General features: G+C 39.4%; 1 protein-coding gene and 1 pseudogene across 2 annotated transcripts; both read left to right on the top strand.

The window, feature by feature from the left end:
* Window positions 1–964: 964 nt before the first annotated feature.
* Window positions 965–1408, top strand: LOC148810270 (ribonuclease-like). The gene has a single exon (XM_088909115.1). The coding sequence runs from the start codon at window positions 965–967 to the stop codon at window positions 1406–1408; it is 444 nt and encodes a 147-aa protein (XP_088765241.1).
* A 17915-nt stretch (window positions 1409–19323) lies between these two features.
* Window positions 19324–54763, top strand: LOC148810269 (polyunsaturated fatty acid lipoxygenase ALOX8-like; annotated as a pseudogene). The gene is made up of 14 exons (XR_016086794.1): window positions 19324–19553; window positions 28478–28673; window positions 30528–30609; window positions 32436–32558; window positions 32863–32969; window positions 33438–33610; window positions 37133–37276; window positions 38139–38339; window positions 39386–39472; window positions 46898–47063; window positions 47754–47875; window positions 49597–49697; window positions 51460–51630; window positions 54426–54763. The product of XR_016086794.1 is annotated as a polyunsaturated fatty acid lipoxygenase ALOX8-like (transcript).
* The last annotated feature ends 17326 nt before the right edge of the window (window positions 54764–72089 follow it).

Here is a 72089-nt window from a genome sequence, read left to right as displayed (position 1 = left end):
GTGTAGGATGTGACCATCTCTGTAAACTCATTTACTGTAGATCAGTGGAAGAATCTTTGAATAGGCACAGTTCTTGCTCAGCAGTGTTTGACCAGTGCTGTGGGGTCTTTATAGCAGGTGGCGTGTAGTCTTCATCGCAGGTGGCGCGGGGTCTTTATCGCAGTTGGCGTGTAGTCTTCATCGCAGGTGGCGCAGGGTCTTTATTGCAGGTGGCGTGTAGTCTTCATCGCAGGTGGCGCAGGGTCTTTATCGCAGGTGGCGTGTAGTCTTCATCGCAGGTGGCGCACGGTCTTCATCGCAGGTGGCGTGTAGTCTTCATCGCAGGTGGCGCAGGGTCTTTATCGCAGGTGGCGTGTAGTCTTCATCGCAGGTGGCATGCTCTTGAGCTTCTGTCTGTAGGGTGGCAGCAGCACCGTGACCCTTGCTGGGGAGGTTCGTGCAGTGTGAGTCAAAGGGGACCGATGGCTAAACTGTTGTCACTAATTCTTCTCTTCTCTGTCTCCTGAGGGTCTAGGCCCACCCAGTCACGAGGCTGCACCTCTCAGTGAGTTAGAGTAGTGCTTCTTTTTCCTCTCTCTCTCCTGAGGGCATAGTTCCCAGCTGGAGAGACGTCACCTCTCAAAGCAATTCTCAGCGAGGCAGGTCAGCTTAGCTCCCAATCACTAGGCAAAGACTCTCAAAGGGACTTGCAGCGAGTCAGAGAAATTTATGTTTTCAGAACACGGAGGCTGCCAAGGTAGCCAACCCATGACACGTTTTTAGGAAAGTCCATATCTTCCGAGTCCATGGCTGAGGATGTGGCGAGTACAAATCATTTACAGAATCAGTGCTGGTGTGGAATTCACTTATAATTAAATTGTGTAATACCACTGAAAAAACAATATTGAAATGTCACCGAGGGTTATTCAAGAGTTACAGACTTGTTATGGACCGTTCTCTTTCCATTGGTTTGCAGAGAAACAGGATGACTCCCAAGATGGCCCCTTTGCTCCTCTTCCTTGTGGTCATGACTGCAGTGCCTGGGTGGGGGAGCTGTCCACCCCCAGCTGATGAGACACGCTATCAGAAGTTCTTAAGACAGCATTACCATAGGAGTGGCATGAGTGCCAAACAATGCAGTGCTCAAATGAAGAAGAGGTGTCTGGGCAGCCCCTGCAAAGAGAAGAACAGCTTCATTGTCAGCGCAACAACGAAGCAGATCCAAGCGGTCTGTGGCAAAGGGGGCACTCCTCTCGGTGGTAATCTGCGCCAAAGCACCAAGCCCTTTCAGGTTTTCACCTGCACACACAAAGGGGGATCCAATCGCCCCCCGTGTGAATACAAAGGGTCCAATCGCTCCGGACAAATTGTCATCGGCTGTGATGGCAATCTCCCTGTGCACTTTGAGAAAGTTCTGACTCGAGAATAAGAAATCAGGTTGGCTTGGCTTTTACTTTTCTGCCTGGTCTAACCATGTTTAAATCATACCATGCCATTATTCCAATCTGCTATTTGCTGTCTTTAAATATATAATTGCGTGCAAAAATAAATCATTCTGCACAAACTCTCTGCAGGAGTTTATGATGAAGATCACTTGTCCATTTTTCTTTTTTAACCTTAATCAGCACTAATTCCTAGTCAGGATTCCTGTCTTCTTGGCCAGGGGTGAAACAGTCATGGTGCTAATATTGTTCATACTACTGTTCTTCATGTGTTCATAGTATTACCTCCTAAAGCCTGAACACAGAGAGCCCCTAGGAAACGGAAGAGAGCCTGTGGGTACAGTGGTGAAACTGCTAGCTGCCGCAGGGAGACCGTCACTCTTAGGAGGGCTGACAGGAGCATCATGTTCCCTCAGCTGGGTCAAACTGACGCCGCTTTCTCATCCGAAGAGAGCAGAGGCACAACCATTTATAAACTGTTAGAGAATCATGGTAGAGAGAGTCTTTCTTGACATCGCGTTTGGCAAAGCTTTTACGTTTAAAAAAAGGAAAGTGCAACTTTGGAAATGAACTTGATAGCCTGCCCAGGTAATACAGTTTTTGCTCCAGTCTTAGCTAAAATCTAATTCATTTGTCTCTTCCTTTTCATTTCCTTTCTACACAACACTTGATCTTTACAATTGTGTCTCTTCTTTCACAGGAACAATAAATTATATCTGCTCATAAGTGACAATTGAGCAATATCCTTTCTCTATCCTATCTCTATCACTAATCAGTGCGTTTTAACAGGAAACAGATGGATAGGGTATAATAATTAAGGACAAATAAGCAATTTTCATGTTTTCTTATAGAACACCAAAGACTACACAAGACAGATGCATAGAGTTATAACAGTTAATCATTGTACACTGTGAGTGGAGAAGATGAGAAAGGAAAGCAGTGACTTCCACAGAGTCAAGACAACTTGAGCAGCAGCCAGCTCACTATTATCCTTCTTCCACATCCTGCCACCCGACCCGATCTGCATTCCTCTCAACTGTCTATAAGGCTGAATCTCTTATTCTGTCAAGGTGAGTCCCACACTTCCCCCTCAATTAGTTTCCCCCATTTATGTTGAAGGTAATTAATATTCTTTTGATCCTTTGAAATGAGTGTTTCAAGGTGCCAGTGGTGTTTTACAAACATCCTGAACCTGTTTTTTTAGAATCAAAGACAAAGGCTTTCCTTAACTATATAATTAAGTTTCCAATATCATCTGAATTATTTCTTATGTCTCCCAAAAGTACATTTACAAGATCTACTCGAAAGGCTACACTGTATGGAGAAATCCAGTGCTCAGGTCTGAGTCCAAAATAAAGCCACTTTTGGACAAAACCAAAACAGGCGAGTTTCACCTGACTCCTCTATATGGCAAAACCTACACATTGGGGAGTTTTCCAAACCCCATAGATTTAGCATTTTTCTAGTCGCTAATATTTTGTGTAATTTAAATTGAATAATCCTAATAGAGACATCCATGGTAGTTCTATATATCAAGTTAAAAATGGAATGGCACATCTAACTTGTATTCCCAACTGTTTTGTATCTTTATTGGACTAGACTTCAACCCTTTACTCTCCATGAAATAAGTGTACAGATGCAGCCATTCAAAGTGCGCGGTACAGACACGTACCGGAGGTAATTGGCTACGGTGTCGCGCATTGTGACGCACGATGACGCGCGGTACCACGGTACGTGATTGGTTGACCGACAGGGGCACTCGTGGTCCGTTGGTCTGTCGTAGAAAGATTTACAGTAAACGTCTTTACTGTGCCCGTTGTAGTATTGAATATTTATATGGAATTTTACCACTGAAGGGAAATCTTAGTAGCTGAGCATAAAAAGAATAGGAGCATACTGTAACGCGTGTGAAGGCCATAAACGATATTAATTTTGGAACATAAACATACAGTATATGGCTGGTCTCGGTACTTTAAAGAAAACATACACGAAACATGGTTTCATTATGACCAGAATCGGTCTTGAGATATTTTTAACTTGATTTACAGTATTTGAGAGGTATGTCTTGACACCGATACTACGTAAATACTGCTCACGTATATGTTTCTAGGTTTATATTATGCATTTCATACGGTCAAATTACTTTTGAGCAACTGATAAGAAGCGCGAAACGGTATGCCCAGGGCATTTTAGTTTTCATTTTGTTTTAATGCAGTGCGGGGACTCTGCTTTAACTATATCGACGTGGATTGATTACAGATATCAAGTACATATAAGTCATTTTTTAAATGTTGTAGTTCGTCTTGTAAAAATGTTACGATTACATCATCTGTCAACAATTACACAGGTTCTGTTTCCATATTGCGGATTTTGGTTACGTAATATTATTTTCTAATTTCACGTTGTGAATATATGATTTGGGCAAACAGAGAAGTACATTATGGGTTGTTGTTTTTTTTTGCAGTTTTACCTAGAACAAGCGATGCTTAAACCTTTGTCTGATTCTTGTGAAACTATCCACACGACAGTTACCTAGGAGTTGACTTCAGTGATGTCACTGATGGGATGTTTCTAAAAATCCATCCACTGTAAGACGTCTTCTCCAGTTGTCCTGCATATGTATTCGCTAATGAAGCTATTTGTTCTGAGCCTGGTTCTCTACATTTCTGTATGAACCAGCTTAGAGGGCTAAAGACAGCTTGTGTTTAAATTGAGTGTAAGGTAATTTATGCTTCTGTGTATAATGTTTCTGTAGTGCTTTTTCAGCACTCTGCATGTGACTGCGCCGGTGGCGCTGTGGGTTAGGTTCCTGACTCCCATGTCACACGGTCTGTGATCGAATCCCATTGGAACTATAACTTCTTTTTTTAACAAACATTTCTTTGAAAAAATGAAACGTTTCCCTTGGTCAGAGATTAAATAAAACCTCACTCGCACCAAACAAATTTATATTTCTAAATATCACAACATGATCAAATTTAAGTCTTTTTAATAACAATGAATAGTCACCTATGCGTTACAAAATAAACATTTATATTGATTTGAATCGCGTTTTGATTTAAATCGTAAACGCGTGTTTAAATATATGTGTTTAAAGGCGATATACTGTATAAAAGCGCTGATTCTTATGGAATGTGTTCCGCTGGGGATTCAAAAAATTTATTTTTTTTAATCGCGTATCTAAGGAAAATTGCAGTATAACTTTGTTCATGCACATCATTATACAGTATCTCATTTTGTATTTCTATAAAAAAAAATCATTTGCCCAGCCACTATTGTTATTGTTTTTATCCTGTAAAGCGCTTTGAGGAGCACAGCTTTTTCACCACTTAGATTACTTTTTGACACCATCCTTACACAAAGCAGAAACTGATTGTATTTTCCGATGACATACTGTACAAGTGCAAAGATTACAGATTTTAATCGTCTTTTTTCTGAACCAGGGAAAATCTGATCATGTTTCTCTATAACAATAATAAAAAACTTTATTTTACATATCACCTTTAAAAGTGGCATCTCAAAACAATACAGTAGATGTAAACGACAGATTACAAAGTAAATACCCAGACAAACGCAAACGCGTTTTTAATAAAATGCTTTCATTCATTCAACAGAGAGAGAGTAAAACCTGGGTGTAACAGCTGTTCCTTTTTCTGATCACTCGCTCTCTGGATAAACGTCTCACCTGTCCTGTTCTTTGTTTTCCTAATTTGCCGATTATGCCTGCTGCGATCCACTCCTACCCTCACACCTAAAGAAGACTATTTTAAATTTCTTTGCGCGGTCCATTTTGCAATTAACCCTTGTATGTGCTGTCCTTAAGGTGATAACACATAAAGGTGATATGTAAAATAATGTTTTTTTATTATTGTTAAAGAGAAACATGATCAGATTTTCCCCGGTTCAGAAAAAAAGATCTAAAGTATACTAGTTAAGAAAAATAAATCTAAACGGGGAGAAAGCTATGCTGAAAGTTTATTAAGATACTTAGAAGACAAAGATATCAATTTATTTTAGTTAAAATTGTATATATCACCTTTTCACAACAGCGACATATGAAACGTTTGCACATATAGTTAAGTTATTACTTGGTTTTCAAAGTGCAATGAAATACAATATTGTTGTTGTTGCTGTTCTTGTTGTCTTTATCCTGTAAAGCGTTTTGAGAAGCCACCTTTAAAGGCGATATATACTGTAAAAGCGCTGATTCTTATGGAATTGTGTTCCGCCGGGGATTCAAAAATTTTTTTATTTTTTTTTAATTGCGTATCTAAGGAAATCTCAGTATAACTTTGTTCATGCACAAACAGTGGCATGTTACATTATTAATTTGGGTGTCTCCTCTTGCCAGAAAGCTCTAAATCGCATTTTGAGTGCGGTTTTTGACTTTGAAACTGCGACACTTTAAACTTCGACACTTATCATTCAACCAGAGCTCGAAATATCACAAGGACCCTCAAGAGCACAGCAAAGACTGTATTAAAAGAATCTTTAGAATCGCGGATCTAAAGAAATTAATAAGATATAATTATATTGTATGTTACACCTACAGTAGTTCACTGCTTTAAATACATCGAATTAAGAAAGTTAGGTGTAGCACTTTAGATCTTTTTTTCTGAACCAGGGAAAATCTGATCATGTTTCTCTATAACAATAATAAAAAACTTTATTTTACATATCACCTTTAAAAGTGGCATCTCAAAGCAATACAGTAGATCGAAAAACAGTTAAAAGGGACCAAAGTAAATACCACACAAACGCAAACACGTTTTTAATAAAATGCTTTTATTCATTCAGCAGAGAGTGAGAGGGACATCCAGCAGAGAGAGACACACACACCAGTTTCCATTGACAAAAGTAATTGTTTTTTTTCAATTCCTCTTGTCTAACAGGAATGTTTTGTTTGTGGACAGACTGTTAGACTAGAGGAAAAGAGCGCCTCCTTCTACGAAGCATTCCGTTGATCCGATCACGAATCCTTTTCCAGTCGCACGAAGTAAGGGTTGAGAATCTCCGATTCACCATGCTACTAATGGTTTCCCGGAGATTGCAAGGCAAGGCACTTTTGCCTCTGGACCCATCGAAATTTACAGACGTGGTCCACCCCCAGTAAATTTCAAAAGTCACAAGATTTCGAAACACGAGGGCAGCGTAGCGGTCGGCTCTTGCTTTCCCGTCTATGCCGATGCACTGCAAGTACAACCCCCCCTCCATCTCTTGAGTGATGGGTAACAGTTGGATATCTGGGAGAATTATTCGTCCCACTGGCGTCTGTGAATTCCGCTCTATAAACGGTGCTTCCTGGGGGGAGGATAGACGGCAGGGACAGCATCAACAAATTCCTGTGCGGTGGTGAGCGGAGAGGCCGGGATGGAGTGTCCGGAGGCGGTGTGTGCTCTGCGGGGGGCAGAGCTTCCGCCAGGCATTGCAACCTGCGCGGCGGGGAGAGGCACTTATCGGGAGACAGCTGCTCAACTGTTTGACTGCTGGAACATACTGTCTCCTTCCTCTGCATTTTCAGGAGTGTCTCTAGCCTCCCGATCCTCCCCAGTAATGCGTCGTACTGCTCCCGCTGCTGCTGAAAAGTCTCCACACAGGTGGTGCTTCTACAGGTTGGCACCCTGGCCAGTGGCAGAGAGCAGAGACCCACTGCCTGTGGCAAAATAACATAATCCATGTAAGAAATAAAGTCACACAGTAGTATTCATCAGTTGCGGAACAGACGTCAAAATAAACTTTTCTTTTTTTCCGTCTTACCGCTTTCTTTTTTACTGTCCTGGTGGTAGATTTCGAAGATCGTTTCGCCCGTGCGGTGTTTTCTTGAAGAACAGGCTACGAAGAAATAATTATAATTGAATTTAAAATTCAAAACGGCAATAATACCTTGTAATATGCGCTGTAATCGCGTATTTCAGATTAAGTCTGCTGTATTTGCTTACCCTTCGCTCTTTGGAAGCTGGGGCGGCAGAAGCACCCCGTCTCTTCCCGTAAAAGGTCTTGGTCTCCATACTGTACTGTGGTCGCTGTAGTGCAGGTTCGCAGTTTTTTTTGTGATGGGAGCTCACCCAATCCCTTGGTGTATTTATGCCATATTCACATGTACGGCTAGAATGTTCATTGTCTTCCAATGAAAGGCAGGTTCCTTTTGCCGAAGTCGGGAGACATTAGAGGCTTGCCACACCCGGACTGTTAAACCAACGCATTAGCACGTCAAAGCCCATCGAGGACCCGGGCGCAATAATTGTTTTGTCCCTTGATTTACTGATCTGCATTAATTACAGAAATCGAGTTCCTGCTCTTTGCAGACGACCTGGTCCTGCTGTCGCCCACAGAACAGAGGCTGCGCCAGAACCTGGCACTGCTGGAGCAGCACTGTCAGACCTGGGAGCCGACAGTCAATCTGGACAAGACCAGAGTTATGGTTTTCCAGAAAAAAAAGCCAGACCTCAGGGAAACAGGTACAAATTCACACTTAACAACACATTAACACCTAACAACGGGAGCAGGGACGAATTAGGCCAGTACCCACTATTGTTAAACATACAGAAAAGAATATTAAAGTATTGAATATTAGTATTGGCTTTAATATTAGCCATACAGAACATTAAAGTGCCCCTTTTCCATTCAGCGGGTGCCTGAGCCGCTGTGTCCTATCTTCTGACAGTCGCCGTTGTGAATGTCTGTAGAGTGTATCTTATTTTTAGTACTATATTTTTGTATTATATTCCCTATTAATCAAACTCTAAGAGTATGTGTCGGCTTGTCCCCTCCTCCCGCCCCTCTCTGTGTACAGTAGAGCCTCCTGTCCAGCCAGCACATGTCCACAGACATTCACAACAGCGACATATCATAAAACTTTTGCACATATAGTTAAATTATTAGTTGTTTTTCAGGAAGTTAAAAAAAACACTTGAATTACTTATCCAGTCTCTCGAAATAAAGTTATTTTTCAAGCAATGCAACAAACGTCGGGTAATGTGTTTTTTTTAATCCAACATTGACAGCCACATCTTAAATCTTGTCAGTCAGCTCTTTTTTCTCTATTTGAATTGTGGCTTACACATCGCACGACTTTAAAAGCTAGAAAGACAGGTTTCGATTCACATTAGCTGGCGAGCCTTGTTTTGTCAATGGACAGCACAAAAAAACAGACAATACACAGGGAGGGGGAGGTCAAGTGAGAGAGAGAGTTTTTTACCCTCAACAAGCGCTCCAATGCATTGAACAGGGGGAGGCATTTCAGGATGTACTTTTCACCGACGAAACAACAGTGGCTCTGGAACAGTTTTCAACAATGGCATTTTGCAAAAAGGGGAGATATGTGGACAAGCCAAAGCCCAAACATCCACTGTCTGGAGGGGGTATATCTAGAAGAGGCCCGGGACCACTTCTTATTTTCGAAGGAATTATGGACCGTGAATTCTTCGAGGAAGTCGTGGTCACACAGCATGCCGCCCCATATATCAGGGAGCAGTTTGGATCAAGGCACCGTCTCTTTCAAGACAACGATCCGAAACACACAGCAGCAAGGGCGAGGCTTATAGCAGAAGGAGTGAACTGGGTGAAAACTCCAGCCGAATCCCCAGATCTAAATCCGATAGAGATGGTTTGGCATTCGTTGAAAGACTACGTTCGGAAAACTGCTAAGCCCGTCACAAAGCAGGAACTGATCGATGCGATCTATAAATTCTGGGAGGAAGAACTGACTGAACAAAATTGTAACAATTTTATTAACAGGCTATTTCGTGTTCTTCCTAGGATTGTTGACCGGGGTGGGGGACATTCGGGAATGTAAGTCTGAGAAAGACAGTCTCACGTTTGTGGACAGTCTGTCCACAAACAAAACATGTAAAAAAAATGTAAAAAAAACAATTACTTTTTGTCAATGAAAACCGGTGTGTGTGTCTCTCTCTGCTGGATGTCCCTCTCACTCTCTGCTGAATGAATAAAAGCATTTTATTAAAAACGCGTTTGCGTTTGTCTGGTATTTACTTTGGTCCCTTTTAACTGTTTTTCGATCTACTGTATTGCTTTGAGATGCCACTTTTAAAGGTGATATATAAAATAAAATTTTTTATTATTGTTATAGAGAAACATGATCACATTTTCCCTGGTTCAGAAAAAAAGATCTAAAGTGCTACACCTTACTTTCTTAATTCGATGTATTTAAAGCAGTGAACTACTGTAGGTGTAACATAACATTCAGAAAAACAATCGAGAATAGTTTTGTGGTGTTTGTTTAGATGAAACGTTCCTAAAACGTATAACGTAACAAAATTAAAGACGATTAAAATCTGTAATCTTTCCACTTGTACTGTATGTCATCGGAAAATACAAGAAGTTTCTGCTTTGTGTAAGGATGGTATCAAAAAGTAATCTTAAGTGGTGAGAAAGCTTTGCTCAATGTATTTAAGGGACTTAAAAGTAAAAGGAGATGCTTCATATTGCTTGACTAATTTTAAAAACTAAGTTATAACTGCAGACGCTCCCTCGGTGCCGCGCCGGGTGTAAATATCAAAATATACATTCGTCCCGGGCAGAGGCCGAAGAGCGCCCGGCTGGGGTGCGCGGGGAAGAGCAGGACAGGAGTGAAAGTGGTCAGGGTGGGGTTTAGGAAGGCGCACAGTCTGGGCAGGTATAGATTACACTTTTCTAAAACGTATTTTAAAAAATAAAAACGATTACAATCTAATCCTTCCACGTTTGATCCCAAAATCCCAAGAAAAATAAATCTACACGGGTAGAAAGCTATGCTGAAAGTTTATTAAGATACTTATAAGACAAAGATACTGTATCAATTTATGTTGCATTAGTCTGATTATGATTAAAAAAACACATATAATTAAACACGCGTTTGCGATTTAAATCAAAACACTATTTAAATCAATATAAATGTTTATATTGTAACGCATACTGTCCAGCCTCCATTTCTCTATAAAAATGTACTCTATTACAAATTTACAATTTGTTGATAATAGAAATGTTAGGTTCTCTAAAGCTTTGTGATAGCTGACCCACCCAGGCAGCAAAAGATCAGCGGCACTGGTAAGATGCGACACCGAAGATATGATTAATAACCTTTTAAATCTGAAGGGAGATCTGAAGGGATCCCCCCCCCCCCACACACACACACACAATAGAAGCAGGAAGCAGAAGCAGGGACCGTTGTCAGAAGGGAAGAAGGTGACTATTCATTGTTATCAAAAATGACTTAGAATCGATCATGTTGTGATATTTTGAAATATAAAAGTCAATTGATTGTCCATAACATTGCTATTCTATTTTTTCGAAGAAATGTTTGTTAAAAGAAAAGTCCAGCACCAGCTGGATTTGAACACACAACCCGTGAGTTGGTAATCGGGCACGTAGACCAGTGGGCTACAAGGGAAGTCGCATGAAGAGAGAGGCAAAACAGCCCTACACAGCCCTGTCGCAGTACACGAATATAATCATATCGTTATTAAATTCTTTAGATACGCGATTCCATATTATATTAGCAGAAAAGCTTAAAACTACCACTTTTTCACATGCTATTTCACATGCTAGTTAAATACTTCGATGCTTAAAATCGTTAGGGAGAAATGGAATACCGGTGTGTACTTTTCCTTTAAAGTACTGATTCCTGGAATCTGACTGGCTGACACCCTTCTGAAGTGTTTCCATAATATCTGGTATACGGAAAAGAAAGCGTTGATAAAAAAGCCTGGATTCTCATGTATCTCATACAAGTATCTTTTAATACAGTCTTTGCTGTGCTCTTGAGGATCCTTGTGATATTTTGAGCTCTAGTTGAATGATAAGTGTCGCATTTTAAATCATTTTCATAGTTAGAAATTATGAAACGCCCTGTTAAAAGCAAGGGAGTTTTTATGCCCGTTGAAGTAAAACAAAATGCCTGACAAAGTATGGCTTGGACAGATTCCAAGTGCTTGTACAAATGTGCTAAAGAAATTATACTTTGAGTATACAGCTTGTCCAAAGTCATTCATTATTAATACTATTAGTAATATCTTCGGTAAAGGCTTTGATGCATACATATTTCTGATAAAGGTAGGTTGTGTACTTTTGTCCAACTGAGCAATCTTGCTTTCATAAAATATACCAACATTTTAATGACTGATGATTAACATGCTGTAATACACTGTTCAAAATTAAAAGCTCAAATGCTGTACATGAGAGGTTAAGCTCCCCCTGGCGGTTTTACAAGGTGACGCCGGATAGTTTCCAGCATGACGTCAAATGACGCGATTAACCGCGTGATACCGCGACACTCCCACCGGGGTATGCCGCAAAATACCCCACCCATTTTGAATGGCTGCATCTGTACTTTTTTGCAATAAGGTTGAACATTTCTATAAAATTCCCTTTGTGACATGACTCTTCAGTTTCCCTGTGCCCTCAAAGTGGAATATCCTGCTTTGCGCACAGCAGGACAATATCCAAAACAACTTCCACATTCTGGCGATTCCTCTCTATAAATTAAACGTTAGATCCCCCTGCAGCTGAATTAGCACTGTCCCACGGCCGCCCGGAGCACGGCTCACCTGGTGTGCCTCTGACTTGCTAAACACTGTTCTCATGTTTTGAACAAGCCTGTCTAAACAAATTCCAGTTTTTAAATCCTTCTCTACTGAACACTAACTCGGTATGCATCTCTGGTACGTGTCTGCAGGCTTTGCAGTACACCACATCCTTAGCTATATTGTATTCTAGCCATTTAAATTGTTCATACCACTTGATAGAAAAACAGTGTGCCTTTCCTGCTGCTGCCATTGCTGGGAATGACTGCAACCTGGGTTGAGTGGCTGGTTCGTCAACGGCAGACAAATCTGTTGGTGGTCCTGTCGCCGTAGACTTGCCTCGGATGAAGAAACTATGGCTGCAGTATTAGCCCCCATCGTCTCCACAGCTGCCTGTAGCATCTTATGTGTCTTATCTGTTCTGGGGCTGGGCTGGTTATCTAAACGTAGCTTTTTGAAAACTGTAGATATATTCATTTGTTTTGACATTTTGGCTAACGAACCAAAAGCCTAGCGCTAGATAGCTCTAAGAGTGTCTGACAACGACAATAGCCAATTAGGCTAAGGCCACGCATGCACCGCCCCACTGCAATTTTCTTATAGGTCACAAAAGATACAGCGAGCCAATAGCAAATTAAAATCAAATTACGTAACATAAAAAAGCAAATCATGTAACGCAAACAAGAAATCACACAAAAAAAATCTTAAATGACTTTGAACTGATTGGGTAGGCCTAGGATCAATCAGGGTGGGCCAGGGCCCACCCATGACTACACCCCTGGGATACACTGTCTAAAAAAATTTAGTCATTTTGTTCCCTCTTTAAATGTAGCTGTTAGTCCAATACTATCCCTGCCAAATAGATTGTATTCCTGAGAAAGCACCTTCACTCACTACCTGCATTCTATAACCCACACACACCTGTTCCATAGGACAAAGGAAACCATCTGCAATCACGAATCACTGTGCCTGTCCCTCTGGGGGATCGCACTCCTCCACACTTCAACACTCACCCAGTCTGCTTTTGCCTTACCTTTCATTTTCATTTACCTTTCCCTTTCATTTTAGGAACATTTTGAGAAAACAGAAAAGACAGACGGCGAAATTGGGAAAATCCAATAACTCCTAATACACCCTAAAAAGATAGGATTTTAAAGAAGGCTGAGAGCATTATGGATTGTGTGACTCACCCCCTCCACTGTGAATTTACACTTCTCGCATCTGGGAATCGACTCTGTGTCCCCAAGGTATAATGGTACTGGACTCAGGAAATCTTTCGTCCCCTCTTCAACCTCTATCTCAAAGAAGAAAAAAATGCTTGTATCACCTGTAACACCTCTGGTGATGTTTGTCTGTTTCTGTTGTGTTGGACTCTACCATCATGAGCATCAATCACGCAGTGGGTCGACTACTATCATATGAAGATGTAATTGATTATTTCACCTCTGCAAAATCTAGGCAAATTGATTTATAAAATGTTTTGTAATCAAATTTCCCATCTGAAATTAAAATGGTATATTTGTAAAATGTGTACTTCTAATAAATTATTTAGTATGTATTCTTCAAAGTTCAAATACATAAAAATAATAATAATAACTGCTTTATAACCAAAGCTGGTTAATAAAAGATGCTAGCTATATAATTCTGATATGATTCTGATATTTTTGAGAATCCCTCTCAATCTCTGCATTCTTTAATAGTTTAAGTTGATAAATCAGCCAGCAAAAATTTATTAAAGCTGAAACATTGTATTTATATTGACTTTGCAGCATGGAATTAACATCGACTTGTTCTTTTAAAGCCTGGACATGGATGTTCATTCAAACCTCTACAAATAGGCAAAGGCACTTTGAAACAGCAGTTTGCCTTAGTTAACAAATGTTGGTGTTATTGGCATATAATTACTTCGCGCTCCTTACTGGTTCAACTGAAGCTTCAGAAACCTTTTGCCTCACTGTCTGCAACATGGCTGAATAAGGCACACAGAATTATAGTAGAAGCAAAATCTAACTTGTTTTAAATCAAGCTGCATTAAATAACTTATCATGACAAAAGATTAAGATGGATCTGAGCCGCCACACCATTTCCTGATTCGAGTTACACAGGGGAGTGAAACTACTGGAACCAACATTTGAAAAGAAGCTGAAATAGGTCCAGTACTTCACTGTGATCTAACAGAGTATCTAGCTGTGTCGACTGCACTGGTGACAGATTGCTCTGACAGGGAGGTTTTGTGTAACTTGTCTTTCAACTGTATTGGCTGCTGTCCAGGCTGACTGCATGGTTGAGACATTTTAATATGTACAGTACTGTATATCTGAATCTCATGCAGTATTTGTTTAATTCCTTCCTTAAACTGGCAAATGTAGAAAATATACTTAAGGAAGATAAATTACACTGCTGAGGAATTATTAGGGAACTGCAGGGGTGGGAAGAAAGTCTATAGCCTTCTTCAGGCAAAGCAGGGTAGGGGTGGGGGTAGTGAGATCAGCTGAGAAAGTCCAAAACCTGCAGCACTGATACACACTCAGGCAGGCAGAAATTCACACTCTTTCTGACACAGGACAGCACAAATAGCAAGGAATGTTAGAAAGCACGCAAAGTACAACATTTGAAAGTATTGCCTGCATACAAAACACAATCTGCATGCAGAAAAGTGGAGAGCAAAATGTGGCCAAGATGCCAACAGGTGAGGAGGATGAGGATGAAGCAGCTTTCATTGTACCTGTAATATATAAGTGACAAATATATAACATTTAATTATACACACATGCTAAACATTGGTTATTAAACGTCTCTTATATACTTAGTTGTAAAATACTTTGCAGTGCTTTTTTGTTTTAGGACATTATGAGCAATTTCCCTTGAACTTTTTTTGTAATCAGATTCAGAATGGCTTTGTGTGGTTCTGGGGTTTGAGTCAAGGGTTCTAGACATCTACAGTAGACATCACCTTCCCTGTTTCTTGTGTAATATTTAAGCCCATCTTTACATCGGCCAACAACAGCTTTATCACACATGCAAGAGCAATTTTAGAAAGTTTCCTTGCCCTCTTCATATTACATCTTAGAGAACTGACAACATCTGGTTTGTCACCTGGTCTCCCATTTACGTTTCATGAAAGACTTAACTGTAATACTTTAATCTTAATCAGTATCTGCAAAAAGTCACATACTCTTAACATAACATCAAGTTCTACTTTCAATGTGTACTTAATGAAGATGTATGAAGTTTAAATAAACACACTAAAGCTTAATTATTCAAATTTGTATTAACAGGTTTCGAAAAAAAACTTGTTTTCAAATAAACATGAGAAAAAAAGGAAATTTAACTAATCACACAATCCCAGTTTGCTCTGGAGCATTGTCAGTCATCGGTGTCAAACAGCAAATTCCAGGAAAAGTTACAACATGCTCCACCAAGTACTTCACTGTAAATGTTTTCACCTTAAGGGGATGCTTAGGCAAACAAAAGTCTGATAAGAAGATAGCCTTTGTATTTGCACTTTTCTGTAGATGAACTGGCACACAATTGTGTTGGTCTACAAAATGATGCTTGCCCTAAACAAGTGTTTGTAAATATGATGTGTAAACTGCTGGCAGAATTGCTTAATGACCCACAACTGACCAGAGCGTCTGTTTAGACTCTAACCACAGGATGAGAACATGTACCACTTAGCTAAAATGAGGAAGTTGCTACAGATCTTTGGTTTTGTTTGCTACACTATGAAAAAGAACCTCATTACAAACAGATGTTGGAAAACTAGAGAAATATCAGAAAATGACCAAACAGATTAATCAATAGTTAAATAATTACAACCCCAAATTGTAAAGATCTTTGCCAAGAATATATGTGAGCCTTTGGTGTACAGTAATTAAAGCCACCTGCTTTCTTTCTGCTTTGGCACGCTAAACTAATTTTTATTAACAATGATAATGACAATCCAAAATGATCAACAACACGCAGCCTAAAATGTACAACATACAAATAATACTATTTACAAATATGGCATATCTCCCAGAAAATCCCCAGACTACTACCAAGTATTCAAAACCACTATAATGCCTACAAATACCAAAAGAAGACAAAGCCACAGTCTAAATGCACTATTAACAAAGTACAGTATACATGTCCATTCAGCCAGGTTTGGAAATAGAGAAAACTGCTAAATTTCTCACATCCATGATTAAAGTCTGGAATAGGATACAAAAAAGATACATTTCTTTCCCAACAGCTTCAGTCTGATGCACAAATGCAGGAAATGCTGCTCCCTTGTTTCCCAATCCTGCAATATAGTGCCTTTGTGCTGCAACAAATAATAACTGTAGATACATTATGTAATGTGAGCATACTGTCCAACTGGACTTCAATATCTTTAACTTTGGCTCCAGGAAAACATTCCTCTGTTCATTTTTCACCATAATGTCACGCATGATAGAGTTGCCAATGATTAAAATACCAGGGACTAGTTCAGACACAGCAGTCCCAGAGAGAGTTATCTGCAAAGATGGCAAACCTGTTTGGATGTTTTGCTTCCAGGGAGACTAGAGCAGTGCTGAGCTGAATCCACAGCAGTGTATCAGTCATTCAGCTATCACTGAGGGCTGTGTGTGGTACAGCACGGCAACAAACACTGACTGAGCGAGAGACACTTTTTAATAACGCAGTCAAGTTCTTCCGACTGATATCCTGCAAATTTTTTATCCTCTCCTCTAGCTCAGAGATTTTGTTGGGGAAGCTCCTTAATAAGAATGCATTTCTCACACAAAAACATATGTCTGAACTCACCCGCCTTGACCAAAAGAAACAAACCGCAGTACACACACAGCATAGGATTCTCCTCATCCAGACGAAAACCTTGCCTGCAGGAAATGAATGAATGAGGTTTCCCAGAGCAGGTCTGGAATCCGTTTCTTTCCCAGACTCCTGAAGAGGGTTAACATCCATCTTCATTACACAACGACCATTCAAGACTAGACAAGGCCAGATTTATTGTCCCCAGAGGGAAGTTTTCAGTGGACACACAGCACTTCTGTACATTTAAATATAATGCAGAAAAACAAACAACCAAACAAACATTGCATATCACTCTGTTGCACATGTATAACACATAACAACATATAACATTTATAACACATTACAAAACATATCGCACTCAAGTGGGCGGTAAGAGTCAAAATTGTGTTTATCCTTGCCATTTGCATTGACAGCTTTAATAGACAGTGGGACACAGGAACGTTTGTATCTGTTTGACTTACATTTGGGAACCCTAAAAACATTTGCCAGAAGGAAGACGTTGGTCTTCTGAATTGAGGATGTGGGAAGGATTTTTTCCTGCCTGTTTGATTAGGGATTTTTCAAAGATTGTCTGCAGGGAGGGGTGCTGTTTCACTCCCATGACCTTCAGAGCTGTTTGGATGAGACGGGTAATTTGCGATCTTAATTGAACTGGTAAATTACCAAACCACACTGTTATGCCATATCTGATAATGCTCTCGATTACAGTATGGTAAAAGAGTAGCATTATTATCTGTCGAACCCCAAACACTCTTAGTCTTCGCAAGAAATATAAGCGCTGCTGAACTTTGGAGCAAACCCTCCCAACATGAGTAGTCCAGCACAGGTTGCTGTCTATGTGTACTCCTTAGTACTTACAGTATATGAATTGACCTGAGTGATAAATTTGTTGTGGAGTACTACCTGTGAGTGATCACCAACTGCTCTGGGATCAAAAACTATTTCTTTTGTTTTATTAACATTCAAAATTAGGCTATTGTTGTCACGCCATTGCACAAACCTTTGGATTTCTGACATGTATACAGATGAGCTGCTACCTCTTTGCATTAAGCCAAGCACAGCTGTATCATCGGAGAATTTGAAAATGAAGTTGCTTTGACAACTGCTTGTACAATCAAAGTGTGAACAGAAATGGTGAGCTCACACAGCCCCGAGGGGCACCTGTGCTAATGGAAAGAGTTTTATTGACCCTGACATACTGTGTTCTGTGTGTTAAAAATGAGTGATACAATCTTATAATGTTATGGTTAACAGACATTTGCTTCAACTTGCTTATCGATATATGGGGATGGAGATTTTGTAATGTATTACTGTAACATGTGAAGAATAAATCTCTAGTACCCTTCAGCTTGAAGAAACACACCAAGTCTCAAGTCCAGTATTGCATTCTGAGAACAAAATGGCAGCTGGATGGTTATTGTGCTTTATATAGGTGCTCTTTTTCATCTTCTCTATACAGTATTGACACACATTAGTTACTTTACAGAATACAGAATATTAAGTCAGGTGCCCAAAGAGATTCTGAAAATAGCAGCTAGCTTTAAGGGTCACGTTTGCAAAGCCCCATTTAGCAAGGTATAGACTGGATTTTCAAACTGCCAAAAGGGTCCAGAGAAGAAACTGTTCAATTTGAACAACATGCTCAACATGGCAGCCCAGCCAAGTGTCCCAGCATCTTGTCCTGAATATGCCCACATTTTTACATGAGCTAGCATTCAGGTTTAAGAACTGTGCTTTCAGAGTTCCCCAACCTATTAGTCTAATTTTTGTTCAGACACAACTTCCCATCAACTCTACAATCCTGTAAAATTACTGTTTGGAAGTCTAGCAATGAGCCCCCTGAAGCTCAGCAGGTGTGAGCCTGGACAGTACCTGGATGGGAGACCTCCTGGGAAAGCTTAGGTTTGCGCTGGAAGAGGTGTTAGTGGGGCCAGTAGGGGGCGCTCGCCCTGCGGTCTGTGTGGGTCCTAATGCCCCAGTATAGTGACGGGGACACTATACTGTAAATAACTGAGGTCCTGACTCTCTGTGGTCAATAAAATTCCCAGGGCGTTTCTCGAAAAGAGTAGGGGTGTAACCCCGGCGTCCTGGCCAAATTTCCCCCGGCCTTTACCAATCATGGCCTCCTAATAATCCCCATCTATAAATTGGTGTCATCACTCTGTTCTCCTCCCTGCTGATAGCTGGTGTGTGGGGAGTGTACTGGTGCACTACGGCGTCTGTCACATCATCCAGGTGGGGCTGCACATTGGTGGTGGTGGAGGGGAGTGGTGGAGCGCTTTGAGTGGAGTATCCAGAAAAGCGCTATATAAGTGTAAGAAATTAATATTAGTAATTATTATTATTTTATCTACCCTTATGCACTGAAGTAGCAGTGGGTTTCAGAGACAAAAGGTTGTTATTCAGCTGGAAGTGAATAAATGAGTGAAATGTACTGTAAATCCCTGCCAATACACAGAAGAGTGTGACACAAACGCTGCTTAATATTTTGTGTTTGACAGTTGGGTGGAGGGCGGGGAGAAAGTGGGAGGATTCAGGTGAAGCTGTACTTAAATTCCGTCTTGTACTGAAGAGTTACAGTACACACTTGAGACTTGACAGTTCTTGTTCTGCTGAAACAAGTAGCCCATACTCTCTATACGCTGGAAAACTAATAATAACTATGGCCACATTTACTTGTAAAGTGTCTGTGACCACAGGTGACATAGCTTCTGCTGGAACCAATGACAATGTTTGTATCACCCTGATCGGCACCAATGACACAAGTGACACCTTTACACTGGACAACGGGGGTCAAGATCGTGTGAGAGGAGCAGTGAGTATCTCTTTAATGATGTGTATGCTAGTTATAAGTGAAAACACATTGCTTTGCAGGTTAGGCTATGTCACTTAACATTGCCAGCTATTACAAAAATCTAAATCATAGTTCATTGTTAGAAAATCTGCTAAAGTTAAAGTCTGAAACATCCTGAAAGAAATGATTAGTTTTATTAATTATTATTTAAAATATTGTTCACAATATAAATCTTTCTTTCCTTTTAAAGTTATACAGCATTTAAGTAATGAAGGGAAGGTCCTAATTCACTTTCTTGTGAGTTTTACTGATGTCATAACTAGATCTGAATTTGACACGCAAGTGTTCTGTGATGTTTGTGTTTAGCTGTGAAATTATATTAAAAAGAGATCTGAAATGCTACGGGGAAGTGTGCAGTTTGGTCTTCGTAGCAGACACTATGGTAATAAGGTGAACAGTAGTTTTGTCACACATTCTGAATAGTTGCATCTGTAGTTTAGTAAGAGCTGTATCTGTAGGGAGACTTTATTAGACAAAACTTACATAAACTGCAGATGCAGCCATTCAGAATGTGCATCAAGAATAGTGTTCGCCATACAGTACGTTAGGTGCACTGTGCAGCAGTACAATTTGCCTGGCAGAATTTAGATTAGTTACACTGGTGGCTCCCGTTTTACAACGAGAGTGAGGCGGACCTGAAGCTCAAGTGAAGCATAATGCACACACTGAAGAAGAGCATTCCACACACGCCCCCTTATTTCTCACCGTAATTTGTCATATTTTGAGAACGTCTTAAAGAGCTTTAATGTTTCTATAATCCCCGAGCCACAATCTTGTGCTACTTTCACTGAGCTGCATGGGAATGATCTGCAACAGTGGTTCTCAGCCTTGAAACACAATGTCCCCCTTCAGTTAACACAACACTAAAGCTCCCCCTCAGTATATAATACATTATTTTATGTAAACATTCTTTAAATTATTTTACTTCAGTTGTTATTTGTGAATTTACATGAAAGAAACACATTGAAAGAAAAAAAAGAAATTATTTGAAATAATGAAAGAAAATAATAATGAAAAAGAAAAGAAAAAGAAAAACATTTTTTACCTTAAAAATAGTTAAACAGAATAAAGGTAGTCGGATCCCAATTCCCTTTTAAACTTCAGTTTATATAATTTAAAAGGTCACCTCCAACATTATTAGCCAGCAGCCATATCACTCTGCAACTCACAACTGGCAGCCCACTGAAGCTCAGCAGGTGTGAGCCTGGTCAGTACCTGGATGGGAGACCTCCTGGGAAAAACTAAGGTTGCTGCTGGAAGAGGTGTTAGTGGGGCCAGCAGGGGGCGCTCACCCTGCGTTCCGTGTGAGTCCTAATGCTCCAGCATAGTGACGGGGACACTATACTGTAAGTAGGCACCGTCCTTTGGATGACGGTAAAACCGAGGTCCTGACTCTCTGTGGTCATTAAAAATCCCAGGGGGCCTCTCTAAAAGAGTAGGGGTGTAACCCCGGTGTCCTGGCCAAATTTCCCATTGGCCCTTACCAATCATGGCCTCCTAATTATCCCCATCTATGAATTGGCTTCATTACTCTGCTTTCCTCCCCACTGAGAGCTGCACATTGGTGGTGGAGGAGGGGATCCCCATTACCTGTAAAGCGCTTTGAGTGGAGTGTCTAGAAAAGCGTTATATAAGTGTAAGCAATTATTAATCATCAACGTGTTCTCTTGTGCAGCACATTTGCCATAAGTTTTGAAATTCTCAACACTGTACAAAAAAGAGGGCAACGTGAGTCACTTTTGATATCAAGTGTGTTTTGGTGCTTATTTTTGATTCTCAAAAGGGCAGAAAATCCAGCCTCACACAAATAGGCAAGTGAAAATGGGATGAGGACGCTCAGAGTTTGCTCAGCTAATTTTGGGTAGACAGAAAATGATTTCAACCAAAACGTAGCGATATCTCCAAAGTTATCGTCATTATTACAATGCAACACTGAAAGAAAGTGTATCTTGGCTCAATTCGTAGCCACTAGAGTGGATATTATTTGTTGTGACTGTGAGATTCAGTGCCTGCAGAAACTCTGCTAACAGATTATGTGGCAAACAGCCCTGTTTGCTTTTTTCATAAAATAACTGTGATCGGATCAAGCTGAAGACTGTATTTACTTTGGCTGCCTTTTCCTTGGATTTGGGCCCTACGCAAAACCAGGAGGAGACATTGTTGGACTACAGGAAAGCTAAATCTCATGTCAACATAGCACTCAGCCATGCAAAAGGCAAAAGCCAAATACACGACAGGGCGAGAATTGCAGTTGTCTAATATCCACCCTGTAGAGGGGCCTTTAAGCTATTACAAACTATAAGTATAAGCCCTCCCCCAGCCCCTGCAGAAAATGACCCATCTGAAGTAGAACATAAAACATACTTATATATATTATTGATGGAAAATATATATATCATTTATCTGTATTCAACACAACAATTTAATTCAAGCACATTGTGTAATGTGTCGGCTGTCTTAACATATCTTAAGCAGCTCCAACAATTACAGCTACACATCAAAGGACAGGACTTGAGACAGAACCAACCGGTCATCTCATGCTACATATCAAAGGACAGCAACACATCAAAGGACAGGACTTGAGACAGGACTAACCAGTCAACTCATGCTACATATCAAAGGGCAAGACGAATACACATGAAGCTGTGAAGCAAAACAACTTCCTGAGATCATACTGTACAGATGCAGCCATTCAAAGTGCGCGTTACAGACGCGTACTGCAGGTGGCGTCGCGCATTGTGACGCAAGATGACGCGCGGCACCGCAGTACGTGATTGGTTGACCGACAGGGGCACTCGTGGTCCGTTGGTCTGTCGTAGAAAGACTTACAGTAAACGTCTTTGCTGTGCCCGTTGTAGATATTGAATTTTACCACTGAAGGGAAATCTTAGTAGCTGAGCATAAAAAGAATAGGAGCATACTGTAACACGTGTGAAGGCCATAAACGATATTAATTTGGAACATAAACATACAGTATATGGCTGGTCTCGGTACTTTAAAGAAAAAATACACACCAGTATTCCATTTCTCCCTAAACATTTTAAGTATCGAAGTCTTTAACTAAAGAGATACCGGAGTCAACAAGCATACTTTTAGAATTTGATTAAAAGGGAATATAATATGGAATCGCGTATCTAACGAAATGAAATATGAAACGTTTCCCTTGGTCAGAGATTAAATAAAACCTCACTCGCACCAAATTTATATTTCTAAATATCACAACATGATCGGATTTAAGTCTTTTTAATAACAATGAATAGTCACCTATGCGTTACAAAATAAACATTTATATTGATTTGAATCGCGTTTTAATTTAAATTGTAAACGCGTGTTTAAATATATGTGTTTAAAGGCGATATACTGTATAAAAGCGCTGATTCTTATGGAATGTGTTCCGCCGGGGATTCAAAAAATTTATTTTTTTTAATTGCGTATCTAAGGAAAATAGCAGTATAACTTTGTTCATGCACATCATTATACAGTATCTCATTTTGTATTTCTATAAAAAAAAATCGTTTGCCCAGCCACTATTGTTGTTATTGTTTTTATCCTGTAAAGCGCTTTGAGGAGCACAGCTTTTTCACCACTTAGATTACTTTTTGACACCATCCTTACACAAAGCAGAAACTGATTGTATTTTCAGATGACATACTGTACAAGTGCAAAGATTACAGATTTTAATCGTCTTTTCTCTGAACCAGGGAAAATCTGATCATGTTTCTCTATAACAATAATAAAAAACTTTATTTTACATATCACCTTTAAAAGTGGCATCTCAAAACAATACAGTAGATGGAAACGACAGATTACAAAGTAAATACCCAGACAAACGCAAACGCGTTTTTAATAAAATGCTTTCATTCATTCAACAAAGAGAGAGCGTAAAACCTGGGTGTAACAGCTGTTCCTTTGAGATACATGAGAATCCAGGCCTTTTTATCAACGCTTTCTTTTCCGTATACCAGATCTTATGGAACCACTTCAGAAGGGTGTCAGCCAGTCAGAAGTATTTAACTGACATGTGAAATAGCATGTGAAAAAGTGGTAGTTTTAAGTTTTTGCTGCTAATATAATATGGAATCGCGTATCTAAAGAATTTAATAACGATATGATTATATTCGTGTATATTTTGATATTTACACCCGGCGCGGCACCGAGGGAGCGTCTGCATTTATAACTTAGTTTTTAAAATTAGTCAAGCAATATGAAGCATCTCCTTTTACTTTTAAGTCCCTTAAATACATTGAGCACAGCTTTCTCACCACTTAAGATTACTTTTTAATACCATCCTTACACAAAGCAGAAACTTTCCGATGACATACAGTACAAGTGGAAAGATTACAGATTTTAATCGTCTTTAATTTTGTTACGTTATACGTTTTAGGAACGTTTCATCTAAACAAACACCACAAAACTATTCTCGATTGTATTTCTGAATGTTATGTTACACCTACAGTAGTTCACTGCTTTAAATACATCGAATTAAGAAAGTAAGGTGTAGCACTTTAGATCTTTTTTTCTGAACCAGGGAAAATCTGATCATGTTTCTCTATAACAATAATAAAAAACTTTATTTTACATATCACCTTTAAAAGTGGCATCTCAAAGCAATACAGTAGATCGAAAAACAGTTAAAAGGGACCAAAGTAAATACCACACAAACGCAAACGCGTTTTTAATAAAATGCTTTTATTCATTCAGCATTCAGATTTTCCCTGGTTCAGAAAAAAGACGATTAAAATCTGTAATCTTTCCACTTGTATGTCATCGGACATTCACGAGTACAACCCCTCTCTCTGCGGGAGTGCTGGCTGTGATGAATTAAACCGGTTTCACAGGTATTTTCAAAGTAGGAAGTACAGTACTTACTAGTTAAAAAGCTAGGCTCCTCAATGTAATCGCTTTAACATGCTAATACGTTGGTGTAACAGTCCGGGCGTGGCAAGCTTCCAATGTCAACTCGACTCGATTGGAAGACAATGAACGTATTTTAGCCCTAAATGAATTTATAGCAAACATGGTTTACATAAAAGACATTTTTCCAAGAAAGTTTATAATAATACGATCTATAGTTGAAATCTGAGCCTAAATATAAAGGAAAAGCATTTTCAGAGAGCAATCACGCTGTGTTTATGTAGAAAAAGCGATTAGGTTTATGAGCAATCTAATTACCTATTCACTTAAAACTCTATATAGAATAAAGTTTATTTAAAGATGAATGATAAGTTTTAGAAGCATAAATTACCTTACACTCAATTTAAACACAAGCTGTCTTTAGCCCTCTAAGCTGGTTCATACAGAAATGTAGAGAACCAGGCTCAGAACACACAGCTTCATTAGCGAATACATATGCAGGACAACTAGAGAAGACATTTTACAGAGGATGGATTTTTAGAAACATCCCATCACTGACATCACTGAAGTCAACTCCTACTGTAGGTAACTGTCGTGTGGATAGTTTCACAAGAATCAGACAAAGGTTTAAGCATCGCTTGTTCTAGATAAAACTGCAAAAAAAAACAACAACCCATAATGTACTTCTTTGCGGCTCTGTTTGCCCAAATCATATATTCACAACGTGAAATTAGAAAATAATATTACGTAACCAAAATCCGCAATATGGAAACAGAACCTGTGTAATTGTTGACAGATGATGTTCTCGTAACATTTTTACAAGACGAACTACAACATTTAAAAAATGACTTGTATGTACTTGATATCCCTAATCAATCCACGGCAATATAGTTAAAGCAGTCCCCGCACAAAACGAAACTAAAACGCCCTGGGCATACCGTTTCGCGCTTCTTATCAGTTGCTCAAAAGTAATTTGACAGTATGAAATGCATAATATAAACCTAGAAACATATACAGTACGTGAGCAGTATTTACGTAGTATCGGTGTCAAGACATACCTCTCAAATACTGTAAATCAAGTTAAAAATATCTCAAGACCGATTCTGGTCATAATGAAACCATGTTTCGTGTATGTTTTCTTTAAAGTACCGAGACCAGCCATATACTGTATGTTTATGTTCCAAAATTAATATCGTTTATGGCCTTCACACGCGTTGCAGTATGCTCCTCTTCTTTTTATGCTCAGGCACTAAGATTTCCCTTCAGTGGTAAAATTCCATATAAATATTCAATACTTAAACGGGCACAGTTAAGACATTAAATATACATATACATACTGTATACAGTACAGTTTGCATACGGTAATATGTTTATGTTCCTAAATCAATCTCTTTTATGAGCATGTGAAAGGCATGGTGAATCAATTCTCCAAAATTACTGTACTTTGCATGATTGGAAAAAAATGCGTGATTGCGAAATGCTGTGGTGTTACTTTTACAAAGACGGTCAATGAAAAAAAGAATGTGGACCAGGGCAATACTTTGAGTTTACAGCTTGTCCAAGGTCATTTATTATTAATACTATTAGTAATATCTTCGTTAAAGACTTTGATGGCTACAGCTCAAACATGAGAGGTAGAGCTTTATTAGCTCCACCTTGCGGAAATTCCGGATACTATTATTTTGCTAGCGGTATTTACCGGTAACTCGCGGTAGACTGCGTACAGCGTACCGGAAAATAATGCGGTATCGCCCGCGCATTTTGAATGGCTGCATCTGTATATAAGAGCTGGGAAACCCTTGCGGTTTGTTTGTCCTGCGGGGCAGACCCAACGTGCGTTGATGTCATTATTGAGCTCAATAAAACAACTGAATCCACAAAGACTGTGTCCTGCTCCCTGGATGAAGGATTTCCCACAACACCATCCCTTCAGTTTTATTGCAGGTTTGATAAGCAGATTTCATAAGGTTCCTTAACAATGGCTCATCATGCAACCTGTTATCTCCTTAAATCGGCAACACCTCACCTCCCCCTCACCCCATACCCATCATCCCTGTTTTTGTTACATACATCTAAGTGATAGGAGGAAACCAAATAAACATAAAAAGACAGTTTGTTCTTTCTTTTCGTGAAGTAATGCATACATAATGTAAAGAATATGAGTCAGGGGAATGATGTGCTCCTGGAAGCATGAGACCTTTAAGTCAGTATTTTAGCTCACTGAGGTACCATTTCCCACAGATTCAAAATCCTTTAATGCTTTAAAAGTGCTGTCTCTCTCACTCACTTCCCTATTCTCTCTGTCTCAGACACTTTTAATTAAGTGTAGTTATGCTTTGAAAAAAAACATTAAAAAGATGATTGTTGATAGCCAGAGGTGGGATTTGAACCCGAGCTCCTGGAAGTAAGAAGGAATAATTTACAGTTCAAAAACCAAGTTGGTGGAAAATGACTGTGCCCTGCTCTTTTAGCTATTACAAATGACTACAAATAAGCTTTGGTGTTAAATTAAATGAAATTTTGGTATATTTAATTAAATTATTCCAACCAATAACTCAGTTAATCAATTATTTTTATTCAAATGCTATTTCCATGTATTTATCATTTAGACAGAACTTCATTTATTATTAATATTAATAAATGTTTAACCTACTGTGGTATATAAAAATGAAGGTGAAGAACACAAGTTAATTATTATATTTATTTTTATAGAGTCTTTATTATTCTGTCAAGAATTCTACCACTGAACCAGCAATACATCGTTCTGGTAGTCTGGGTATCTGATATTGGTATTCGCGTGGCTGTGCACTGCAGCTGTTTTGGCATGTAGCTGTGGTACTTTGAGGATTCACTGCACCAACTGGCAGTTTTAGAGAGAAGTGCAGTCCTGCACAAGATTATTTGAAAATATCAAATATAAAAAATGCCTTGACACACATCAGTGTGTATGATTGTGAGAGAAGGTGATGTTTGTCATGCTGCAGCACTTGTGATAAACTGCCTGACACTGCAAGGCATGGACAATGGGTACACCTTATCAAAAGCCCAGGTCCAGACGACCTACAAACTGAATTTGTGCACAGCACTGTAATGTGGCAGGGGGTCTTGATAAACTTTTTTAAAAAGAAAAAATAACTATTTCTCCTTTAGATGTTTGTCTTCACCAGACTCCGAAATCCTATATCCTAAGTTTTAAGTATAGTACACCTCTCCCCTATATTAAACATTATACTGTATACTACAATTATTGTGAAATAATGTAATATTATGTTGTAATATCACTATAATATTTTTCTCCATGGGGCTATAAGACTTCTGTAGTATCCAGCTGTAATGTACTGAAAAAGGATTGAACTAGCATAGCCCTACAGGAAAACAGACAAATAAACACTGGTTAAGCAGAGCATTCCTCTGTACAACTATAGTTTTTGTTTCTTTCTGTCTGAGTGAAAGAACAACACAGCTTTGAAAGTGTTCAACCCAATCTATAAAAAGATGTCAGAAACTATATGAAGCATAACATACTTGATACAGGATGTAGCATTGCTTCAGGAATAGAAAAATATCCTTCAGTGCAAAATAAGAAAGTAAAACAGAATACAAGAGATTATGCCAACATCTGAATTCAACAAAAGAGGTGTGCAACATGCTCCATTCTCCCACAACCCTTTGTGTAAAGAATTGCCTCCTTTTATCAGTATTAAATGCTTTTCCAAGTAGTTTTTCATCTGTTTCCTCTGGTTTGTGTATCGCTGTTGACTCTGTGAGAGGTAGCAGGTCTGACTTTGGCAAGGATTTGGAATACTTTGGTTAAGCAACGGAATCTAAAATGGACTTTCCTGCAACACTCTGGGAGAATCCATTGGAAAGGATGCTACCATGATGTGAAAACTAGAAAACTACATTCAGGAGTCAGATCCATTATACACTATACATCTACCATCTTTGCAAAAGACTCCACATAGAAACAGAAGTACAAATTTAAAAACAAACATCTAGTTATGATACTGTACATGCGTGTTTCTTTACAGACTGATGTGTACTATTTAACTTGCAAAAAACATCTGGGAGAGATTGTGCTCATCAGGCTGGAAAAGTCCCCCATTCTCGCTGGAGATGACTGGTTCTGTTTGATGGTGACAGTGGAGTTTGAGGAGAAAACCTACAACTTCCCCTGTTATAGATGGCTGAAGGAGAAAGAGTGCCTTGAGCTGAGAGAGGGCAAAGGTATTCATTCCTTATTATAAAAGACATTTCTGGGTTTTAAGAATACAGGTATTCAAATGTTTTCTACTGTTTAATGTTTTAATGTAAACTTCACTGAAAATAATGTTTTCAGCAGTTTATTTTACTGTATAGACTGTGATTGTGACACTGAGCACATACAAGTAGCAGGAACTGGAAGTTGCTTTTGGATTATTCTGAGGGCCGCTAAATATCTCATCACATGACATCAGTGCAGTCACCTCGTAGCTTGATGTTGCAAAATCTCAGAACCTAAGCATATCTGGCTCTGGTTAGACATCTAAGATGTACTGTATATGGTGTTTGTGGAATCAAGAATCAAGAACATGGGTACAGTTTTGCTGGAGATGTCATCTTTCAGATGCGTTGAGGAACACAGTCCAGACTACTTGGTCATCAAAAATCAAATATCACTGTTTACAAAAGTAGAGGAGAACCTTTCAGAACTTTACAGAAGTTCTGATGTCATGATTCATTTCCACTCTGGGTTTGCACAATCTGGCCTCTTTAAAAATCCCCCTTACTTCACTTGGTGGGACAATATCTCTTCTACATCACAGCTTCTCTGCAGAATGGTTGCTGGGTGGTCCACTACATTTCTGTGTTGGATGGTGTGGGTCTCCTCTATTATGTATCTTTAGAATTAATTGGAAATCATCCATTTACTGTATAGCTTGTCCAGAACTAATGTGAAGCAAGAAAACTACTCCCCCTTTGACAACACCAAAGAAAGGTTCAAAAGAATGAACACATAAATACACAATAAAACCAATCAAAACACACAGATCACTAACATAAATCTTAACAAAATGTCCTTTTAAACAATGTACATGTCAATGCTTCTTCTTAAATGGTTGCTTCCGCACTTGCGATAATGCACGTGTGCGCCTTGACTAAGGCATGATATAGCCAACCTGAATTCAGCTTTGGTCCTTCAGCAGGGAAACACAGAAGCCTCTCCACTCTCCCAAGCCCATCCGACAAATACAGAAAGAAAGACAGATACGTCCCACACACAAACAGATCAGTGTAATAAAGGAAATAATCTGAATCCATGTGCATGTGAGGATTTTGTTTGCTAACAGGTTTCAACAGGCACGGAGCAAATATGAAGGGAAATGCATATAATGTATGTAGCTTGTATGAGTGATGAAAACTAGCTTAACTGTGTGTGCACCCACAGTAAGCCAGCTAGTAAATAGAAAACTGTAGTGAAATGGATTCATTAGTGCTGCCTGAAATGTGAGCCCTCTACCACTGTAGGGACTAAATGATCCATAATTTATTCTAAACAATCCAGAACATCTTATTGATTTGTGAATACTTTAGAGCCACACACCTGCTGGGTTTCATTCCAGCCGAGCTCTCTGTTACACAATCTAACCCTTCATTGACTTAACAATAATTAATTGAATGTGATTAATGTGAACTGCTTGTTCCCATCTCTTAAAAGTTTCAGCTTTAACCATTGTGTGTTGTAAGTGTAATAAAATCCCCAAATTGTGACTTGAAACAAAATATTCAATATTTTGATATTTCATAGTTCCTTCTTAGATCAAATAAGGCTTCAATTCTAATGAAGGTGGGATGGAATGAAAACCAGGACTAGGATTGGGAATCACTGGTTTAAAGCAAAAATGGCATCACTTGTTGCATGTAGTTATTCACCAATAATATTACTCTTTGAATAGGAATAATGCCACAAAAAACAAAACATCCCAATCTAGCACTGTTGCAGTCTAAAATCAGTATTAGAACATGTTTAGCAATACTAAACTTTAACTTTAATACTAAGGGACGTCTACACATTAAAATGTTCTCTGCATTGTCTACCAGCTAAGAAACCCCAGGAAGATAAACTTCCCATCCTGCAGAAACACAGAGTGAGTGAGCTGGAGAACCGCAGGAGCAGTTATCGGTAGGTATGATAAAACACAGGTCTGTGTGGAGCGAACAACACAGGTACACACTCCCTACAAACTATCCTGTGGTTGCTTATTGGGCATTAGAGAAAAATGAATTACAAATCGCTGAATCATATCTGAATCAGGTCAATATGAATACATGTCATGTTATTTGCCAAACCGCTTTATATCATACAGTGCCGCAGGAAGCCGGAGCCTAGCTGGCAAGCAACGAGCGCAAGGCAGGGTACACCCTGGACAGGATGCCAGTCCATCGCAGGGCAAGTGCAAGCCAATCATACATGGGGACAGTTTGGAGGCCACGGTAAAGGCTGAGGGGGGAAATTTGGCCCGGACACCGGGATAACTCCCTACTCTTATTGGGAAATGCCCGGTCATTCAATGACCACCGAGAGACAGGACCTCAGTTTAACGTCTCATCCGAAAGACGGCGCCCACTACAGTATAGTGTCCCCGGGGCGTTAGGACCCACACAAATCACAGGGTGGGTGCCCTCTGCTGGTCCCACTAACACCACTTCCAGCAGCAACCATTGCTTCCCATTCAGGTCCTGACCAGGCTCAACCCTGCTGAGCTCCAGTGGGCAGCCAGCTGAGAGCTGCAGGGTGATATGGCTGCTGGCTTAATGTGAATACAGTAAATGTTAGTTGAGTTAATTAGTACTGTTCGTTTCATTCAGTTCCGTGGCAAGAAATCTGGGAATACCAACATTGCGCTGGTTCATCACAGTGAAAACACTAGCCTCTTCATATTATGAGACAGGTGTGTAGATGGACATGTTTCCAGAAAAAAGGGCCAATTCAGTTTTTAAAACAGAGAACTGAAGAGGAGGGAAATGAAAGCTGAAACCTGCACCTTTCTCATAAATTAAACACGTTATATTCTTCACCACATTAATCAAATTGATTTTATAGAGCACATCTTCCCAACTCCAAAAACTAGACAAGAATCCCTGCCCAAAGAGACCCTTCCACTGAAGGACAGAAGACCCACACTGGGAGCCCCTCAACTGCCCTGTGAAGGCTTGTCAATGCAGTCACCCCTTTCCCATCATGATCAGAAACCAGAGCACCAATCTCCACCGTAACAGTGTCATCTGTCCCAGAGAAACCAAGAAATAGACAACTGGGTCTTGTGGTGTCTCCGGGAGAATGATGCCTCCATACTGTATATAGTGCAGCTACTCCACAATCACGTTTTGCAGTCCTTAATAGAACGTCTGGTTGGTTCCAGTAGAAATTAGCTACCAGTTTCTAATGGTCAATGGTGCTAACCAGAAATGTCTACTGGTAATCTAATGATGTTTTGTCCAGTTCTCCAGGGTGAGCCCTTGAGTGTCCCCCCTTATGCCCAGTATCCACATGTCATCTCATCCCGAGTGCTCATCCAGCTCCACTGTCCTGAGCTCCAGACATTCCAGCATCAGTTTTGGGATCTTTTTCCGAGCCCATCGATGGCTAGAAACAAAGTCCAGCCTAGATATCAATTGCTGAATTCTGGTGTGAACATCTGCAACCCAGGAGGTCACTGCAATCATCTCCTTTTCAATGAAGAAAAGGGGCTCACCAACCTCCTGAACAGAGCAGCCATGACAGGTTCATCAGCTTCCCCGGTTATGAAAAAAAAGGAAGGATTAGTGTGTGTACCATGATTTATCCTGGTTCCACCCATCTAGGATGGATTCAAATAATTTCAGTGTGGGATAGGGAGAAACACGACCAAGTGGGGACTGGTAATGAAAGATACAGTCTCTGGTCTCCATCACTTCATCCCAATCACATGACCCTCTACTACTTTGTTTTAAATGTTCCTCCCACAGCTGGACAACTGAACTGGAAAATGTGCCAAAACAGGTGGACTTTGGGTCACCAGAGGATTTGCCCTCAGAGGTGCAGTTTTCATTCATCACAGAGAGTGGATTTCATTTTTCACGTAGCAAAATGTAAGACCTGTTTTTTTTTAATTAATTTATTCTCCAAGTTACTTGCTTAAAAATATGTACAGGTACTTTATTTGGTTTGAAACCTGGTTATGCAAAATTGTTCCTCAGTTTCATCCTTACAGTTTGGGTTTTAGTGACCTTAAATTGCTTCATTTTCAAAAATTCTGAGAAGGTTCCATAGTTAAAAGAAACGACCTATTCTTAATACACACATCTACCTGAAATGTTGTCCTAATAAGAGATGACTACATATGGTTACCGCAAGGCAGGTTCTGAGATTTATCTGACCATTTCATTCTCCCAGTCTAGCGGAGCTTGGCCTGGGAGGGATTGTATGCCCCGGGGGGTCCTGGGAAAGTATGCAGTTTTATGAGAAATTCTACAAGCACTGCAAACAGACAGATGTGTCAGGTACTGTATAATCTGAGTGATCGTTTTATAAATTAAAGCATCATAATCACATCATATTATGCCGAACTACCTAATTTCCTAATGGGTAAACCATCTAAAACATCTTTGGTGAGAATGGTTCAGTAAATTGCCAGACTGTATAAATGTACATTGCTTGTTATAAAAGCATTAATAATGCTAAAATACAAAACAATCCTATTTACAATTTAGTTTTATAACACTAAAACGATCTCTCTCTGGGGGCATTTTTTTCCCTCAAGTATAGTTCGATCATCAGTTGCTCATAGAATATCATCTTGTAAGATAGAATGGGTAGTATAACTCCCATAAAACAATAACTTCTGACTCTGGCCACAGCAGCTGAGGAGTACTTGAATAAAATCAGGGAGCCCTTGCTTAGCAATGCAAACCCACTTGGAGTGCCAGTACTTTTTTCCTGAATGTAAAACATATTTCTTGTTAATACAGAGAAAGTGCAACGTAATTGGAAGGAAGACTGTTTTTTTGCATACCAGTATCTAAATGGCACCAACCCCATACTGATCAGACAGTGCAAACAGATCCCCCCAAACTTCCCAGTTACCAACGACATGGTCTGTGAATTCCTAGAAATGTCCAGCTCCCTTCAGGAAGAACTGGAGGTGAGTATGACTGTCACATGGATTAATACATATTTTTGAATAAAAATGACCTCTACTTTATAATAATTAATTAATAATTGCGGTTATATAGCGGTTATATACTTACACTTATATAGCGCTTTTCTGGACACTCCACTCAAAGCACTTTACAGGTAATGGGGACTCCCCTCCACCACTACCAATGTGCAGCCCCACCTGGATGATGCGACAGCAGCCATAGTGCACCAGAACGCTCACCACACATCAGCTATCAGTGGGGAGGAGAGCAGAGTAATGAAGCCAATTCATAGAGGGGGATTATTAGGAAGCCATGATTGGTAAGGGCCAATGTGAAATTTGGCAAGGACGCCGGGGTTACACCCCTACTCTTTTCGAGAAACGCCCTAGGATTTTTAACAGTCAGGACCTCAGATTTTTACATCTCATCCGAAGGACGGCACCTGTTTACAGTACAGTGTCCCCATCACTCATCACTATACTGGGGCATTAGGACCCACATGGACCGCAGGGTGAGCGCCCCCTGCTGGCCCCACTAACACCTCTTCCAGCAGCAACCTTAGTTTTTCCCAGAAGGTCTCCCATCCAGGTACTGACCAGGCTCACACCTGCTGAGCTTTAGTGGGTTGCCAGTTATGAGCTGCAGAGTGATATGGCTGCTGGCTTTAGTGCTTTTTTAAAATCATAAAAAGCTACAGAATAAAAAATTGTAAGAGTGGTAAGTTTCCAACCTTTTCTAAGGTTATCTTTGGTAGTAAACAGAAGTAAGTCAGCAATACCCAGTGAACCTCTTTTTCCTGGAACTGCCTCTCCGATCTCTGTGATGCCACACAGAGTGACACTCTCCAGGTTATCCCATAACAACAGACCAGCCCACAACAGCCCATTTGGAAAAAAACAGTTTGCAGGATTTTTTTCCCTTTTCCACATACTCTCCTCCAGAAATAGTGTTGTGTTTCAGCCTCCTTTCAGGCTGTTTACCTCATTCTTTACCTTACCAGCAAGCCAACATAGCAGCGACCAAAGCTGCACCACCTGACTACATCTTATACACTCAACATATAACGCACCACTAGTCACGGTGTCACATAACACCATTATTCACAGTCTCCGGCTTCTCAACCTCACACCGCAGACACACAACTCACAACTCCCTGGCACCTCATACTTGTGCCCTGGGCTGTCCGCTTGTAGCTGCCACTGCACCACGGTCTTGTGGCCCCGGCGAATTCTGCATTCACACATGCCCTGCATCACTAACCGGTTCCCCTGAGAGACCTCACTGTCTCACACACAGCTCAGAGCTGCTGGCTGACCTTGCACTCCACACCTCTGTGTTCCACATACCATCCTGTGAGAAGTAACACCTTCCTCATGCCCCCCACAGGGTAGCACAGCACATCCTGGAGTCTAACCAGAGGCCTGTATATAGACAGAAGCCTTCTACCACCCTGTACTTCACCTGTAGCTTGAGGGCGTCTCTATCACACACCTACACTGGTTCTCACAAGCTACCAAAGGTCAGCAGCTTCCTTCACTCTGTACTTCCATTTTAGAGTGAAGGTCTCCTTGTCTACACTAATGCACTCTGCACTTCACTCATTAACTCACTCGCACATCTGCTCTTTTACTCATACTTATTATTCTTAATTTACACACGAATTTCCATTCAGTCAGGCCTCACACACTGCTACGCAGCCCTGCAGGTGAAATCGCCCTTTTCAGTTGATACACCACCGGGTGGTTATTAAAGATGCGTGGATGAATCCCTACTGGGGTCCTAGACCGTACTTGCTCCCCTTCCGGTGGAAAACTGCAGCTTTCTTTGCTTGCTGGCTTTCCCTACAACAGCACTCCCAAACAAAGCCGCCTGCTGAATACAGGGGCTGCAACACATCCCCAGACTGCTCGCTCACATCGCACTAAAACACTACTGCAGCTGTCAGTCTCCTACTGAATAGGTGGTTGCTACGGAGCAGTACATCAGACTGAGAGCGTCTCCAGAGCACACAGGCCAACACAGACCTGCTATCTCTATTTCTCTCTCAGTTTTGGCCTGGACAGTCTCACTGCAGTACCAATACATGAGTCAAGTGGATACATAAAAAACCTGGCCCCTTACTCTCTCTGGCTTGGCCAGGTATTCTGCTGCGCCCTGCCTGTGCCAGGTAAACTACATACTGTACTTGTATGGCACTGACTCCCCGTCTCTCTCTCTCTGACTGCAGGGAAGTATGCAGTTTACACTTATATACAGTAAGACCGCTCACAGCTGTAGCTCATCATACCTCCTACAGCTGCCATCACTGTGATTGTATACAATGATTGCTGACACACTAGATACTGTGTATAATGTGTATAAACACTGTGTATAATGCTTTATGGAATTGTAATGGAGAATCCTAACGTTTTCAACTGCTCGCAACAAGTCGAATTAGCAAAACAAATAAAAGTTCAGGAATTTACCATTTGTAATTTGCTTAAGAGCTGAAAGCAAAAAACAGGGAAAAGTTCTAAGTCTTAACACCCTACATTTATTACACATAATAGATAATACTGAAACATACTGTAGGGATTGCACACAAAACAAATATACATGGAAGCATACAAACCACTGAAACTTACAGTATTATGGGTGGGTGACAAATAAAATGAATCTTATCACAGTTTAAGATTCAGTCCCAGACAGCCAAATGAAACACTTAGGTAACAGGTGTAGCACCAGTCAACAAAAAAACAGCAAACCAAACTTTGCATTATACTGTAACTTGAAATCCTTAATTCAAATGAAGGAAATATAAAATTATTTTGTCTTTTCACTCTCAAAACCAAAACAAAATAAAAACAGCAGAGTCTGAACACTTGGTCTGTTTTATATGACTTTTTCTAGGAGCTAAATAACAAACAACCTAGATTTTGGTAGAAAGTCAACAAACAATACCTCTAATTTTTACCCGTTTTCCTCTACTTTTAATGAAATCTTCCTGCCGTCAACTTTCTCCTTTCTTCACATATCCTTTCCCATAATGCTCTTAGAACTGTCTTTTTAAAGGGCTTCTGATTCTCTTAAAGCGTCTGTAATACCAATAGATCTTAAATATTCATTAATCATAACATCTCTGGACAACCCTGGCCAGGACCTGGTGGTGTGCAACTAGGGATAACTTGATTTGTGTAACTTATCAGGCCTTAGCAATCTCTCTCCCCCTCCAGTGTATCACACAGCTTTTTAGAGAGGGACAATTTAGGAGCTAGTCATGTCAAGTCAGCTTTGGATGTTGAGAGGAAACCAGCCCCCAGCACTGGGGAAAGGATTGATGAAACCAAGAGGGATCCCAGCTCCCTGGATCGAGGAGACAGCAGCGCCAACGTTTATGTCACTGTTAGTGTATTAGCATTTCAGTTTGAGTGTGAATCATGGTCAGTGTCTTGAGTGCTAGGAGTCTTGGGTTGTCTTGTTTCCAAACAAGTACCGTAGCAACTCCAGTTTGTAAAGACGGCAAAAGTGTTATTGTGTTTCTACAGAAAGGTACTATCTACCTGGTGGACTACAAACTGCTGGATGGCATCCAAACCAACACCATCAACATGAAGAAGCAGTACCTTGCTGCTCCACTCTGCCTGCTGCATCTGAAGAGAGAAGAAATCCTGATGCCCATTGCCATTCAGGTGCCAGACTAAGTGCAGTTACTACACTTGTCTAAAATGCTTGAAAATCTATATTTCCAGTATTATTCAAGGATAAAATAAAGTATTCGGTGAAATTAAGATGAGTTAATTAATTAAGAGAGATTAAGAGACATCTTTTCTTTTTTAAATTAGTTCCATCCACCCATTCTCAGTTAAAATGGCCTGCTTCTGGACATACTGTATGCGGTTGAGAATAATTGATATAGGACTTTTTTTCATTAAAAGTAAAACTTCTAATTTCATTTTAAAAGGTAATGTTTTATAATGAACTCTGGTAGGAAGTGCTTCTTCCAGTTCAGGGTCACACAGGGGAGCCAGTGCCTATCCCAGCAAGACACCATGGACCAGACCCTCTCAAGGCCGACACAAACACAGAGATGCTCACGTTCATATCAGGGCCAGTCTTCCCAGAACCCAATTAACCTACCAGTATGTCTTTAGACCGTGGGAAGGAAGCACCCAGAGGAAACCAACACAAACAGAGGGAGAACATACAGTACAAAGTCCGTGCAGATTCCACCCCACTAATTGAACCCTGGGCCCCAGTGCTGCAAGGCAGTGAATGCCAATCACTGCACCACTGTGCCGTACTAGACTGATTATATGTTTTGTTAATTATAAATCCTATGCTAGTTTATCAATAATACCATTAATAATTAATGAAAGGTCTGGGATTGGGTTTTGTATTTCTGTTACCTAGGCATCATGGTATAGTCAAGGATTATCTGTGTGTACTGTATATGCTGTATGTTCTATCTTCAAGAAGTGAAAAATATTAGGTACGCTGAATAATATGAGTCCTACAGTATTTATATTACTGCATTATCATTTCTTGTTATAGCTCAAGCAGAAGGCAGGACCAGAAAACCCCATATTCCTGCCCAGCGACTCTGTCAGCTGGCTCTTGGCGAAGACCTATGTGCGCAGTGCTGACTTTAACTATTTTGAGTTGGTTACTCACTTGCTGCGAACCCACCTGTTGGCAGAGGTATTCTGTGTTGCCATGCTCAGGCAGTTACCCTCAGTGCACCCTGTGTTCAAGGTACTGTTACTGTGTTTTTCTGACATCCAGCATAAACATTGTGCATTTTGTATTTGTGTTTTGGATTTGCTCCTGTGTAAGGATAGTCTTGGAAAGTGTTTCAAAATATTTTTTTACAGTGTTTGTTAACTACGTTTCAGTATGTAACGCAAAGACTTCCTGTAATAGCAAGGATCTGATATAAAACATCAGCCAGTAACAGATTAAAATATTTTTCCAGTGTCAGTCAAGGGGAGAGAACCCCATTTAAAGGTTTTATTATTTTTAGAGGAAATCGAAATGCATCTTGTATTTCTTGAAAGGGTACAAGTGATTATTGGCAGTATATCAGGGAAATTATACATTGAATTTTGTGCACTGACCAATACCACTTCTGTGATGGTATAAAAATTAAATTTATACCTTTAAGGTCTTATGCATTTTGTACATAAGCCTTCCAAGGACATGCTTTTGCAGTCTTTCCCTAGGCTAACATTTTTTCAAATCTATTTATTGTAACAGATGTTGAATTTAAAAAGCCATTTAGATCATAGTGAATAATCAATGGAGCTGGAGCCCATCATGAATTGGGTGCTAGTTGATGTGGTTCTGTCTTGAGGATCACCTAGAGCTGTGTATTACATTTCTGGGTTGAAACTAATAGATCTATCAAATGTACCCTGAGTTCAGTCTTCTGGATACAATGTTCTTGTTTAAAAGCAGAACAGTACTATGGATTTAGAGAACATCACCCCCCTATTTCCTCAGTTAGGACCTAGTTGCAGGCAGGATCTCTGTGCAGCTCCCCAGTACGATAAGGGTTTCCTGGAAAAGCTCACTAGATGGATTGTCAACTGAGTGTTATTCAATAGCTAGGTACTTTTCTGACTTTTCAAAAGATGGCAAAAGAGTAGTTAGAGGTAAAACAGCATTGCAGAAGTAGTATTAATGTGAAACTTACATGTCAGACAATAAAACATATCATATACCATTGCCTCAGCTAACAATGTTGTTGCTCTTCCTTAATTCGTTATTGATTAAAATGTCTTCTCCGTTTCAATACGAAGCTCCTGAATCCTCATACACGATACACTCTTCACATCAATATTATAGCCAGGAATGATCTGATGGCCACTGGAGGAGTTTTTGACCAGGTCAGTCTCTACTGCTGTAAATAACTATTGCAGCTGCACTGCATTGTTTTATTAATAATTAACAGCAATACAGCTAATGCCTGGTAAAGATTCATTTAAAATGTTAAAGAATCAAACCTATCACAAATCATAACTTGTCAATATCAAAATGCTTGGGCTCAACATGAGGGTGGGCAAACTACAGTGCCTTGCAAAAGTATTCACCCCCCTTGGACATTTTATTGTGTTACAGCATGGAACCATGATGTATTTAACTGAGAATGTTTGCCACTCATCAACACAACGTACTCTATAATGTTAAAGTGAAAACAAATCCAGACATTTGACTAAATTAATTAAAAGTAAAAAACAGAAAATAATTGAATCCATAAGTATTCACCCCCTTGCTTTGACACACCTAAATATAAAAAACTAAAAAAGCCCAAAGGGGGTGAATACTTTTGCAAGGCACTGTAAGGTCTGTGGGTAACATTATTCTGGTTTGTGTCATATTTCATAATCCTTAATATTTAATTGTGGTATTAATTATGTTAAATCAAGTGTCGTATTAAAAGTCAAATAAAATTCCTGTAGGTTCCGTGGTTTTGAAGGACAGAAAACAATTTTTCAACCAAGCCTGCTAATTATATTAGTACTTGGTCTTCCCAAGAATGGGTATAGACAGCTTCAAAATTAAACACAAATTTATAGGTTCAGCAAAACACTGCAGCACTTAAAATGCTGGGGTTCATGACTTCACAACAAAATCACCTACCCCCCAAGTATCTTACATACGCAGTTACTCACAAACGGATCATCTCGTAAACCACTGCAGCCTGGTTTACTGTAGCTGATGGTTCACAGCAAGGCTGCAAATACAAGCATGATGGAGTCTAAGCAGGTATATTAACTATAGGGGAGAAACAACACAAACTCAACATACAGATGCAGCCATTCAAAATGCGCGGGCGATACCGCATTATTTTGCGGTGCCCTTTACGCAGTCTACCGCGAGTTACCGGTAAATACCGCTAGTTACCGTAAATTCTCCTATAATACCGCAAGCAAAATAATAGTATCCGGAATTTCCGCAAGGTGGAGCTAATAAAGCTCAACCTCTCATGTTTGAGCTGTCGCCATCAAAGTCTTTAACGAAGATATTAATAATAGTATTAATAATGAATGACCTTGGACAAGCTGTAAACTCAAAGTATTGCCCTGGTCCACATTATTTTTTTCATTGACCGTCTTTGTAAAAGTAACTACACAGCATTTCGCAATCACGCATTTTTTTCCAATCATGCAAAGTACAGTAATTTTTGAGAATCTCCGATTCACCATGCCTTTCACATGCTCATAAAAGAGATTGATTTAGGAACATAAACATATTACCGTATGCAAACTGTACTGTATACAGTATGTATATGTATATTTAATGTCTTAACTGTGCCCGTTTAAGTATTGAATATTTATATGGAATTTTACCACTGAAGGGAAATCTTAGTGCCTGAGCATAAAAAGAATAGGAGCATACTGTAACACATGTGAAGGCAATAAACGATATTTATTTTGGAACTTAAACATACAGTATATGGCTGGTCTCGGTACTTTAAAGAAAACATACACACCAGTATTCCATTTCTCCCTAAACATTTTAAGCATCGAAGCCTTTAACTAACGTGATACCGGAGTCAACAAGCATACTTTTTAGAATTTGATTAAAAGGGAATATAATATGGAATCGCGTATCTAAAGAAATTAATAACAATATAATTATATTCATGTACTGCAACACAAGAATAGTACACGCTGTACATTCTCTGTTGCAACGTAAATTGCAAAAATGCACTTGGAATCTGTCCAAGCCCTACTTTGTCAGGCATTTTCTTTTACTGCAACGGACATAAAAACTCCCTTGCTTTTAACAGAGCGTTTCATAATTTCTAACTACGAAAATTATTTAAACTGCGACACTTATCATTCAACCAGAGCTCGAAATATCACAAGGATCCTCAAGAGCACAGCAAAGACTGTATTAAAAGAATCGCGTATCTAAAGAAATTAATAAGATATAATTATATTCGTGTACTGCGACAGGGCTGTGTAGGGCTGTTTCACCTCTCTTTATGTGACTCTATTCAAAAGCCATTTAGCAAAGAGGGGATGAGAAGAGTGACAAACTAGTATACTTTAGATCTTTTTTTCTGAACCGGGGAAAATCTGATCATGTTTCTCTGTAACAATAATAAAAAACTTTATTTTACACATCACCTTTAAAAGTGGCATCTCAAAGCAATACAGTAGATGTAAACCACAGATTACAAAGTAAATACCCAGACAAACGCAAACACATTTTTAATAAAATGCTTTCATTCATTCAACAGAGAGAGAGCGTAAAACCTGGGTGTAACAGCTGTTCCTTTTTCTGATCACTCGCTCTCTGGATAAACGTCTCACCTGTCCTGTTCTTTGTTTTCCTAATTTGCCGATTATGCCTGCTGCGATCCACTCCTGCCCTCACACCTAAAGAAGACTATTTTAAATTTCTTTGCGCGGTCCATTGTGCAATTAACCCTTGTATGTGCTGTCCTTAATGTTTTTTTATTATTGTTATAGAGAAACATGATCAGATTTTCCCTGGTTCAGAAAAAAAGATCTAAAGTATACTAGTTAAGAAAAATAAACCTAAACGGGGAGAAAGCTATGCTGAAAGTTTATTAAGATACTTAGAAGACAAAGATATCAATTTATGTTGCATTTGTCTGATTGTGAATCAAAAAACACATATATTTAAACCCACGTTTGCGATTTAAATCAATATAAATGTTTATATTGTAACGCCATAAAAAAACATTATTTTACATATCACCTTTATGTGATATTACCTTAAGGACAGCACATACAAGGGTTAATTGCACAATTGTGAGATGCCACTTTTAAAGGTGATATGTAAAATAAAGTTTTTTTTATTGTTATAGAGAAACATGATCAGATTTTCCCTTGTTCAGAGAAAAGACGATTAAAATCTGTAATCTTTCCACTTGTATGTCATCGGAAAATACAAGAAGTTTCTGCTTTGTGTAAGGATGGTATCAAAAAGTAATCTATGTGGTGAGAGAGCTGTGCTCCTCAAAGGGCTTTACAGGATAAAAACAATAACAACAATAGTGGCTGGGCAAACGATTTTTTTATAGAAATACAAAATGAGATATAATGATGTGTTCCGGCTAAGACATTAACGAGTACAACCCCCCTCTCTGCGGGAGTGCTGGCTGTGACGAATTAAACCGGTTTCACAGGTATTTTCAAAGTAGAAGGGGGCGAGATTTCCAGCTTAATTTTCGTGTTAAATAATTTTTTAAAATTAAAATTCATTCTATACAGCAATCGCATATTTGGGTACCGTTTCATAAAACTTTCATGCTTAAAATGTTTAGGGAGAAATGGAAGACTGATAATGGAATGGAATGGAATGAATGATAAGTGTCGCAATTTAAATAATTTTCGTAGTTAGAAATTATGAAACGCTCTGTTAAAAGCAAGGGAGTTTTTATGTCCGTTGCAGTAAAAGAAAATGCCTGACAAAGTAGGGCTTGGACAGATTCCAAGTGCATTTTTGCAATTTACGTTGCATTGTCCATTGTGCTGCTGTAATACAGTTTAAAATAAGTCTAAACTGTATCAGCTTTATTTATGGGTTGCAATTTAGAAAAAGTCAAAAACCGCACTCAAAATGCAATTTAGAGCTTTCTGGCAAGAGGAGACACCCAAATTAATAATGTAACATGCCACTGTTTGTGCATGAACAAAGTTATACTGCTATTTTCCTTAGATACGCAATTAAAAAAAATAAATTTTTTGAATCCCCGGCGGAACACATTCCATAAGAACTAGCGCTTTTATATATCGCCTTTAAAGGTGGCTTCTCAAAACGCTTTACAGGATAAAAACAACAATAACAGCAACAACAACAATATTGTATTTCATTGCACTTTGAAAACCAAATAATAACTTAACGATATGTGCAAACGTTTTATGATATGTCGCTGCTTTATTAGCATGACAGATGGGTACAATCAGTGTTGGGTATTTACTTTGCTTTGAGATTCCACTTTTAAAGGTGATATATAAAATCAAGGCTTTAACTTGCTTTAACTCCGCAAGTCTGAGTTCTCGTGTCTGTCCTATCTGAACCGAAAGTATTACAATATGTATCTTTATAGCAGGTGGTGTACAACTTTTTAGCATAGATTACACTTTTATAAAATGTATTTAAAAAATAAAAACGATTACAATCTAATCTTTCCACGTTTGATCCCAAGATCCCAAGAAAAATAAATCTAAACGGGGAGAAAGCTATGCTGAAAGTTTATTAAGATACTTAGAAGACAAAGATATCAATTTATGTTGCATTTGTCTGATTGTGAATCAAAAAACACATATATTTAAACACGCGTTTACGATTTAAATCAAAACGCGATTCAAATCAATATAAATGTTTATTTTGTAACGCATAGGTGACTATAGAAGTGGGATGGCGATTTAAGCGGGGGAGAGTGTAACGCTTACGGCCGACAGGCACTGTGTAAGAGCCGGCTTACCAGAGCGGTGACGTCGCCGCCCTTCCCTGTGATAGCAGGACTACAGCTACTGGGCTGTAGAGAGATCTCTCTTTAGCTCACCGGGCTGGGTCACTACTAAGCGATGCGGGAGTCCCGGGTTCGAGCCCCCGACGGTGGGGGGCCGACCTAATGCGGCAAGGGCGCCCGCCTGAGCCCCCGTTGCGTTACATTAGTGTCAGAAGCGGGGTGGGATAGCCCTTCGCCGGGGACGGCGAATTAAGCGGGGGAGAGTGTAACGCTTACGGCCGACAGGTACTGTGTAAGAGCCGGCTTACCAGAGCAGGTGACGTCACCGCCCTTCCCAGTAATAGCAGGACCACAGCCCCTGGGCTGTAGAGAGATCTCTCTTTGGCTCACCGGGCTGAGTCTCTGCTGAGTGACACGGGAGTCCCGGGTTCGAGCCCCCAACGGTGGGGGGCCGACCTAATGTGGCAAGGCGCCTGCCTGAGCCCCCGTTGCGTTAAATTGGTCCTTCGGATGAGATGTAAAACCGAGGTCCTGACTCTCTGTGGTCATTAAAAATCCCAGGGTGTTTCTCGAAAAGAGTAGGGGTGTAACCCCGGCGTCCTGGCCAAATTTCCCATCGGCCTTTATCAATCATGGCCTCCTAACAATCCCCCTCTATAAATTGGCTTAATTACTCTGCTCTCCTCCCCACTGATCACTGATGTGTGGTGAGCGTTCTGGCGTACTATGGCTGCCGTCGCATCATCCAGGTGGATGCTGCACATTGGTGGTGGTGGAGGGGAGTCCCCATTGCCTGTAAAGCGCTTTGAGTGGAGTGTCCAGAAAAGCGCTATATAAATGTAAGCAATTATTATTATTATTCATTGTTATTAAAATGACTTAAATTCGATCATGTTGTGATATTTAGAAATATAAATTTGTTTGGTGCGAGTGAGGTTTTATTTAATCTCTGACCAAGGGAAACGTTTCATTTTTTCAAAGAAATGTTTATTAAAAAAAAAAGTCATGGTTCCAGTGGGATTCAATCACAGACCGTGTGACATGGGAGTCAGGAACCTAACCCACAGCGCCACCGGCGCAGTCACATGCAGAGTGCTGAAAAAGCACTACAGAAACATTATCAACAGACAATGTACAGCGTGTACTATTCTTGTGTTGCGGTACATGAATATAATTATATTGTTATTAATTTCTTTAGATACGTGATTCCATATTATATTCTCTTTTAATCAAATTCTAAAAGTATGCTTGTTGACTCCGGTATCTCGTTAGTTAAAGACCTCGATACTTAAAATGTTTAGGGAGAAATGCAATACTGGTGTGTATTTTTTCTTTAAAGTACCAAGACCAGCCATATACTGTATGTTTATGTTCCAAAATTAATATCGTTTATGGCCTTCACACGTGTTACAGTATGCTCCTATTCTTTTTATGCTCAGCTACTAAGATTTCCCATCAGTGGTAAAATTCCATATAAATATTCAATACTACAACGGGGACAGTAAAGACGTTTACTGTAAATCTTTCTACGACAGACCAACGGACCACGAGTGCCCCTGTCGGTCAACCAATCACGTACCGCGGTACCGCGCGTCATCGTGCGTCACAATGCGCGACGCCGTAGCCAATTACCTCCAGTACGTGTCTGTACCGCTCACTTTGAATGGCTGCATCTGTAAGTGCACACAGCAATACTCTTAGTATACTCTTCTCAGCATCCCCTCTGCTTAATTAATGTCATTTTCCTGTCTGTAATAACACCACAGCAACGAAGTATCACAATACCTTCACTATATAGTCTACAATTCTGGAATCTGCTTTTCTAAAGGAAGGCTTTTGAATAACTGTTTGAGAGAGGAAGTAGGTTTGCTTGTCCAGAGACGACAAGCATATTGGAAAACATGATCTTATCACACAGAACCAGCATTCGTCATGTTAAACTAAATAGCAAAAACGTGATCTGTAGGTTAAACAATAAGGCAAAGATATTAAGTTTTATTTATTAGCATTAACTACAAGCACCAACATAACGGAAACTGTTCACCTCTCTACATTGAGAGGCTGACTCTACCATGGTATAGCTTTCATGGGACCACAACACACAGATAGAGAAAAATATGAAACAGCGATAATGTGAAAAAAGAGGACTGTGGCTGATAATCCTACATTGCATTATTCATCAGAAAGGTGCAAGAATATGTTGCCACTTCATCAAGTAGTCAGGGCAGTTGCCTGTACTGGGACCAAACAGCAAAAAATTGCTAGACTTTAGTTCTCTTGTAAGAACTAAACAAGCACTAAGGGATAGGTTTGTTTCCTTGAACTTTGGGCAAGGTATTTCACATTAGTAGTGGTGTTTTCCTCTATCACTGTTCTTTCTTTCCATTTTAAATTACTTCTTAAGTATTTCTGAAGTTTTGTTGCATTAGAATACCTTCTGAATCCATAAAACCAACTGGAGGTTCTCTGAGACTCTGGAGGAATGATGTACAAATTTAACTGACATATTTAGACACTGAGCAGGGCCACAACATCAGCATACATGGTTTATCATACTGGCTAAGCCATTAGATTGTGCTCAGTCATGACAGTTTAATACCTCACAGCTCCAGTGGTCCAATATGTCTTAGGGCATCATTTGTGTGTAGATGTTATCACTGCATTTGCAAAGGTTTTTACTGTGCACTCCAGTTTCTTTCCACTAGCCATAAAGCATAAACTTGATATTTTTTTAAGGTTCGTTTTAAGGTAATTTCAAAACTAAAGGAGTTTATTCTTAGTACAACCTGTACTGACTGTGAGACTACAGAGAGAAAAAACAGTCACACTAATGAATCTTGTTTTCCTTCTGAACTAGGCCGCCAGTACTGGAGGATATGGGAAGTTTGAAGTGCTTCAGAGAGCCCTCACTTCCCTTACAGTGCCCTCTGTCTGCCGGAGGACATTACCGCTCGTGGGGTAGAAGGAATACCCAACTACCACTACCGCGATGATGGCTTTAAACTGTGGGCTGTCATCAACAGGTGGGACTTCCAGGAGTCTTCACAGCAAGCACGTGGAAAGTCCAGTCTTCATTCATTTGTACTCTTTGTCTAAGGTAGCCAAAAATTGTGTAATACTTGAAATTATTAAGAGGGAACACCTTGGAATTTCTCTAGTGACAGGTATGAGCTGTACTTAAAAATAACTAAAAATGTTTAATATAAAGATTTGAGTTTGGAAAAAGACAATACTGTATAAAAAAAATCTATTTTAATGACTAAAACTCATTTGCACCACTTATTCCTTAAGTAAACAAATGGTTTTATAATTTGAGACCTGTGTTGAGTGAATACTGTTCTATTAAGATGCTGGGCATAATCTACATCTTTGCAAACACAGGCAACAACTATCCATGTCATTAAAACTTTGTAAACGTTTTCTTAAACTGCAAAGTAACAGGAATTGGGGATAAAAGTACAAACTGACTAACTATTTTTGAATGGGTACCACAATGCATTATGACTAATCCCCCATTTCTTTAAAAAATAGAAAGTACTCACAAGCAGTAGCAAACTAGCAATTGTATTAATTAGATATCAGTTCTGAAGATATGTTTAAGTTACAATTATTATGTCTCACTGAATGTAAGACTTTACAGCACATCCTGCAAAACTGTCTCCCTTCCTCCTGCTGTGTTGAGTGAGTTTCTTAGCTGCTGTGCTTGCTTGTCAGGTTGTGGAGGGCATGGTGAAACATTACTACCCAGCAGACAAAGATGTCCTGGAGGACACCGAGCTGCACGCCTGGATAGAGGATATCTTCACCAACGGTTTCTTAGGAAGGCAAGAGTCAGGTAGGTCACCAACACTAACAATTAAGAATTTTGCAGTGAATGCCCTGTATTTCACCTTGGGCTTCAAAGATTTAAGGGGATTATACACAAATGAATAACATTTCACTCTGAACACAATTTTGCATGTGTGGCTGTGCTATGAACTAGGTATTTTGCTGAAGAATAGAAGGACAAAAAAATAGCTTTTACCCAAAAATAGTAAATGAAACAAGAAATGAAAATGTCAGCAACTATGATGGTGTAAACGTAACTGAAACTATTCCTGAAGGATGTACTGTATGAGGTTGGAAAATTCAGTTTTCTCCAATTTACCCCCATGGAAAGAGTGTGTTCTATCTGCTCTGGCATACCGATTTCAGCACTTCTCTGTTTAGGGAAGATCGATAGCTGGCTCTTGTGTTGCTTTAGATGTTATTGAAACGGCAGCTTCAATTAAGCTCTGTTTTGGTCTAATAATCATATTTCATGAAAATATCACATTTTACGTTATATAAAATATAAAAACTAGCAGCCTAGCTACTAGTGATGCGCGGGTCGACTCACAACTGCGGGTCGGGCAGACTTGGGTTAAAAAAAAGATTTCAGATCGGGTCAGACGTGCGCGGGTTCGTTTCTCACCACCGCGGGTGGGTGCGGGTCTAAAACAAGCCGACCTGCGCGTCACTACAAGACACCATTTTAAAATGTAATGTGGTTGTTAGTTTTTTTTCTGAATAGGGTTACAAATGAAAGCAATGTTAATGAATATTGAAAATACTGAAATTTACCATGGAGTAAATTCTTAGAGTGCCGCACCTGTGTGTGGTCGTCAGACAAATCGGCACAGTATGAAATGTTTATTAACCCACGATTGCTTTCCTGCACTAATTCTCTCTCATCTGTCAGCTGCTGCTTATTTCTACCTTAAGCAGTGAGTATAACAAATAACTGATCCTGATAAAATAAACCCTTATAAAAAAAAGAAACATTTTTCTCAAAAACATGTCACAATTATTGGCACCCCTACATTTTTTGATTGCATTCATTTTAAAGACATTTTTGCATTTCATTTTGCTCATCTTTACCAAGGGTGCCAATAATTCTGGAGGGCACTGTACCGTATATGACTATTTACATTAAATCACACATCTGATTCAAAAGTTGCACAGACAATGTGGCAATAAATGACACCTGTGTTTTTGAGAAATCTTTTAAAAAATTTTTATAAGGATATTTTTTTCCTTTTAATAATTTTACCTCACTGAAAGGTTAGTTTTCTCTCATATTTTCATTGTAAGATCAAACTGATAAACAACAAAGACACTTTTTCATAGCCTTTTTTGCTCATCTTTACCAAGGATGCCGATAATTTTGGAGGGCACTGTACATCACTGTTAATCCACATACCTATGCATATAAATTGTAAAAATTAAATGACAGCTTTAGGAAATGCTACAATGTTATCTTGATGCTGGAGAACTTATATACAGGTTAGAAAATTAGTGGAGAAAAAATCACAGCCCTGCTTTATGCTATCAGTGAACACTGTTGATGCCTGTGAGAGGAGAGCATATATCTCATCATCATACACAGGTCCTAATTCTCCCATGGCTATACAGAGGCTGTAACCACCTGATAACTTAATTCATATTTTATGTTTCCACTAAGAAATATATCAGCACTACTAGTATTACATTAGTGTTGTCACTGTGTTCTATTTTGTGTAACTACATTTCTGACAGGTATTCCAGGAACTTTCCTCACTGTTCAGGAAGTAACGAAGTTTCTCACCATGGTCATATTCACCTGCTCGGTGCAACACAGCGCAGTCAACAGTGGACAGGTGAGCTCTGCTCTACTGACTGGAAAAGTCCATTATTCATTTAAAATACCTTTTTCTTTCCAGTTGAATCGTGTCTTATCGATCATTTCAACCCCTGGAGTGCAACCAGGCATGTAGTTTGTTCATGTAGTACAAAGCACAACATGGTACATTTTCAAAAGGCTTAAAAAGGGCTTTGATTCAGGTTTGTAAACTACTGGAAAATGCATTCCTGCAAATCACTGAGAGTGGCTCTTCCGATGCTACATTATCTTCTGTTTAAATGTCATGTATATGTTGTGCTTGGAACATTTTTGTTAATATCTTTATAATACAATAATAACTGAAAATGTATCACTTAATGGAAGTAATACACTGCACTATTCCATATGTTCACATATGGATCAAAACGTAACTTTTCTGTTTGATTTATCACTGATTATGGGATAGACAGCATAATCATAAAATGAAGTAGTCAAAGTTCATTCCAAACATTAATTGATTTTAAACACATGGTTCTCCTGTGTGCCTCTCCTGCTGCCCACGGATCATCATAAATCACTATTCAGTCTCCTTCAGAGACTTTCACTCATTCAGACAGATTTGCAACTGTTAAGTTCAAGGCAATATTTCTCTATGTTTCAGAATTTGAACCACTGAGGTATAGCAGGCTGGTTCTTCTACCATCTCCTAATCTGCCTCTAGCAGACGTCGCCAACTCAATCCGAGTTCTGTGTTAAAAAAAACACTCTGCATCAGTGGTTTGGGGATCCTTTGGGGTTTCTGACACCTCAGATGTTTGGCCAGCACTACCAATTCCTCAGCTAAGACAGCTTCATTAAAAGAATGAAGTACAATATGCCTTTATGTTTGCCTGTTAATTACATCATTATTAGTATTTGACTACAGAAAACTGAATTAAGTCAGAAAATAAGGGAAACCAGAAATTGTACTACTTGTACCATCCCAAAATGTAATATAGTCAAAACACTGGGGTTAACACCTCTAGTTTTAGACAGACATTTGACCTACTACGGACCTCGGTTTAGTGTCTCAGAAATTTTGGTGTCACAAATACCACTTAGTGTCCACCAATACCACTTACAGCAGCGCCATGCTTTTCTATAGAGAAACCATCCCAGAACAGACAATGCCTAATCTTGCTTAACGTCTGGAGATGAGTCTTTCTATAGCATCAGAAGAACCCTGACAGAAACTGAACGCCTGCACATTCAGGACACGTATACTGATGTCTGTAGACAAGGATGGCATTAAAATATGTGCTGCTATATTCTGAACAATCTCCAGTTATACTGATTGATTTTAAACACCAATAGTTACAAGTCATTAGGACATTTTGTCTTTTTTAGTTCTAAATCTTAGGATCTGTCTCTGCTAACTAATGTATACCTTAAATAACTATAACTGTAATATTACTTTTCATTTAAAAAGTCATATCTATAAATATTGCAGTTGTATAAACATTCTGATTTAGAACATTTTACACAAATATCTCCATTGCCACCATTTAGCAAGATACCAGAACACAGTTCATGAAGTCAGACTCATGCATGGCTGATGACGATTGTGAATATTTTTCTACATCTACCCATGGATGTTTATGAAATTTCGTACAACCTAATTTTCTCCAAATCTAACTGAGCATAAATTGAATGGAGAAACCTATGGGAGATATTTTTAATAAATCAAAAGACAAGTTAACATTTACGCTAGAACATGTAGAAATTGTGCAGTATTCATGCATGTGTGTTTCATCCCTCAGTTTGACTATTGTTCCTGGATGCCTAACGCCCCCCCCACCATGACCCAACCTCCACCCTCCACGAAGCAGAACCTCCGCTTTTCTGAGCTCGTCCACAGTCTAGCTGACTGCAAGAGCTCCTTACTGAGCCTGATTTTGACCAGGACACTCAGCTTCTCTTACTCTTCCAATGTGAGTTTCTCCGTCGTCCACAGTGACATAAGCTGTTGAGACATTTTAATGCTGACTACCACATTCATTCTGGCTTTCTTTTAAAGCCTGAATTGATTAGATGTGAATATATATATATAGGTTTCCTATTACGAACTATCATTATATTCCATTATTATTTTTCTATTTATTTTTCATTTAATTTATCGTTATCAAGCAGAACAAATTCCAAAGGAAATTAAGACATTGCTGCTACCTCCCTCTCCGTTTAGACCACATTATGTCTTAACTACATGAGGAGCAGCCTCCAAGTCTGCCTTCTCCTATGGACCAGCTACGGGGTCAATGGCTGGTGGGGAGTTTGACAGGGTGCTAAATTGTAACACAGGTGTCCCTAATGTGAGCTCAGGGAGGACAAAAAACATCTCTTGATACCAATATTCAGTTTGATTACAGACCATAGAAAGCCTCATGATCCTTTAGTTTTTGGGGATTTTAAGGAGGAGTTGTCAAAAAAGTTCACATAAAGATGGCTGATTTGCGGCTGCCAAGCATTCACGGTGACGTGACTTGTTGATCCTCTGATTCTGGATCTTCCGATCACCGGGAAGTCACCAGACATCACTCACCCCCTAACCGGCAACGTGAACTGGGATTGGTAACTCAGGAGACAGGTTATATCCTGCAGATAATGTGCTGCTGCAATAGTAATTTCACTCGGTACAAGAGGAAACCATGGTTCAGACATTCTGTGCACTGGATGTGCTTGGCTGAGGAGACAGTGGCAAAGAGTGCAAAACAGCTTGACTGAATCCCCTGTGAAAGAAATGATGAGGCAGAGGGTGAGTGGGCTCCAGATTCTGGTTTCCAATATGTTTTATAAATGATATGGGTCCACCAATGTTAGTGGAGGGAATATGGGGGATGCCAAACTAGAGTTGGCATCTTTTTAGCTGCAGTCAGGCCAGCCGGCTAGATTAATTTCTAGTTGAAGCAGATCAGCTTCAACAATCTGAAGTTCTATTGCCTGCTCCTGAGTGACCCCTGCATCTGCTGACTTTCATTCCAACTGGGCCTGTAACTGATATGCTTGCGTGTTTAGTCCATGTTTGTGCGCTTCGGTTTGCAGTCTTTGGTTTTAGAATTACTCTAAAGTACAGTAATCGATTTCAACAACTTCAGTCTAGAAAATATTACATGGCATTAACTTGCTAATAAAATATCTTATGCCTATTTTTTTTCTAAACAGACAGTTCTTAATAGTTCAAAATGACAAATTAGCATTCACACCCTGTTTTAATTTAGTATACTTAAGTCCAATTCATTTGTAGGAATTATAACAATGCTGAATTAGCACAATTTCATCTATCTTCATTAAAGCTGAAAACAAGTTTAAAAATAAGATGATAGAAAACTGAAATCAGTTGGTATGTCTGTACCATATTGAATTTTAAACATACTGCCATAATAATCATGTTTTCCCATATTGCATACATCCTAAACCCTCACCTATGGATCATCCCATTTCAACCAATCAAACACCTTCTTAACTTTCAGGGAAATAGCAGAGCAGAGGGAGACAATGTCTGTAGCTGGATGCATGATGTAGACTGCAAGATTATCAGAGGCCAGATACTGTAAAGACTGTCTGGTCTTGGTCAGCTAATTTGGTACTATACATCTGCTATCCATATAGTATGTTTAGTGCCTCAGCATAAAGCTTCACTTTTCTGGACACTCCACTCAAAGACCTTTACAGGCAATGGGGACTCCCCTCCCACCACTAACAATGTATAGCCCTACCTGGATGATGCGACGGCAGCCATCGTGCTCCAGTATGCTCACCACACATCAGCTATCATTGGGGAGGAGAGCAGAGTGATGAAGCCAGTTCAGAGATGCCATGATTGGTAAAGGCCAGGGGGAAATTTGGCCAGGACACCAGCGAACACCCCTATTCATTTCAAGAAGTGCCTTGGGATTTTTAATGACCATGGAGAGTCAGGACCTTGGTTTTATGTCACCCAAAGGATGGCACCTTTTGTATTGCATGGTGTCCCCATCACTATACTGGGGCATTAGGAGCTTCAGTGGGTTGCCAGTTGTAAGTTGCAGGGTGACATAGCTGCTGACACTACATGGGTGTTTTTTCTGTTCCGAGTGTTTCTCTAAAGAAAGAAGTCTGGTATGCGTAATGTTAATGGATTCTGGAGTATATCTATTTGAAATGTAAATTCTTTGTTTGAAAGATACCACACTCAGATCACATATACAGTATACTGTAGTTTCTCAGTACTGTGGATGCCAGATGCTGTCTCCTTTTACGTCAATCACTATTCAAGACAGAATTCATATCTGCACCCTGGATAATATCAAAATCAGTGTCAGTCAGACAAGATATTAAAAACCCATAGGGATATAAACAGAAAAAAAATATTTTCTAAAACACTAGTTTTCAAAAGTATTAAACTCCTTTATTCATCAATAACTTACAAATTCAAATACTGTATTACTTTGCAATGCAATTAAAGCTTTTTTTTGTTTGCTGCAGAAGATGTTGTCACATACACTGTAGTTACAATACTCAGTCAAAGCCATAAACATTTTAGATGAGACATCTGTGTGCAACTAATGCCCCCTAATGCCAAACAAAAACAAGAGTTTCCACGCCGAATAACAACATTTTTATCTTTAACTAAAACATAGTTATGTTCCACGTGACATTTGTGATTTAGGTCCAGCCTTTTAACTCATTACTGAAAAAGACGTATTTCAACATTGTTAATGTAAAACGAATAACTACTTTCCTTTCTCAGGGTAAACTTGGAGAGTATCCAGAGAAGTACTTCACAGAGAAAAGACCTCAGGATCTGATTTTAAGGTTCAGATCTGACCTGGAGAAGATTGAAGATGAAATACAAACCCGCAATAAAAGCTCTGAACTGATGTACACTTACATGCTTCCATCGCTTGTGGCCAATAGTGTAGATATCTAAGTGTCACCATCAGAGGTGCCACCCAGAGTCTGCAGTCTTTGGCCGTGTCGCAGTGCTCACACTGACCCTGACCCCTTCAAGCGCGGACCTCAGTTGCGGGAGTATTGCAGGACTCACCGTTATAAACAGGGGGACGGGCCCCTCGCCTGATGTCACTGGCTGGGTACACGACGCAGGCTCAAAATGCTTCCCGTTGATGCTTTTTTTCCAATATTTAAAAAAAAAGGATTTGTCATTCTCCGCTCGCAGTTTGATAAAATTGAATGTCACCTCGTCTATCCCTGCACAAAAGTAGAGACACGTCGTGTTCATTCGTGTTGAACAGTGTGGCATTACGCGGGGGCGTGTTCAGCGTGGGGGCAAGGCCCTGGATTAATGGCGTGGTCTGGCTGTAGCAACCACAGCTGTTCTGGCTCATGAAGGACGAGTCGCCCTTCATCCAGGGCTCCGCCTCCACACTGAACACGCCCCCGCGTCATGTTTTTTTAAAGAAGTTTTTAAACTCCAGAAATACAAAAAAGGAGACAGAATAATGAAATATATACAGGAATAGATACTTCACAGCCAGAGGAATTCACAATTGTAAAAGCTAAAAATGGTATTTTTTTATATATTTCCATTGTATGTCTTGCCTTTTGATTTGATTTGATTCAAACATTTGGACTATTAAAAATATTTTTTTCTTTTTTTATTGTTAACAGAATAACAAAAATTACAAAACAAACAAGGGTACATATAACAATTCAAAACAAAAAGATCGTCGGGGGTACATATTACTACATAAATTCAAGTTATGAAAAAAGATCAAACAAATTAAATAAAAATAATGTCCGCACCGCTTTCATATTTTTGCACTTCGAAATAGTCTTTAAATACCCCCTTACATCCATTTTAAAATGCTCAGAAAAAGGGTTCTTCCCAGACCACTTCATTTTATGTATATAATAACGTGCCATTATGATAATTAAATTTATTACAAACGAAATGTTAATATTGTTTGTACTATTAAATATGTGTACCGTTAAATATTCCGTGCACAAAATACTGTAAATCGTAGGTAAACGAATATTCATCAGTCAGAATGGGGTGACAAAATAAAAGCTTTAAACCTTTTTTAAAAGTTTTTAAAAAGTTAAATTTTACGAATGCATGAATATTGTTTAGAAATGGGACACCGTGAGAAAATGCAGACTTGAGCGAGAATGGGCATATGACGGGCGCGAGGTTGCTAGTGTTTATACTGGGACAGGGCCTTGGTAGCTGTGTTTAATCTTAAATTCTTAGAAATGAGTATGAACAAAATATAGGGTGGTCATTTACAGTAAGCTCTTTGATGAGTCCTAGATATGTAGTGCAATACAGATAAAAAATCATTTTTGAAAATAAATGTGTATATTGTCTATGGTATAGATGTCTGTGTTGATCATTCACAAGGTCTGTTAATTAAAAGAGAAACAAGGCAAGATTACACATTTCCCTAGGTGTGGAACCACACAGCAACTTGACTAGTGTTAAATCAACTCTAACAGAGTTCATGTTCACGCATTGTTGGTGTTTACTGTATATGGTTTCACAGTCACCTGATTTAAATTAACAATAAATAGTTTGAGCTCAAACATTGCCACAGTGTTAAATATTTAAAACTCTGTGTGTCATTTTCCGACCTCTCTCAGTATTATTTCAACACTTCTTCAATGATGAGCACAGTGTACAGTGCCAATATTAGGGTTAGAGAAAACATCGTAGCGTGGCGGGTTCGGCGAGGATTAATAACAGGAATTGTGGCTCGTTTGTCTAAGAACACAAGTGCTTTATTTTCGGACCCGTGTCCAGCACAACAGCAACAGCAGGAGCAAGGCCCAACAGGGGCTACAGCACACTAGGGTCATTCAGGTACAGGTACATGAATATAGGGTGGAAGGTGGGTACAGGAATAAAGGGGTATAAACCAGGAACAACTACATGCTGATTAACAGTTCTGACTGCTATGTACTTCGCTCCGGGTGGTCAGCTGCGCTGCCCAGTGACCTTTAATCCCCACCCTGGCTACTACGCCCTTCGCCACACACATTGGCTGGAAGCTCTTCGGCCACAATGCCAGACGAAGGCGCCACAATATTGACATTACCATAGGAGAGTGAAGGTACATGCATCAGTGTTGCTGTCTGTCCCTTGCTGTGTGAGCAATAGAGCTAACACCACTAAAGTAAAATGCTGTTTAGATGTATTTTCTCATCTGTATAAAAGTTAACCTGTAAATCACTCAAACACAGTATATTCCACCACACACGTTTTTTTTTTATTTGAAATGCTTTAAACATCTCTTTTTGGTAACATTTATGCAAGTGGAACAGAAAACACTTTAAAACAAAAGTTAAAAGTTTGACAAACAGCTACAGCTTAATGCTAAGTAGCAGTCTGAGGTTTTCAGAATGTTAGGCCTCGGACACACCTTGTTTTGTAAATACTGTACATTGAGTAGCTTGTGTTGTATGTTTTGCTGTGTGTAGTGTAGTTTGTGTCTTGTTCTTAATAAATATGTTTAACCAAATGTCTGGATTGTTACTCCTCTCAACAAATCTGCGCCACAGAATAAAGAGTTCACGTGCCTCTAATTATACCAGCCGCTCAGGTATATTGCTAGAAATTACTTACAAGGTGGGGGTTATGAATAGTTATTTTACTTATTGACTCAAGTGCTCAGTCAATTCCGATTTTCATTAATTTCGTAACCCCCCCATTTGTGACAATATTAATATTCTATTTATTGCATAAGGGGAATCAATCTTGGGGCGATCTTGCTCCAGCTGGGAGGCAAATGAGAGATCTCTGGGGGACGACGCTTCAGGCAGCACCACAGCGGGGCAATCACAGGAACAGAGTGGGGGGCAGATCCTGTGCTTTTCCTTCTGCACTAGCAGCTACCTTTGTTGGAGACCTTTCCACAACAACGCCAGGCAAATCTCCACTCTCCCACCACCAGGACACTTCCAGCACAGAGTCGGACCGCGGACATGCCCAGCCCACGTACGGATTTCCAGTGGGACGTTTAAGTCTTGTAGAGATAGGAAATAACAGTACAAAGCTGACAAGACTTCCACAATCACAACAACTCCTTGTGAGGCAAGGGTGAAAAACTAAAGTTTGTAAAAATGAAGTCTGGGGTTGGTGGCCCAGTGGTTGGCACATCTCCCATCATGGGGCTGTGGGTTCAATTCCAGACACGCAGTTCTGTCTGTATGGAGTTGAACTATGCCCTCCCCATGTTTACATGGCTTTTGGTCTGCTTGCTACCTTTCACTCCCACAGCCCAAACACGTACTGCTCGTGTCACCATCTGCGGTACCCAGAGCGAACGCCGGCGGCAGATGAACATGGCTGCCAGCAATCAGAAACGAGCACCTTCCAATCCTCCCAAACGCCTAATCAGCCAATCACACTCCTCGCTCGCCACCACACCTCCCGGTTCCCAGTATACCTCAGTGCTCCTCACCTTCATCACGGTGCTCAGTATTGGGAATCCCTTTGGAGCTCCTTCCTGCGTTTCCCTTGCTACCAGACTACTGATAGGTTCTCTGATCTCCCGGCTATTCGACCTGCGCTTTCCAACGACATTGATTTCGGATCTGACGTATTGGCTAAGTACGTCATTGGCTAAGCTTTCTCTTTTATTCATCAACTCCCTGCTTATTATCTGTGTGGTTACCGCACAGGGTCCAACTTCAGTCTGAGCTCTGTGCCATTACAGCTAGGTTAAGTGCCTTCTGGGAAAACTGGTCTTACTGTAGGTGTAAGTGTGTTTTTGTCTGTGTGTCTGTCCTGTAATGGATTGCTGTCATGTCCTGTGTATATCCTGCCTTCGCCTGTTGCTTGACAGTATAGACTTCTGCTCCCCTGTGACACTTAATTGGATGAAGTGCTTAGAAAATGGATGAATGGATTTTTAGAGTACACAAATAAAATTGCCACCAGAGCTCCAAACTCCACTCCGAGTTCCACAGCATGCAGCACCAAGCTTGTGTTTACAGCACTGACTGCCTACAAGTGCTGCTGTATTCAGGAAAACAATTTACATAGAAGAGACACTTTGCATTGACAGCACACGCTTCAGTGATCTGGAAGTATTTATAGCCATGTGATTTTCACACTTCATGAGTGAGAGCTGCTGTTCAAGGCAATAATATAATCTGTGCTCAAGGCAGATATAAAATATTATTTTTATGTCTAGAGGTCAGTTTAAAGACTTAAAATATTTTCTGTAAAAGCAGGACATTAAATCAAAAACACGACATGAAACTGTTTTTCTGAAGTGTCTTTATAAGAGCATCCACTTATGGCTTTTCAGAATCCACTGGACAGATTACTGTGACTCAGACGCTTGTGAAATCTAGTGCACCAGGACAGAATGTAGCTGTGAACTGTAAGACCAGAGCTGCATTGCTCATTCATAACACTCAGCGTGGTCCCACCAGAAGTATTAAACTCCTGACTCTGAGAGCAACAACCTGTTAGCCTGTGATCTCAGAGTGTTAAAGAGGCAGTGGATCTGGGAGTGATTTCACTCTGACCATCACAGTCTGAAGATGCAGGGGGACTACTGACTACTGACAGAGTTTACACTAAATTACACAAACACAGTCATACTACTTCATCAAAACTGCAAAGCAACTGCATTGCAGAAGCTGGGACCTCCTGCAGGTGCTGAGGGTGAAGGCAAAGACACAGGACACAGCCTCGGGAGAAGCTCTGCTTAAAACACAAATAGCATTAAATGTATAGCATAAAACCCTAATTATTTTGTCTTTTGTTCACATTCTTAAATTGATATAGCACTACAAATTACACGTGGAACAGATCAAACTACAGTATGTAATCTGATTTATTTCAGACTTTGTATCAAACATTATTTGACACCAAGTAATTGCGATTTTTACAGTGTCTAGTCTAAACTGTACAAATAATGAATCATTTACAACAACAAAAATCATAAACAAAAACCATGTTCTCATATCTTCGTATGTACAGTACTTGGTATACTCAGAGCTTTACAGCAGTGTTGTTCAGTGACTCTGGTGTCCTGTGATGATAACACATACTGTAAGTCTCTCAGGGTAGTCCTACTGTCCTGACACTTTGCAGTAAAATATACCAGAGATAGAGCTGTACAGCAGTGTTGCCCAGTGACTCCAGTACTCCATGTTGAGAATATTCAATAGTTTATTATTGCTAAGCAGGGAAGACCAGTGTGGGTAACTAAATTGTCTTTGATGTGAACAGGGAACCTGAAACAGGCATTAAACCGTATGCTGCTCATGCCACAAGTCCCTTTCAGGATTTTGAATACTCAAACCCAAGTTCAAAGCAATAAGAGATTAGAGGGAAATTCCTTTAAAACGAGGAATTAACTTTATTACCCATTCTTGAAATGATTCAAAGCCATCAGTTTTGTTGAACAGCAGCCAGAAGTACTAAATAAGTCTGGCACAACATTAATTTAGTTTCTTTTGATTATCTTCCCTGTATTGTCTTTTTAATCATTTCATTATACATTTGAGAACTTAGTGGTATAATATTAGTAGTTATTGCATTAACCCTCAGCACAGGTAGAGGGTCCCAGCTGCGACAGTGCAGTCACTGTACAGTCCTGATGAGGGAGGTTTTTGTACAGGTGTGTAACACTGTGTGAACAGCCACTTACTGTTGAGGTTGTGGGCACTCTGACAGTAATAATCTCCTGCATCTTGAGCCTGGAGTCCTGTGATGGTCAGAGTGAAGTCAGTCCTAGATCCACTGCCACTGAAACGAGTGGAAACACCAGAGTGTCACCTATTTGCCCAATAAATCAGGAGTTTAGGTGCTTCTCCAGGTTTAAGTTGGTACCAGGCAAGAAAACCATCAGAGCCATCATTATACTGGTCTTACACCTCAGTGACTGCCTGTCCTGGAGCAGTAACTTGCACTGGAGTCTGAGTCACAGTAACCTGTCCACTGGCATCTGAAAACAAGAAACAAATGAATAAAATATTAGAATTCTTGGAGCTGTAAGAAGTATTTTCTTGTATTTACTTTTTCCCCCCCCCAACATAATTATAACAACAATCAATAATTTCTAATAAGCAAATACACTTAAGTAAATATGTAGCGGAATTTTACATTCCTACCCTGAGCAGTGATGAGGAGTGTCCAGATGAAGATGGTGGTGAAAGTCATTGTTGCTGTGGGTTCTGTTTCTTTAATGGGCAGCTCTCAGTCATGAAGTGTTAAACTCACAGGGCTATAAACACTCCTAGAGCACTGAAGCATGTGCTGCCAATGCAAAGTGTCTTTTCTATGCAAATGAAAACAGTCAATAGCCAAAAATAACACGGTATTGTGCAGTGATATGTTGCAGTTATACAAGTCTGTGTTGTTCTGTGGCAGAGAGAACCAGGGAAATCTCAGCTCATGCTTCTAACCCCAGAATTGCACCAAGAGGTAGCACTATATGTTTTCCATCAAAAATGAATGCAGGTAATTTGATATCAGTGTAATACAAGTGTTTGTTGAGACACTAAGATTAGGGCTGCTAGGGCAATAGGATCCTATGCAGGACTCAAGACAAAAAACGAAAACCAGGAGGCAGGTGAGTAGGTCTGAACACGGAGAGACAAGGAGGAAGCAACAATCCAAAAACACTAGGCGAAATCGAATCCAGGAACCAGGCGAGTAGGTCAGAACACGGAAGTACAAACGAGGAAGCAGCAATCCAAATCACAAGGCGAAACCGAAAACGAGATCGAAAACCGGAGAAAAGCAAGAGATAAACGCGCACTAGGGAGCTCGAAGAGAACCCGCAATAGTGAGCGGGGAAGTGAGGAAAAAGGAGAACTAAAATAGAGACGGGAGAGAAAGGTGATTGGCGTTTACTTGCGGCGTGAGCTTGTTTTACAGGGTGTGCGCGTGGGAATGCAAGAAGGAAGAGCGGCGCGAGTGGAATGCGGAACAGACACTGGTGCAACACACAGGTAAAAAGCCACTAGTGTTAAGACATTAGATTCCATGTTTACCAGCATCACTAATAGCTCCTTCCTCGAGCCACAGAGGATAATACAGAGTTGATGTGTCAGGGCTGAGGAGTCTTGAGAAAGTAACAGGTGCAAAACTGCACCATATGCTTTGAGAATTCTGCTCTTATTATTTTAATAAGTCGTTTTAAATAACTATATCACTCAGATGAATCTATTTTAATCAATAAAGCCCAAAGCAATACCAGTTGTTGTCTTTGTCTACCTCCTGTGGACAGTATGTAACAACAGTCTGGATGGTGGATGTTGCTGATATGTACTGTATTACTGTTTTATTTAGATGTGTTATTGCTCCTTGCAGACATATAGTACATTTTAATCTTTTTTAAAGTAAAGTATAGAGTTCAGACCTTCAGGGTGAAAGGGAAAAGTGTCTCTTAATTAACCTGCCTTGTCCAACCCAGGCAACTGTACAGGGGTCTAAATATCTTAGTACTGATAGCATCCTTCCTGAATGTCCTGACTTGACATTTTTGACCCAGTTAGATCCTATTCAGTTTGGAGTGAAACATCCTAACCTTCAGAAATGTTCATTTTAGGTGTTTGTTCATATTGCTGTGATATTCCACTAAGTGGAAAATGACAAAGTTGCTGGTTGCTTGGAAACGTCTCTTGCTTGTGACTGTCATTGTGCACTGAACGGGAGCACAGCTCTCTGCATTGACTGACAACATACAGTAGCACCTCTCCTGGTGCAGTTCTAGGGCCAGGGGAAGGAGCTGATTGCTCTGGATCTATCTGCAACAGACTGAAAGATACATGTAACTGAAAGTCATCATTGCAGACAGCTGGGATATTTTTGGCTGTTGACTGTTTCCATTGGCATAGAAAAGACACTTTGTCAAATTTGTCCACTAAGCAGACAAACATGTCAAGGGCCTGGAAATGATTTGAAAACCTTGTTCTATGTGACTACTAGCTTGGATAAAAATCTGGGACAAATCGATCAATTAGAAAAAATTCTACATCATGTTTTGTGAAGACTGGACCTGGAATGAAATAAATAAATTAATTAATAAAAAATGATAATATTGAAAATAAGAATAATAACCATTGCAATTGTTATAAAAACCTTAAGACACTGCTAGAGAGCCTTTATCTGCTGTTATGCAATGGAAAAAAAAAACTCAGAGTTGCCTTCTGGTGTGAAAAAAAGGAGCACTGATAAGAAACTGATAAAAAACTGATTGATTACCCCTTCTGAGTCAATGATTTACAGGTTAAAGGCAGGCGGAATGCAGCCTGAAGCTTCTAGAGGAAGTCTTACCCCCTAAGGCCTCTGACTGGCTGAAAATACAATGAATGACAGCGGTTTTTACCAATCAGATCGCCTTATTTCTAGAGGTCGTTCTTCAAACATTTACTATGTAATCAATAACGTTCAATAGTCTGCACGTCTGGAGATAAGCTAGTCTGGGTTATTTTGGATATATATCATGCTTCAGAGCAAGGTAAGAACATGGGATATATATATTTCTGCTGGTTTTTGCTTTTGCGGTTTTGTTGGTAAAAATGTATGATATTGACATGCTGTGCTGGCCGGGTGGCCGGGTGTTTTTATTGGGATTCTGCTAGTTCATTAATTTATTGGTTTATTGCATAATACTGTCATATCTGTGGAAACAAACTTTATGGTTTTGTTGTTATGATATTGGAGAATACGTGCATGTGAGAAAATTTGTGGAGCGGTTTGAAAAAAACGTTGTTTATCTTGCGTTTATCTTTTTAAACAAAGTGGCATCTGGGGAGACAGGTGTGGTCACCGGTGACCACGATCCGGGCTAACAGGATACACTGGGGTCTCATCAATAATTATACAAACCTTGGAAACACAAAGCACAGAATATAAATTTGCAGTTTCAATCCTAAATTAGTACACTTTCAGAAAATTATGTTGACAAGTCACACAGACAGTTGAATTGCCTCGGTTTGCAATAATAGTATTCACATAACTCCAAAATACAGCACACCTCTTTCTGTAAAGTCCCTGGTTCAGGTGGAGAATTTCAATGTTAATGTCAACCAAAGAATCCATGGAGCTTTCAAACCTACCATGTCAAAAGGCATAATTCAGGACAAAGGTGCAAAAGAGTTTTGAAGACAGCAGTATATACTAGTGTTTATTTAGTGTTAGTTTGGAATGTTGTAGTTGTGTATTAAGGACTGTTATACAGTAGTTCTGGTTCTTGAAAAACTCAATAATTTAGACAATCTTAGAGTTAGTTATCTGCTTTTGTGTATGTCTTTTTCATGAATGCCAGAGGTACTCAAATGTAGTAAAAAGAAAAGCGTTTTTTTTGTTTTGTAAAAAAGTGAGTGCTGATACAGGAAACGTATGCATGTTGAAACACGTGTTAAATTCTATAATTTAATTCTATAATTTGCATGCATGTTAAATTCTATAAATAATTGAGAAATAATAAAGCAAGGAAAACATGATATATGTAAAAAATACAATATGATCACATAATTTACTTCATTACCTCTGGCGGTTACATTTTTTTTTCTGTTGTGTTTTTTCCTCTTGTACCTGTTTCTGATCCTCTGTTTTTAGTTATATTTGTAAATTCTATACGTTTAATAAAAAAAGGCAAAAAAAAACTTTTGAATATCGTGGCGCCCTCGCCAGGCGTTGCGGGCGAAGAGCGCCCGGCAGATGTGCGCGGCGAGGGGCAGGATGGGAAGAGGAGCCCAAGGGGGGACTGAGGGCTACTGGCCAGCACGGGTTGACCATCTGGAGCAGTTGCACATTGTTGTGGGCTGTTGAGTTGTTGTGGAAATAGTTATCCCCGTTTACACCCTTTTATACCCACTTAGCAACCTTATAGTACCTGTACCCCAAGTAACCTGAGTGTGTTATAGCCCGATGACGCTGTATTTGTGCGCCGGTGTCTTTCCTGGTGTGCTGGGAATAAAAGGCACTTTCTGCTCTAAGAGCCTGAATTTCTCTTATAAGGTGGATGCAGGTGGTTACATTACCTGTAAAGCGCTTTGGGTGGAGCTTGAAGAAAAGAACTATATAAGTATAAGCAATTATTAATTATTATGATAATGTCTTACTTTGAGTTTGAAAGTTATAAAATTTGAAAGTGTCATTTAAAGAAGCAGAAGCCTTATTATGGAGCACTTGCTCAAATCTGGGACTCTGAAACGCAAAAATAGCGATGATAGTGACAACACAAATGCAAGTGTGATGTGCAAGGAAGCAGAAGGTGTGCTTGATGTGATGTCTTCATCTGCTTCCAGACATGAGACTAAAGTTGTCCAGCTTGCATCCAGATATCACTTCTCTGATTGCTCAACAATAGCAGCTCCATTCTTCATATTAACTTTTTAATAAAGACATTTGCAAAATATACAGCTTTGTTTGTAAAAATATTAGTACTTTTCATAAAATTGAATTCAATATTGGTTATTTTTAGTACTTTAATACAGATGCAGCCATTCAAAGTGCGCATTACAGACACGTACCGCAGGTGGCGTCGCGCATTGTGACGCAAGATGACGCTCGGTACCGCGGTACGTGATTGGTTGACCAACAGGGGCACTCGTGGTCCGTTGGTCTGTCGTAGAAAGACTTACAGTAAACGTCTTTGCTGTGCCCGTTGTAGATATTGAATTTTACCACTGAAGGGAAATCTTAGTAGCTGAGCATAAAAAGAATAGGAGCATACTGTAACGCGTGTGAAGGCCATAAACGATATTAATTTTGGAACATAAACATACAGTATATGGCTGGTCTTGGTACTTTAAAGAAAAAATACACACCAGTATTCCATTTCTCCCTAAACATTTTAAGCATCGAAGTCTTTAACTAAAGAGATACTGGAGTCAACAAGCATACTTTTAGAATTTGATTAAAAGGGAATATAATATGGAATCGCGTATCTAACGAAATTAATAACAATATAATTATATTCATATTCTTGGTCAGAGATTAAATAAAACCTCACTCGCACCAAACAAATTTTTATTTCTAAATATCACAACATGATCGGATTTAAGTCTTTTTAATAACAATGAATAGTCACCTATGCGTTACAAAATAAACATTTATATTGATTTGAATCGCGTTTTGATTTAAATCGTAAACGCGTGTTTAAATATATGTGTTTAAAGGCGATATACTGTATAAAAGCACTGATTCTTATGGAATGTGTTCCGCCGGGGATTCAAAAAATTTATTTTTTTTAATCGCGTATCTAAGGAAAATAGCAGTATAACTTTGTTCATGCACATCATTATACAGTATCTCATTTTGTATTTCTATAAAAAAAATCATTTGCCCAGCCACTATTGTTGTTATTGTTTTTATCCTGTAAAACGCTTTGAGGAGCACAGCTTTTTCACCACTTAGATTACTTTTTGACACCATCCTTACACAAAACAGAAACTGATTGTATTTTCCGATGACATACTGTACAAGTGCAAAGATTACAGATTTTAATCGTCTTTTTTCTGAACCAGGGAAAATCTTATCATGTTTCTCTATAACAATAATAAAAAACTTTATTTTACATATCACCTTTAAAAGTGGCATCTCAAAACAATACAGTAGATGTAAACCACAGATTACAAAGTAAATACCCAGACAAACGCAAACGCGTTTTTTTCTGATCACTCGCTCTCTGAGATACATGAGAATCCAGGCCTTTTTATCAACGCTTTCTTTTCCGTATACCAGATCTTATGGAACCACTTCAGAAAGGTGTCAGCCAGTCAGATTCCAGGAATCGGTACTATAAAGGAAAAATACACACCGGTATTCCATTTCTCCCTAAACATTTTAAGCATCGAAGTATTTAACTGACATGTGAAATAGCGTGTGAAAAAGTGGTAGTTTTAAGCTTTTCTGCTAATATAATATGGAATCACGTATCTAAAGAATTTAATAACGATATAATTATATTCGTGTATATTTTGATATTTACACCCGGCGCGGCACCGAGGGAGCGTCTGCATTTATAACTTAGTTTTTAAAATTAGTCAAGCAATATGAAGCATCTCCTTTTACTTTTAAGTCCCTTAAATACATTGAGCACAGCTTTCTCACCACTTAAGATTACTTTTTAATACCATCCTTACACAAAGCAGAAACTTTCCGATGACATACAGTACAAGTGGAAAGATTACAGATTTTAATCGTCTTTAATTTTGTTACGTTATACGTTTTAGGAACGTTTCATCTAAACAAACACCACAAAACTATTCTCGATTGTATTTCTGAATGTTCTGTTACACCTACAGTAGTTAACTGCTTTAAATACATCGAATTAAGAAAGTAAGGTGTAGCACTTTAGATCTTTTTTTCTGAACCAGGGAAAATCTGATCATGTTTCTCTATAACAATAATAAAAAACTTTATTTTACATATCACCTTTAAAAGTGGCATCTCAAAGCAATACAGTAGATCGAAAAACAGTTAAAAGGGACCAAAGTAAATACCAGACAAACGCAAACGCGTTTTTAATAAAATGCTTTTATTCATTCAGCATTCAGATTTTCCCTGGTTCAGAAAAAAGACGATTAAAATCTGTAATCTTTCCACTTGTATGTCATCGGACATTAACGAGTACAACCCCTCTCTCTGCGGGAGTGCTGGCTGTGACGAATTAAACCGGTTTCACAGGTATTTTCAAAGTAGGAAGTACAGTACTTACTAGTTAAAAAGCTAGGCTCCTCAATGAAATCGCTTTAACATGCTAATACGTTGGTGTAACAGTCCGGGCGTGGCAAGCTTCCAATGTCAACTCGACTCGATTGGAAGACAATGAACGTATTTTAGCCCTAAATGAATTAATAGCAAACATGGTTTACATAAAAGACATTTTTCCAAGAAAGTTTATAATAATACGATCTATAGTTGAAATCTGGGCCTAAATATAAAGGAAAAGCATTTTCAGAGAGCAATCACGCTGTGTTTATGTAGAAAAAGCGATTAGGTTTATGAGCAATCTAATTACCTATTCGCTTAAAAATCTATATAAAATAAAGTTTATTTAAAGATGAATGATAAGTTTTAGAAGCATAAATTACCTTACACTCAATTTAAACACAAGCTGTCTTTAGCCCTCTAAGCTGGTTCATATAGAAATGTAGAGAACCAGGCTCAGAACACACAGCTTCATTAGCGAATACATATGCAGCACAACTAGAGAAGACGTTTTACAGAGGATGGATTTTTAGAAACATCCCATCAGTGACATCACTGAAGTCAACTCCTACTGTAGGTAACTGTCGTGTGGATAGTTTCACAAGAATCAGACAAAGGTTTAAGCATCGCTTGTTCTAGATAAAACTGCAAAAAAAAACAACAACCCATAATGTACTTCTTTGCGGCTCTGTTTGCCCAAATCATATATTCACAACGTGAAATTAGAAAATAATATTACGTAACCAAAATCCGCAATATGGAAACAGAACCTGTGTAATTGTTGACAGATGATGTTCTCGTAACATTTTTACAAGACGAACTACAACATTTAAAAAATGACTTGTATGTACTAGATATCTCTAATCAATCCACGGCGATATAGTTAAAGCAGTCCCCGCACAAAACGAAACTAAAACGCCCTGGGCATACCGTTTCGCGCTTCTTATCAGTTGCTCAAAAGTAATTTGACCGTATGAAATGCATAATATAAACCTAGAAACATATACAGTACGTGAGCAGTATTTACGTAGTATCGGTGTCAAGACATACCTCTCAAATACTGTAAATCAAGTTTAAAATATCTCAAGACCGATTCTGGTCATAATGAAACCATGTTTCGTGTATGTTTTCTTTAAAGTACCGAGACCAGCCATATACTGTATGTTTATGTTCCAAAAGTAATATCGTTTATGGCCTTCACACGCGTTGCAGTATGCTCCTATTCTTTTTATGCTCAGGCACTAAGATTTCCCTTCAGTGGTAAAATTCCATATAAATATTCAATACTTAAACGGGCACAGTTAAGACATTAAATATACATATACATACTGTATACAGTACAGTTTGCATATGGTAATATGTTTATGTTCCTAAATCAATCTCTTTTATGAGCATGTGAAAGGCATGGTGAATCGATTCTCAAAAATTACTGTACTTTGCATGATTGGAAAAAAATGCGTGATTGCGAAATGCTGTGGTGTTACTTTTACAAAGACGGTCAATGAAAAAAAGAATGTGGACCAGGGCGATACTTTGAGTTTACAGCTTGTCCAAGGTCATTTATTATTAATACTATTAGTAATATCTTCGTTAAAGACTTTGATGGCTACAGCTCAAACATGAGAAGTTGAGCTTTATTAGCTCCACCTTGCGGAAATTCCGGATACTATTATTTTGCTAGCGGTATTTACCGGTAACTTGCGGTATTTACCGGTAACTCGCGGTAGACTGCGTACAGCGTACCGGAAAATAATGCGGTATCGCCCGCGCATTTTGAATGGCTGCATCTGTAGGTGATGATTTTTACAGGGGAAGAAGTGGACATAGGCATACTGTAGGTGGTCCATCGCCTCTGTGACTTGGTGTCAGTGGTCCGCGGACCACTGGATATATGGTGTGGACAAAATAATGGAAAAACCTCACAAAAAAGGATTACTATTTTGAACCAACTAAAGCACAATTGACAAGAGCTGTATTATATTAATCTTAATACTAATTACCAATATCTCTCTGCTACAAAGGACATCTTAAAATCCGCACTTTATTATGTGGAATTTAAAGCAAATGAGAGCTCTTACAAATGTAATCAAATAGACGGCGCTTGTATTGCAGGTACATCACAGAAAGAGCAAGTGTTTAATGCATCTAATAAATGGTGGTGGATCTGGTATGGTATGGTATCTCGTGGGAGTAATTGTGTCCTATTACTCTGTAAAGTAGAATTACTTTACAGTAATGTAAAATGCCTTTATGTAAAAAGGAATACAAGCCATTTATAATAATACATTCTTTACACTTATATAACACTTTTCTGGACACTCCATTCACAGTGCTTTACAGGTAATGGGGATCCCCTCCACCACCACCAATGTGCAGCCCCACCTGGATGATGCAACTGCAGCCATAGTGCGCCAGTACACTCCCCACACACCTCAGTGGGGAGAAGAACAGAGTGATTAAGCCAATTCATAGATGGGGATTACTAGGAGGCCTTGATCGATAAGGACTAAATCTGGTCAGGACACCATGGTAACACCCCTACTCTTTTCGAGAATCACCCTGGGATTTCTAATGACCACAGAGAGTTTTGCTCTTTTACATCTCTTCTGACAGATGGTGCCTTTTTTAGGCTATCTTAGGTAACCATCTGCACCCTATGTTGCAAAAAGTGTTTCCATTAAATATTCCCATATTCCAAGATAATGGAAGGCAAGGGGGGCTCAACTGCTTTTTAGTTAACATTAATATAATAATTATATTAATAGTAAACTAATATATCCCCAAAATAAAAGAACCTAAAAAATCCTGTTGATCTGTTCTCTGCATAACTATTGAGGTGCCACAGGGGACGTTGATACCACATTGGGTGTGGACAGGCTCCCACTCTCCCTTGTCACACCCCTTTATCTTACACACACTCTCCTCCGAGAGCAGTGATCACACTGACCCCCTCACTGGGGTAACAGGACACATGACTCCACATTCCATTACTTCTGGGCCCTTTACCTGTTGTCCTCACTGTTAGGAACTTCCTGCTCCCAGACCCCAACACAGAGCCTCCTGCTCCTACTCCATTAGGTCACTTTCATACTCAACCAGTGCCTCAGACTCCCAGGTCCACCTCCAGCCCTGACGTCCTCTCCCAACACCACCAGGTTGGGTTACACACATATACACTACCTACATCACCGAGTCTTTTCAGGACTATACACCGTGCCGAGACCCAACACACTGTCCCTCTCCAACACACACACACACACACACACACACCTACAGCCCTGCTCTCACACCCTAGCAGGATGCTGTCCCTTTAAATCTTTAGATGATCCAAAGAAAATTTGAAAGGAAATGTTGCCATAATTACCGAATCACAAGTGATATTTTTGTGTCATTCAGTTAGAACAGGAAATTATACAACAGAAATACAGTAAGAGGTGCCAAACGCAATACCACAACATTTCCCCCTTTTTTTTGTCAAAAGCAAATATCTCTGCTGCTTTCTACAGAACGAACTTGGAACAGTTGACTCAGGAGAACCAAAATTCTGATACTTGTTTTGTTATTCGTTTTTTTAAGACCTTCACATTCAGTAACGAAAAGGCTGTGCAGAAAAACTGGAGGCATTGCGACCAGAAATATTTTAGTTACTGCAAAATGGGACCAAGTTTGATTCACTCAACAGGGTAAAATCCATTTTGTTATAATTTGTGTGTTTGCATTGTGACAGGTATGTAACTCTGAAAACATAAAAAGACTTTGTGCCTGTGCTCTGTTTCCTGTCATATAACTGTGGCAGCGTGGCATCTTGTCACAACATGGTCATCGTCAGTGAAGTGAATGCTTTCACTGACTTCACATGGTCTTTTCCAATGCAGAAACAGTTGCTTTCATTTTTATTGGATTATGATAATCACCTGGGTAGTTAGTGCGATGTTTTACATGTTTGTCATATTCCTATTCTTGCTGTAACCTGGCAATGTTAGGTAATTCTACAGAGAAGCAGAACTGGGGGTGACTTAAATCTTCAGAGTGTATATTTCTTAGTGATCCCAGGATTAGAGGCTACTTTCTGAGATGATCTGTGGGAGACTGCTCTGTACCAGCGTTTCATGGATGTTACATGAGCTACCAGCAGCGGAGCAGCCTGTGATTAGCCCAGTTAGCTGCTACTTTCTCTTCTTTGCATTTTGCTCTGATCCAATTAATTTAAATTCAACATCTCTAGATTTAATTACTTAATAATTACACTGTTAAAACTATTCTTACAAAAGAGTAGGCTGCCAGAGTTAAGATTAAGCACAAACACTTGAATGACACCTGTATGCTGTGGGAGCAAATAACAAAGATCAATAATGCCCCCCATAACAGGAAATATCCTGGCATTAAACACAATACTGTATGTATTGTCTGGAAGAAACATCCACCTCATCCAGGTGGATGCTGCACATTGGGGGTGGTGGACGGGAGTCCCCAGTACCTGTAAAGCGCTTTGAGTGGAGTGTCCAGAAAAAGTGCTACGTAAGTGTAAGCAATTATTATTATTATAATTATTATTATTATGTGTCCTTTTCACTTTGGTAAAGGTGTGAAGATCCAGTAATGATCAGGTTCAAACTAAGACCAGAAAAACAAAATATTTATTAATAATATAATAAGTAACACAACAATCAATAAACACAAGCAAAACTTTTAAAAAAAGTGGGTTATGCTGTTTAAATCATAATGGACCTGACCTGGTACTAAAATCCGTCTCCTTCTTTGAAAGAC

Source organism: Atractosteus spatula, unplaced genomic scaffold (assembly GCF_055471065.1).
Source record: "Atractosteus spatula isolate fAtrSpa1 unplaced genomic scaffold, fAtrSpa1.hap1 Scaffold_1, whole genome shotgun sequence".
Taxonomy (NCBI): Eukaryota; Metazoa; Chordata; class Actinopteri; order Semionotiformes; family Lepisosteidae; genus Atractosteus; species Atractosteus spatula.
The sequence above is the reverse complement of the archived record's forward strand: the minus strand, read 5'-3'. Positions and strand labels throughout refer to the sequence as shown.

What these genes read in the sequence shown, in the direction of transcription:
- LOC148810270 (XM_088909115.1), top strand. Translation starts at nt 965, where the DNA reads ATGACTCCCAAGATGGCCCCTTTGCTCCTCTTCCTTGTGGTCATGACT.